Source organism: Gouania willdenowi, chromosome 1, assembly GCF_900634775.1.
Source record: "Gouania willdenowi chromosome 1, fGouWil2.1, whole genome shotgun sequence".
Taxonomy (NCBI): Eukaryota; Metazoa; Chordata; class Actinopteri; order Blenniiformes; family Gobiesocidae; genus Gouania; species Gouania willdenowi.
Window position 1 is genome coordinate 6917004 of NC_041044.1, and position 72089 is coordinate 6989092.

Here is a 72089-nt window from a genome sequence, read left to right on the forward strand (position 1 = left end):
TGTCTTAATATCCAGTGTAACGGGAGGGCTCTCTATGCAGCCATCCTATGCTGCTGATACGTCTCCTCAAACACATTTTATTCATCTTATTCACCGCTCGTCATGTCACTGAAGCAATAAAGTGATGAAGCTACCAAAAAGTGTGACTAACTACGGGTGATTTAAGCCACTATTGTCACTGAAGACTGAACGCACCTTTAGAACAGGCTCATATTCCTCAAACACCAGCTTATTTCACCAATTAGGGTGAATAAATCACTCTCTTCCATTTGGTTGCCATGGCAGCTCGAGTCATCTCTGATCCATTGATGATGGCTTTTTATTGCACGTGTCCACGTAAGTAACCCAAGGTTTACATACTTAGGGTTGATTGACCCACTTCATACCAGCTGTAATGGAATCAGATACCCAGAGTTTCAAATCGCTGAGTATGTTGACCCAGAGTTTATGGATAGACTCAGAGTTTGTTAACCCTCCTTTCTGGTCCAAGTCAAATCCAAATAAACTGGTGACTGACTATTGACTGTGTTACTAATGTGAGGTAAATAATAGATGTTAGAAAGTGGACGATTAAAGACTTTTACAAAAATAATTACACAACATTTGTAAAAGAAGTGAAAAAAAACCTAAATTTTTCATGTTTTAAAAGCTAGCGTTACCAACGGCAGCCGTCAACACACACGGACGATGATCACAAGAAACGTGGGGCACCAATAGATACACAACACCAACTCTGTTCCTTTAATCAGATATGTTCAAGTGTTTGTTATAATCTCCATATCTTGTTTTTATTTATTTTTTTAACATTTCAATTCACCAGTACATCAGTCATGTGACTTCATGGGTTGCTCCTATTAGCCAGCCAGTTATTTTAAAACATTAATTTGTCTGAAATGGTCCCACAGCCCCACAAACAGGCAGGATCAACCCTGAAATATCAAACTTTTTTTTTTTAGATATGGCCAGTATTGCACCGGACTTGATCCAAGACCAATAAATTGTATCTGCTGACATCGTACATAGAGCGTATTAGGACGGATTTTTTTTTTTTTTTTGTTGTTCCATTATTCTCAGGATTAACATTATCCTGGAAGCCTTTGTCAGAGATGCTTGTTTGGATCACACCTGGGCATTTTGCATCCTTTTATGTGTCAACTCTTTCATTTAAGGTCAATAAATACTGATATTTGTTTTTTGAAGCAACACAAATAAACTGCCAGCAAATTTAGAAGTGATAAAAACAAGACAAATTCCAGCAATGGCAAAATTCCCACTGTTGAGTAATTTACTAACACTGAATGCAGATATATGAAATCCTAGAATCATAATGTTGTTAGATTAAAACCATATGTTTGCCCACATAGGCCCAAAGAGGACTGAAGGCTTGTTTTATTCATATGCTTTGACTAAATGACGCCCTGGAGATGGAAAGGACGTGATGAAGGAGCAAAGCAGGAATATTTCTGCAGAGATTCTAAAAGGCTGGAGAGGCTTCATCAGAGCATCACATTTACCAAACTGTGACAACAAGGGCCACGAGATACGTTTGCTAAATCTCAGAATGCCTCTGAGGCACACACTAATGCATCCATTCAACATGACTGGTTAAAAAAATCAGATGTGAACAAACAGTGATTTAAGCTGTACCACTGATAGCTGTTCTCCATATATTTAAAGATCTAAGCTCCAAAGCCTCTTCCTGCTGAGCTTTCCCAAACACAGGAACAAAGATGGATGAACGGTGAGCAGACAGGGATTCTTTTCACATTACGTGGCTCCTTTGGAATTAATAATGCATTGAATTTATATAGAGCCTTATTTTGGTCACTCAAAGCGCCTATTCAAATTCTGAATTCAACCTGCAAAACCAGGGTTGACGTGAATTACATGTTTAAATTACAATTACATCTACAATTATCCATGTTCAATTACACCTCAGTTACAATTACGGTGACCAGCATTTTTTCCAATTACAATTAAAATCACAATGATCATTTTCCCCTGTAAGTCAATTACAATTATGTTCTCAATTACTTAAGTTCAATTTCAATTAATCACAATTACTGAGTCTTTAATAAAAAAGCCCATGAAACATGTCCTTCCACTAGTGTTAGCGTTCTGTTAGCATCTCTTATGACAATAGCTCAGTTTGACCCATGTCTTAAATCAGCTGTAAAATACACTAGAAAATATCATCTATCGTCTAATATGTTTTTCATCTCTTGGTTACCTCGTTAGGTTTCATAATCAATTAAAATATTTATTGGTATTAATGTTTTTGGTGTGGGTGTCTGAGCCATTTTTCTGTCTAAAATGATAAAATTACAACAGCAATAGATTATTTCAATTACGATTATAATTATAATTGCATCATAATTGCAATAATGTAATTGTGTAATTAGAATTGACCAGTATTTTCTACCTTTGCATTTTTAAAACATTTAAAACACCCAGATCTCATCCATCTCAGAACTCTCCAAAATATTTATGAAGCAAGCAAAGGAAAGGAAAGGAAAGGAAAGGAAAGGAAAGGAAAGGAAAGCAAAACAAAGGAAAGGAAGGGAAAGGAAAGGAAAGGACAAGAAAGAAAAGCAAAACAAAGGAAAGGAAGGGAAAGCAAAACAAAGGAAGGGAAGGGAAGGAAAGGAAAGGAAAGGAAAGGAAAGCAAAACAAAGGAAAGGAAATAAAAGGAAAGAAAAGGATAGGAAAGAAAAGCAAAACAAATGAAAGGAAAGGAAAGGAACAGAAAGCTAAGCAAAGGAAAGGATATGCCAGAACAACACTGAAAAAGATGAGTATAACAATATCAGAGGTTAAATTATGGAATTGCCTAAAGGGTGAAATAAAACAAAGCACCAACATGAACCAGTTTGAAAAGCTTTTTAAATCATATATTGTTAATAAGTATAAGAAAGAAGAGCATCCATTTGCCTAGGACAGCAATATTATTGAATATGTATATAATGGTATGAAATATATTAATACTTAAAAAACATAATAAAATGTATACATTGTGATAGTTAATATTATTAACAATATTAATATTGCCACTCTATATTTTGTATTTAAAATGTAATTAATGAAATGTGTGTAGTAAAGAACATTATTAATATTATGTGTGTGTATGTATGTGTGTGTACATATGTATATATGTTTGATGTGCATGTATTAACTTTGTGTAGAATCTTTATTGAATGTGCATTGTAAAAACAGTGACATTCATTTCCTAATAATTTTGTGTGATATTATCTAGAAAGGATGATTTTGTTTTTTGTGATCAGGTAGGTGTGTATAAGCTTTAGCTTCAACATACACCCTTTCGGCTGATTACACAGACAATTGAATATTGTTTGTTGTTTTTTTTTGGGGGGGGGGGGGGGGTTTCTGAAGACTGTCAAAATAACTTCAAAATTCAAATACAAATTGTTTTTAAATGTTCTTCTTTGAAAGAGCTCTCCGTCTTAAAGTGTATTTCTAAACTATTTTCTCACAATGTAAGTGCATTTTGAATATAATTTATGAAGGAACAGCAAATAAATGATATTACAGAGCACAACATATAGCCTATATAAACAATCCAATATATAGAACACAGTTTAAAGTTAAGCTGCATACAGTAGTTTCAGGTAAAGGCTGGTTCAATAACTAATAATTGAGTATTAACTGAGCTGCTCCCTCAGTCTAACTGTCTAGAGCAGTGGTTCTCAACCTTTTCAGCCCGAGACCCCCAAAATAAATGTCCCAGAGAGCGGTGACCCCCACTGTAGCTGAAGGTGGTTGAACACAGACATGAACATTGAAGGACAGTCATATGGAAACAGGGCCATCAATAAGGGGAAAAAAGGGGAGAACTTTTTGTGGACCATCCATAATGATGGTCCATTGTTCTATGAATCTGTGATAACCACATTTATTTATTTATCTGAGTAACATCCACTGTTATACAGGAAATGTAATATTATTTGGGCCATAGCATACAGTATAGTCATCTTAACAATGTAAATCCTTGCTTTAATTAGAAATCTAAATGCATTAAAAAAGTGGTGAAATTAGATTTTTAAAAACCACAGAAATTGGTTAAAAAATGCAAATTAGAGTAGGAAACAACAGAAAGAAAAAGTGGTAAAAAGGGTTCAAAATGTCAAAATTGGAACAATTAGCTTAAACTGGCAAATAACGGGCATGATAAATTGTGAATGTGGTTAAAGTGGCAAAATAAGTATGAAATATGGTGAAAAAAGGTTAAAAGTGACAATAATGGATCAACATATGCAACATTAGGTAAGAAAAGTGGTGGAAAGGGTTTAAAAGTCCCGAAAATGTCTTAGAAGTGGAAACAAAATGTCCAGAAAAGCTATTAAAAATTTGATGGAGAAGTGGCAGAAATGGGAGCCATTAGCAAAAATGCATTAAAAGGAGCAAAAATATGGCAAGAAAAAGTGATGAAAATAGGTTAAAATATGGTTTGATAAGTTCGGTGTAGTTGCAGAAAAAGGGTAAAAATCTGCAAAAATGGGCTCAAATTGTTCAAAAAATATTACTTTGTTTCTTGAAGGCATCTGGCGACCCCCTCCCGATGTCTCGCGACCCCAAATGACATCTCGACCCCAAGGTTAAGAACCCCTGGTCTAGACAAGGAGTTGGAAGGCAAGAGAGGCTGTGATCTCTAACAGAACTAGACATGGATTAATAAACATTGAAACAAGTGTGCAAGAGCTAATGTTTCTGACTGAGCCAATTTATTTTCAATAAAACAGTTTGTACAATAATTGTTAACATTCTCAACCCATTACTTTGAAAACGCTGCAGGCTTCAGATGGACTTAACTATTCACTCATTAGGTGGAGCCTGAGGGCCGATTTTTCCAAAGGCGTTAAACTTAGAAAGCACAAAGTAAACATTAAAAACAACAACCTGTGACAGAAACAATTGTTATCAGATTATAAATAATTGGTAAGGTTGATATTTTGTCATGAGGTAGGGCTCTTTGCATTTCTAAGATGTATTGTCGTAGACCAGCATGACCAATGTCAATTGTGACCTGTTCCACTGCAAGGTATGCCCCGCCTACCATCATCAGTGCTTTGTGCAGTAGTGGACTAAAAGAAAAAAAATGAAAAAGAAGAAAAGAAGGAAGGGTTTCCTATACAATCAAACGGCAGTCAAACCTTTACAGAACAATTCAACCATAAAGGAGTTTAATTTAATTCTAAGTATGCATAATTTGAAATATGAAACAAATGTCATACTGTTACATAGATAATATTCAATATTTTAAAACTATTGTTATTATTATTTTTATTTTTTTTAAACCAAAACAAGTGAAAAGTGTAATGAAATACTGAATATAGCCTCACATGCATTTTCACATGTTTTGGGACAATATCATGCATTTCCATGCAATTTTTCTACTGTAAACAAATGGGCAACAAGGCTGAAATGTCAATTCTCGCGCAGAATCTGTAAAATGACGGATTTGACCTTTTGAAATGCTCTATGACATACACCAAACCCTTATCTAAATATTAAAGACAATTTTAAGCAAGTTTGGCAAATTTTCCAGTAATGACATCTGATAAGGGAAAGCCGATATAGTCAAGGACAGTGTTTGGAATAACGGCGTTTAAAATAACGGCGTTAGGTAACGGCGTTTGTTTTTCAGTAACGGGGTAATCTAACTAATTACTTTTTACGCCGTTACAACGCCGTTATCGTTACTGAATGTTAAATACGGTGCGTTACATGCATTGATTGAATAAACTTTTATCCGAAAGCATCCTCAGCTTCTTACTCAGCTGTTGTGAGGAGGCGGGTTAAAAACAAGGTGAGCGATTATGATTGGCTAAGGCGACGTGCCAGCACACGCGACACACACACACACACACACACACACACACACACACACACACACACACACACACACACACACAGCAGATTGGATGAAGCAGCAGAGATGGTGAGCGTGGAACAGTCTGATTAAAAGTTGTCATTTTTATGGTGACAATACAAACACTACTTTAAATTAATTGTGGTCAAAGACAAGAACGTGTATGTAAAGTGTTCATTATATCCAGGAGTGAAGAATTTGTCGACATCCGTTGTAAGCAACTCAAATTTCATGAAGCACCTCACGACACACACATCTAAAAAATGTGAATTCTTTGACATATAGCAACTTTTTTTTTTAACAGTAATGCAAATAGTTGCTTTCCTTGGTAATGAGTTACTTTTATTATAGAGTAATTTAGTTACTAACTCAGTTACTTTTTTGAACAAGTAGTGAGTAACTATAACTAATTACTTTTTCAAAGTAACGTTCCCAACACTGGTCAAGGAACAGCTACGATAATAGTTATACTAAATATCTCTATACTAAATGTGTCTGGGAGAGGGTCGATTTCTCTATAAGCCATAAACTACAACATCTGCCATTGTTTTGCCACGACTTTCAGTGAAAACAGCAGAAATGTGTTGAAAAGTTACTTTAGCAGAGCCCAAATGTGCGCAGCTCACGATTCTTGTTCTCACACTATACGGACCGACACTCTGACACAATATGACTGCTCACACTGTCCATTCATACAGCACACGTCGGGGTCTTGTTTCCCGGAAATGTAACATGGAAATTAGAAGAAGAAGAAGAACCCTGAAGTGTTGCCATGAAAACAGACAAAGAAAAGAACCCGGAAGTGGAGAGACACTTGCAAATCTCAGCAAAAAGAGCTTTAAAAAAGAAAAGACGGCGATGTGATGGACCAGGAACTGGCTGGACAGACGTGGGCAGTACAGTCCGTCAATTCTACGGTGTTCGCGTATGCACAGCGTGAGAGTATAAGGTAAGCCGGTCCGTGGCACTGCTTCAACTGTGAGATAACCTCACGAGGAGAGACTGGATTTCAAACATGTTTGATTTTCTTATGACCATATGATTGCTGATTGGGAGCTGGTCGTGAGGTGTTAATCGCTTCTCGTGACCCCATGTATACTACACCATGCACAACACACGATCCAGCAGAGACTCGCACAATCCCAAAACTAGACACACGAGTTAAAAATCGGCTCAAAATGGGCCAAAAATTGCACAGTGTATGCCTGCCTTAAACCACCTCATGGAACTTAATACTTTATTAATATTCTACTAAACCAAACAGATTAATACAGACCCTTTAAGTTTGGTTTGAAAACCAGATTCTACCAGTAAGTCGTATCATGGCCAGCCTCTGATACTTCAACCATTCCATGTGATTTGTGTCCATCAAGTTATTATGTAACTGATGTTTCTAGCCCAGTGGCTGGAGTGTAAAGTATAGATTGCACAGCAGTGAACTCAATTTCCCCACTTTTGTAACACTTCCCTGCTCTAGCTCTAGTAGTAAGTGCACTTTCTCTTTTCATTCCTCTCCACAATCAACTTTCAGACATTGAATGATTTTTTTTTTCTTCTTCCCTGAAATGGTCATTGTTAGGTCATCATTTCTTTGTAGAGTTTATCTGTAGTAAAGCTTGCAGCTGCTCTGAATACCAGCACCACACTCTGATAATTCTGCAAGGCTAAAATTCTTGTTACTGTGCCCTCAGGCCTCTTGCTCCTCTTCATATTTTCACATTCTTCCAAAAAAAAAAAATAAATTATGTTTTTATTCCCTGACTTATCGCCACCAGCCACCGGTCTGGAGTTTGACAATGGCCGAAAATAAACATTTTTGGACGATGATAAGATTTTCCTCTCCTATTCTGGCATCGTTGTCACAGGCACACAGTGGTGTTCACATTTGAAACCATCCATCTTCTCCACTGCCTTCCATCTTTCTGTCCAACTTCCACAACATATCTCGAGGGAGAGGAGGAAAAAGCAACAGAGAGAGAGAAAACTGTTCTGTATGCGGAAAAATTCAGCACTTATAACCTAATCATGTCTTCTCTCATTGAACACACACATGCATCTCAATAGTCTGATCTAAGCTCAAGGGATCTACCTTAAACACATGTACAGGTTTTTTTTGTTTTAGTTTTTTTTGTCGGGTTGAAAATGAGCATGTTATTAACCATTCACTTGATAAGTGTTGTTCTTTAGGTGTTTGTAAAGAGCTGGTGAAAATGAGCCGCGCATTATCCAATGAAAGAGGAGGATTTTAACAGAAGAGCACGTCCTTCCACTGAACAGAAAATCAATGAGTCCCATTGTGTTGCATCGTTGCATCTTAAGCCTTAAACCCATTCATTCTCAGATCATGTTATTAAAGCGAGGTGCACACGTAAAGATAATCGGGCTGTTTCTCTCCCAATTTTCTCCCTTCCCAACCAACGACAGAAATTGCTAGATTATTTTATAGGAACGTCACGGTAGTGATGATATCACAATACCGCGTATTACAAGAGCCTTGATATTGTTGAGGACTGGCTGTAGCAGGCCATGTCAGAGTAAACTACAAGTACCATAATGCTTTGGGGCGTAGTCATAGGTTACAGGCGGTTGTTTCCTTTCCCTTTGTCAGAGGGAAAAGGAAACATAGCAAATGGTGGCAGCCACAGAGCGAGGGAGAAACGGAGGAGCTTGAAGAACTAGTGCATGATGCAGAAACTACAAGTCAGAGGTGTGGAAACATTTTGGTTCCACCGCATCAACAAACCATAAAGGAGAAAAGGTGGACACTATGCAAACAGTGCTAGTGTACCATGTGCTACTCTTCTGGAAAGACGAGCAACATGAGAAGCCACGTAACAACCCTGCATCTCCAAAAGTTTAAAGATAGTGTTCAACAAACAATCTTTAATGTCATCAAATACTTTGTGGAAGTATGCTTGTCTATCAGCCTTGTGCATTGTATACAGTATAATATGAATTGATGTATGTAATGTTGAAAATGTCAGGAACATACATATTGAAAACTGAATGAAAAATGGGGGCGGGAGGTAAGAGGTGCTACTTCATCCCACTCACTTTCATGGAGTGCATTTATGTTTATCTACAGTATTTATGTTAATACATAAAATTAGGGCTGGGCAAGAAAATTGATTTAATCAATTAATGGAATTTGTGGATAAAACGATTTTAATTTTGCAAATTCTAGTTTTAAAATCTTTTCCCACGACAGTTTTTTCGGACTATTTCACGTTCCGATGTGAGCCAGCCCCCTCTTTGTTTACATTTGTTTAAACTTTTTATTTACCTTTTATTTTGTGATTGTTCTATGCATTTTAACTCTTGAGGACAATCACAGCAATAAAGTTGCACTTTTGACAATATATCTAATGTGCAGTCATTTTTAAGTGAATTTTTCTTTAAAAAATCTGAGATTTTTTTTTTTTTAGGCAAAATCACCCAGCCATACATAAAATGTATTTTAGCCATGTAGGCTATAAATGGAAAAATGTATGTACACATAGTACAAAAGCTTTTCTCTTTGTATTAAATTGCTCAAAATAAATAAGTAAAGAAAACCAAAGAATTACTGGACATTTAATTTTGTTTGATCCAGCATAAAATCTACTTTCTCCTTCCTCATTAAAATCAGTTCTCCTTTATAAGTCCAAGTAAGAAAATACAGTTCCAATGTAATGTCCAATTGATTTCAGTCATTGTTATTCGAGTTGGTTACGTAAAGGAAGAAACCTTTTTTTTTTTTATTATTATGTGCTCAGATGTTCGCACCAACCACAGCAGTCACACTTTGTCACACCGATAAAGCCGAGTCATCCCAGTCTGTTCCTTCCAGCTGCAGTTTACTGGTTTAAAGCTTCTGCCCAACACAGCTAGAGATTCTTTTATTGGACAGAATGGATCTGATTAAGATGACTAAGTCTGAAAGAAATTGTGTTGAGCGTCAAAGTACTGGAAACAGTTGACCTTTCAGAAAAGCCCCGCCCCCTTATTTACTTTTGGGATGTCCGTCGTGTTCCTGAGTTGGTCTCGTCTATATTGGCTGGGAGAAGTCTCCCGGTGTGTGTTAGTGACTCTTTTTGCAGTAATACCTGCACAATATCCTCCAGATCCAAGCAAAAAGGGTTACAGTATGCTGTGGAGGGATATATTCAACATGTTAAATAAACAACAAACGGACATTACAACTATCAAAGCAAAAACATACCGGTGCAGTCATGCTCCTGCAATGCTGGGTAATTTTTCTTATATTGTATTGTTTGTATCCTCCTGTAATAACAGTGTTATAAAACAAACTGTTACATTAGCTGGCTAGCTGAACCTACCGGTAACCCAAGGCTAATAAGATAGCAGCCATTAACACTGCTAACTGGAAACAAAGCCTGTTAATATAGATTGGAAGAATTGTATGCTTCAGAAGGATGTCGAGTGAAGTATTGATAGTAATACAGTAGGGATGTAACGATTAATCGTAAGGCAGTTAAAAATCGATTCATAGGTATCACGGTTGATATCGATTTTCTGGCAATTGAATCGCAGTACTTTTTTTAACCAGCAGTGGGCGCTATCCGGAAGTGTTGGTGGCGGGCGGAGTCTGCTAATACTTTCTTTCTGGCTGCCTTCTACTCTTAAATATGTTAATAAATGATTCATTACCCCTTTAGCACTGAAAGAATATCTGTAATATTACTTGAATATCTGTAAAAGTCACGTTTTTCTATTAGCTCTGTCTGCTAGCATAGCTTCTCTTCTTCACTGCAAGATATCTGCATGCCAACCGACCACTGTGTTACCAGCGCCCTCTGTTGGTCCAAACAAATATGACGTAAATCAGTGCAATGACGGTTTTTTTTTTTTTTTTTTTAAAGTCCAATTGTTAAGGCACAAAATACATTTTCAGTTGCACTTTTAAAAGAAAAAGAACTATTATTGCATTGTTTATTATAGAACCAGAATTTAAATTAATAGGCTTCATTTTCATTTGTATTATTCCTTTATTTTTCCTTAATTCAAGATTTATTTTTAGTTAAATTGCATCGTTTTGAATAGTTTATCAAGGAATTCTTTTGAAAATGAAAAATAAAAGGAAAATAATACAGTATTTTCTAGTTTTTTTCCCAAAAAAAAATTTGTCTACAGTCCCATTTTGTAAATGGAAAAATCGTGAGAGAATCGTATCGTGAACCCAGTATCGTGAATCGAATCGTATCGGGAGTTGAGTGAATCGTTACATCTCTATAATACAGTAATATGATAGTTGCTAATAACTGTATGCCCCAGTCGTCATTGTTTTAAAAGAAGTAAAGTCATTCATTATATTTCTACACCCAAACGTTAGTGAGTAAATGATGATTTTTTTTCCTGTTTCATGGTCTCATTGGGCACATTGAACTTAATCCATATGTTCTTAGTTGTGCCATTTCTGATCAAAATCCAGCCACTTTCTTGGGTTCAGGTTGTGGTTTCTACCTATTATGTTGTTACCCACACGGCACATTTGGCAATACAGTGTTTTAGGGTTCTGTACATACTGTAACTGTACATTTTGACAAACATTTTATTTTCTACAGATGCCTTTGTGGAAAATAAATTAAGTTCCAATCATGCAAGATTTCATCTCTTTCTTTTTAAGTTTATACATGAGAAGTTTACTGTACTAAGATATATTAGCAAAAATAAATGTGGGGGGTGAAAATAACTAACTAAATAGTACTATTACTATTTTGCACTTGTTCTTGAGTATTTGATGTAGGACTTAATTGTACTTGAGCACAATTTAAATCCATTAACAGTACTTCTACTTGAGTAGAATATATCAGTGCTCTTTACACCTCTGCCAGTCGTGCTTATTGACGCTAGTGCTTTTTTCATCAAGTAAAACACCTCTAAAAGTCAACAATTTCCTTACTTCTTGTTTCTCCAATAACTTCTTTTCTTTTTGTTCCTTGAATATTAAGTTTTCCCACACCCCTTTTCTCTAATGATTTTCCTTCTCGGAACTCATTAGCTATTTATAAGTTTGAGGTCTCTGAATTTCTATGTGAACTTGTAGATACAGTGTTTAACTTTTTCTGCATCGTTCCTTTCCTCCCTGGCTCTCCATTTTTATCTACCTCTGTCTTTATCCTGCTTGATTCTTGGATCAGCTCTATTTTGATTGGATTAGAAATCGCCCCGGGGGACGCTAAATCCAATCTACTGCTCATATTCCCTTCAGTGGCGTATTGTAGTTGGAGCTATCAGGAGACACATTACACAGCTCCACATGGGGGCTTAAAGCTTTCTGAATTGTGCTTTAAAATGGAGCTTTAACATGACGTCTCAAGGGCAGTTATATTGGTTTCTGTCGTTTGAAATGAATGAATGTGATGCTGCGTTTCTCGCACTGAAATTCAAGCAAATGACTTGATCTGTAAGCACTAAGTGATGCTTGGGGGGCCTCCGATTTTACGTTTCAAAATTTCCGTCCGCGTCTCTTTATACTTCTACGTTTCGTCATCTTCATTTGTGCGTCAGACTTTGATCAAGAAAATTGTTTTAGCTTTATGATGCAAGAACTGAAACTTTTACTCCCCCTCAGGGATGATTTTATTTTGATAATATGATGATACACTGTACTTAAATGTTTTTAAGTGTAAAGTTTTGTAGCATTTTTTTATATTATTTTCATATAAAAAAATGACTCAGGCTCTATTATTTTCAAAATAGTTCATGTGTGATTTGTGACATCAAAAATTGAAGTTCATTTACTGTAATTTAAAAAAAAAAAAAAAAAATCTGTATGAGTTTTAATTTTTGAAACTTATTTCTTGCCATTTTTGCGGAATACGTTTTTACTTTTCTAACTCAGACTGTTAATTGTCAATCAAAAAGCTGGCGCATGTCATGGCAAAAACTGAATTTTATATGGTATTTTCAGATAGAAGTAAAACAGTGTAATATGTATATGATAAAACCTTGTTGTTTTTACATTTTTATCATCAAAACAACAGCAATAATACCTTTTTTCTGTAAATGAAGAAAATATTCTTAATCTTACGGTATATTTCTGACAACAGCAGCTACCAAAAATTTACAGTAAAATTATTTTTTTTTTTTTTTACAGTGTTTCCCTAATTAGATGACTTTACTGTCACCAGGTAAAATGATCACCAGTTTAACTAATACACCAACAGCTAAACCATGTCTTTGTACCAGTGTTTTCAGATTTCAATGCAGGTATAATAATATGAACACATTAAAAACACACTTCACATGAAGCTCTGCACTCATTTTCAGAGATTATGAATAAGATCATGGACAGAATTGCACATATTTGTCAAACTTTCTAGACATTTATTCACTTGATTTCCATTTTCATACGTGAATTCTGTTTTTCCGCCCTTCATCATGGAAAATTGGAGGCCCTATGCATCCTATATGTTTGTGGACAGTACAGTTAACATGTTGCTCAGCACTGAAATCTACCAATGAGATCTCACATGTGCAGCCATTAACATCACAGTCTGCTGAATGCTAGCGTGTATCATGTGTGTTTGTTGGATGGAGACTGATAGTGTTTCATCAGGATCTTGAGAAGCTTTAGTCATTTTTTTTTTCCGCTCTTGTAAACAACATGTCTCACTGTAAAAGATGGAATTTGAAGAGCTTCACAGTCATGAAGGATTTTAAAATCCACACAGAAGCAGCATCAGCTGTCACCAAAAATAATGCAGAAGATTCTAGGAACATCTGTGTGTGTGTGTGTGTGTGTGTGTGTGTGTGTGTGTGTGTGTGTGTGTGTGTGTGTGTGTGTGTGTGTGTGTGCACAGAGACCACGTCACTGTTAATTTTGACAGCACATTTAGATAATAATGATGATGAAAATGATCTTTCTTAGAACATGAACTGAAAGTACGAGAACCAGTCTTGGTCCCCAAATAGTAGGGATGCACATCGTTAACCTGTTTCGTTGCACCGCCACTGCTAGAGGGATCTGTGCACCAAAGGCGGTAACACAATCAAAATGTCCAAACATTTGGCCACACAACACGGCATTATACTCAAGCAATGCCGTGTCTTTGACGCACTTAGTAGCACCAGTGCTAGCACTAGCACAGCAGGTAAAATTAAACAACTCTCTGCCGCTGGCTCTACGATGCACTAACTCCATTGACTCTTTTACAATGCAGCTAAAGACACTTTTATACAAACAAGCTTTTAATTAACCTCTTTTATTAACTTGGTGTTAACATTGTATTTAATTTTTCCTTATTTTGAAGGACTGTCTTGTGTTCACAGCATACATGCTCCCCCTCAGTAACATCATCGGCAAAAATGGGATCTCCTACCACTGTTATGCTGATGACACGCAACTCTATATCCGAACTGCCCCAAGTCCATCTGCAACACTGACACGAGTCTTGAGGAGATAAAGGCATGGATGCAGTTAAACTTCCTCCGACTCAACAGCACCAAAGAGGCAACACTTGTTGGCACATCTCATCATCAGACTCACCCCTCATACTTACTACAGCTCATCTTTGACAATCAGACCATAAATCTCTCCTCTGCAGTCACAAACCTGGGCATCTGGTTCGACCCTCAGCTAACTTTCTCTCAACATATCAAAAACCTGTGTAAAACATCATTTTTTCATCTCTGAAATATTGCCAAACTTCCTCCTCTTCTAACCGTTCCTGACGGAGAAAAACTTGTCCGTGCCTTTATTTCCTCAAGGCTGGACTACTGTAACAGGCTTTTTTATTGGGCTTCCTGCCAAAGAGCTCCAACATCTACAGAACAGTGCAGCTGGAATACTTGTGCGAGCCAGGAAGTATGACCACATCAAAACCATTCTGTTTTCACTGCACTGGCTTCCGGTTTCTGCTAGGATCGAGTACAAAATCCTGCTACTCACTCGCAAATGCATCACTGGTCACACTCCATTATACATGCAGGAACTCATATCACAGCAAACCTCCACCCGCACCCTCAGGTCATCCAGTAGCCTCCACCTCCATGTTCCTACCACCAAGCGCTGAACCATGGGGGACAGAGCCTTCTGCTCTGCTATGCCAAGGCTTTGGAACAGCCTCCCCGTGGAGCTGAGAGAATTACAAAACCTGGACTCTTTTACAGTTAAACTGAAAACATACCTTTTTAGAAAGGCTTTTAATTCTTAATGTTTTTTAAAGTTGGGTGTTTTCTTGTAGCACTCTGAGAGTCGCTGAATGAAAAGTAAATAAAAAGCAAATAAAATGTATTATTATTATTGTTATTATTAGTATTGTTGTGCAAATCCCTGTTTATTCTGTTTTGTGAAGTACTGTGTTTTTAGTGTAAAGAACTTTGTGATTTCTATCTATGAAAGGTGTTATATGAATAAAATGTACTTACTAACATTGTGTGATAATGATAAAAATGAGGTAATTTATTATCCTAAGCCAATGACTTGTAGACTCATTTTACTCATTTGAGTATTGTTTATTTGTTTATTAAGGACTCATTTGAATATTGTTCATCCTAAGTGGTGAATAATTAAGATTTATATTAATAAACCAGATATTTATTTTAATGAACCAGGCTGTATTCTTTATTTGGAATCAAGAAATAAGGGAACGGGAATACTTGAGTAAAAAAAAGGTTGAAAACCACTGATGTAAAGCTCCATATTTATGTTTAGTATTCATTTAGTGCCTAGGTTCCCAAAGTGGGGTAAGGATACCCCCAGGGGTACGCAAATTGTCATAGGGGGCAAATGAATAAAAATAATAAACAACACAACAACATTTGAAACTAGAATATAAATTGACCACCAATCAGGAGCCTCCATGCATTGCCACAAATTACGTATGCAGAGACCCCTCATGCAGCCTCAGACAGAGAAACTATCTTGTGAAAAAAGTGCAAATATAAAATTCAGGCAAACATTGCAGAGTTCTGTTTATCGTCTCAATCTAACCTTTCAACGTTTCAGGGTGATGAATAAGTTGCATTACTGCTATATGTTCAATCAACAAATGTTTGGTAGATTTATTTTCTCCCCAAAAAATTAAATTGGTTTCTCAGGAAAAAAAATGCCAGTAGGATAATTAATTTGATAAAACAAACAAGTGATAATTCTGAATAAGATGTTTTCTTGTGTGCTTACTGATTATATAATATATTTTTTTAATTATACATTATTCCTCAATGAGATATGTAAAATTCTGGGAAAAGTTTCACTGGAGGGCTACCTTGTACATGATATTATGACCATTAGGGCCTTATGAGAGAACTCGTAGGGACATGTCAAGGCAGATCACCTCTGAGGAAGACTGGCAGTTGACAGTCGAAACATGTCAGTAGTTAAAATTTCCTGAAAAACCTTGTCTGAATAAATGAAACCTTAACATATATTTTAATAAAGAAGACAAAATGAACTTACTGGAATTATGACATTATATTATTATGGGGTGAGTGATGAGGTCTGAACCCACTGGTGGGGTGGGGGGGTTACCGGTGGCCAGACGGGTGGACTGCGAGTCTGACAGAATCCTTATCAGCAGGTGAGGTGTGTGTGTGTGTGGGGGGGGGCAGTGGCTCCATAGCAAACCATCGCTGTGTGCGTCAGTGCGCATTGGAGAGGCTTATCATCCCTCCCTCCATCTCTCTCTCTCTCTCTCTCCACATTCCTCTCATCCACATGTTTCCACACACACACACACACACACACGCACGCACACACACACACACACACACACACACACACACACACACACACACACACACACACACACACACACACACACACACACACACACCTCTGTTCAACAGCTGTCCTGTCCAGCAGACAGAGCAAACATACAAATAACATTCAACACAGTGAGAAATGATGACGATGAGGATAATAATGATGATGAGGATAAATAAGCAACTACTTGGTATAAAAAAATAATAATAATTAAATACTCATTTAATACTCATTTAATTATTATTATATATTAATTATATTATTATTATAATTAAATGAGTAATAATAATTAAAAAGAAAAAAAAAAAATCTAAAACATTTCTAGTGTCATCACCAAGTGTGCAGTGACAAACACAGATCACCATGCACAGCTGATCTAAACATTTCTTCTATGATCACATTCAGGGAATAAGATCCGCACCATCGTCTGGTCCAGCGTGCGGGCACCGCACGTGCCCAACTTCTCTAACCCCGCAGGCACTGAGCTCCATACACAGCATACAGACCTTTACACACAGATCCATATAGACCTACACACTGAGCTCAGCGGACCTCCACACACAGCTCCACATTGACAGCAGCACCGTGCACGGGACGCACAACACGTGTTTAGCGCCTTACCGTGAGCTGGAGTCCCGGTCCGGTGATGGAGGGATGTGAGGAGGAGGAGGAGGAGGAGGAGGATGCTTTACTGTGCGCTCTGCGGAGGCAAAGACGGAGAAAGCGATACTGTTTTCCATGGACCTGATTTCCATCAGAGAGAGAGAGAGAGAGAGAGAGAGAGAGAGAGAGAGAGAGAGAGAGAGAGAGAGAGAGCGAGAGAGAGAGAGAGAGAGGGAGAGAGAGAGAGAGAGAGAGAGGGAGGGAGAGAGAGAGAGAGAGCTGAATGAGTCCCAATGATCGGAACCGTGTGGATTAATTATTTCTCATTTTATTACTATTACATTGTTGGGGTTTGAAAATGTAAAAAAATCAATCAATGGTTTCAATCAAAGCGTTTTTTTATTCCCAGTGGGACGGAGCGCGTGTCGCTCTATATTTATTATAATTAATAGCTACTATAGTCCAAGCTATCATATTAATTTAAATTGACTTGTACCCTGGAAACCCACCCACTCATGGGACTATTTCTGCTTCTGTCCTATAGTGCAGCGCATCGTTGCCCACAGTCACATAATAGCAATTTAAATAAGTCCGCAGAGGAGGAGGTTATTATTATTATTATTATTGCTAATATGTAATCTGTGCACAGTATGTAAGGTTCACAGTAAAGAGTGAAAGCACCTCTCTGCTCACCCTCTCCCTCCATCACTTGAGCAACTTATTGCCTCCCTGTGTTGCTGTTTCTCACTCAGAGCACGTAGCAACGCGCCTTCACAGAGCGCAGCACAGAGGCACATACACGCGCTCTCCGTAGCCGATCACACACGCGCACACAAGTGCAACAAGGCAGGGCCATAGATACAATCCTAGGAGGGGGGAGGGGGGAGTGACGTCATTTGCCGGTCAGTTTGAAAGGGATCGATTCAGTCCTAATTTAAGATGAGAGCTTTCACTTCAGGGTAACTCTCTCTCTCTCTCTCTCTCTCTCTCTCTCTCTCTCTCTCTCTCTCTGTTTTACACACAGTAATCACTGTCCATCCAAAGCTAATTACAAAACCAACAGCAAAGGCAAGTCATAATCAGTTTGAGATTATTGCCAGGATAATATAATGTAAATATAAAAATGTAAATACATAGACCGTCTTTCACGCCAACCATGTGTGTAACACATTTATTCTCTATCTATCCTTTATTTATCCCTCATCCTTTATATTTATCATTATTATTATTATTATTGTTGCTGGGTTGTTCTTTGTTGTTTTGTTTTTATTTCTTTTATTTCTTTTTGTTGCTTGTTTTGTGCACCAACCACCAAGTCAAATTCCTTGTACTGTCCTCAAAACTGTACATGGCAAATAAAACATTTCTGATTCTGATTCTGATTCTGAACATGTAAAAAAAAATGCAAAAATGATGAGTAACAGTCGACCTGAGCTGAAATCAGAAAAAGGCAAACCGAGGTGGAGAAGCAACAGTCTAAAGGCACAAACATACTCAGGAGGAACGGAGCGCTTTGCCACTAGCTTCTGCTGTTGTTGATGTGCTTGGCTCCGGGTCACTTAGGTTATGAAACACGGGGCATAGTTCGGCTTTTAAGTTAACTCCGTGTGTGCCTTTTAATCAGTTATGAGCAACAGGTGTGCTGAATCTGATGAGTAGCAGCACTGACAACTGGGGGGTGGTAAAAACATCCAGGGGCCGAAATGTTTGTTCTCATTTGGTCTGGTTAGTACCGTTTACGTTGGAAAAGGTGCTATATTGGTACCGCGTTTTGGTATTCAATCCTAAACGTATCACAAGTATCATATGCCGTTTGAAAGCTTAAATGTTCTTTGTTTAACCACATAAACTAATCTAAGACACAACCATCACAGCAAACACAGTTAATTATTTTGTCAATATTTGGCAACATAAACAAGCCAGCACTCCTCACCTTTAAAACAATGCCATGTCTTAACCAATCCATATATTCCATCACAAGACGTCTCAAAATATTTCTAATACATTTAGAAACACAATGAATCAGAGAATTTAGTCCAAAACACAGTAAAACAATAAACTGTAATGTCATATTAAAATCCTATATTTTAGATTCATGTTGTAAATCCATGATAAAATCAGGCCGGTGGCCACTTTCTTCTTCATTTTTGCTGCAGTACCATACATGAACTGCTGGGTGCAGTGTCGCTTCACCATTTATATTGTGAAGAAGAATTGCGCAACAATAGAAGAACCAAGTCACATGACTCCAGCTAAAAAAAAAAAAAGAACTTGTATTCCTAAAAGAACACAAATGAATTTGTATATATTTTGTACAGTCACTGTGTTTTATGGCACTGTAATAAAAACTTTTGACCACTAAGGGGGGCAATGCTCCCCCCGCTAACTCCATGTGTGAGGCAAGTGTCACACAAAGATAAACAATACAATACTTGGAGGGGAAAAAAAAAACAGAATAGTCAAAATACAAATTCTTCTTCCATTTAAACTGTCAATTTTTTTGTTTTATTTTTTTTTCTAATAAATTTTCTTCTAATAACCTTCTTACAAACCATTTGATGTGTTTGAACTCATTAACCAAAATGAAATGCACATTTCTTTATTTATCACCATACAAAGTTGAACAAAATTTACTGAACTATATTTTTTATAAACATAAAATAAACATTTAAGAAAAGTTTGCCTATATTCCTGGCTTGGAATTTACATATTTTTTTTTGAGGGACGTGTGTGTGTGTGTGTGTGTGTGTGTGTGTGTGTGTGTGTGTGTGTGTGTGTGTGTGTGTGTGTGTGTGTGTGTGTGTGTGTGTGTGTGTGTGTGTGTGTGTGTGTGTGTGTGTCAGTTGATGCGTTTCTATTAGCACAAGAAAGACACACAAATGGATGCTGACTCACCTCGTATCATTCTACATCATACATGTGCGTGCATGGATGTGAATAGTGTCTGGTTGAAACGGGTTTGGTTTAAAGAGACATCGGATTCATTCGGGTCCGACAGGTTCGGGACGTGTTCTGTCGGGCTCGGACCAGGTCAGGTCGAAGCACATACTTGCTGTATCAATTTGAATCCCCTCTTTGCATCGATTCTTAGCCAATTTAGGATATATCTTTCCACTCTTAAGAATACTGTATCTGAGGAAATTGTATTAATATGGAGTAAAATCTAACTTTCTTTAAAATAATATAACAACATAAATAATTCCTAATTAAATAGAATATAATATTATTATTATTATTATTATTACATAATATTAGTGGTATTGGTATAGGGTCAGAGTTGGGATCCTGTCCCTAATGGAGGAGATCCAGTACCTCGGGTTCATGTTCACTAGAGAAGAAAGGCTGGAGTGGGAGGTCAACAGGTGGGTTGGTGAGGCATCTGCAGTGATGTGGACTCTGCACTGATCTGTCACAGTGAAGATGGAGCCGAGCTGAAAGGCTCATTGTTGGCAACCCCAGTAACCCCATCTCCACAGAACAGATAAAATGAAGACACAAAGCTACAAGTTGCTTTAGTATAGACTGATGTACACTTTTAGCACCACAGTGAAAATGTTTGCTGATGAATACAGTCGAATTAAAGTCAGTTCCTGTACATTACATGACTCATGAAACACAATGCTAACACCAGTGTAGGGAAATGACTTATAATTTCCTTTGGAGCATGTCAACACAGTACCTAAAACATCTACTTCAGATGGTGTTTTTTCTAATAGAAATGACAGTTTTTACCATGCTGTGTATGTTACCTTTTATAACTATAGAACTTGTTAAAACCTGACATTCTACTTTCAGGTGGTGCTGTTTTGTTTTACATATATTACACAACTGTAACCATAACAATAATTATATACCATACAGTAATGATTATTGTATGGTCTTTAGTCTTGGTCATTGATTCAACTGAATTGTTCATAATTAATAAGTAAACTAATCTTTTGATACTTAATTTTTTTAAACTAAATTATTATATTAAAATATTCTGCTTCGTGTTTACATGGAATGGCTAATTCCAAATTGAGGTTGACATGGAAACAAGTATATTTGCCTTTATTCAATTCCGCTTTAAGTCTAGGGGTTGGGAAGGGTTCTGATTGGACAGGGGGCGAATGTGACGTATCACATCTATAGGGAAAAACACAACAAACCTTTTCTTTTCAGCTAAAACATAGAAGATAAGAACTATTTTCACGCTTTGAAGCGGCAGCTTGACAATAACATACTGTTTCACTTTGGTCAGCTGAGCAGGAGAAGGAGATAGACAAACGTACTTTGGTCACTCAAAGCCAACTGTTAATGCCACGTCTATTCTGTAGAAGGAGAACTTTCCGATGGCACACGCGCCATTAGTGAAACTATGTCGCCGAGTGCAGGGCTTAATCTTCCCAATGAAGCCTGTTTCGTTTGCCGATGTCCGTGTGAATGTCAGCATGTTTATGCTTTCGTCTATCCACTCTTATCAAATAAATAGTGTTGGCTCAAGTCCAACGTTTGCTTCGGGTGGCCATCTTGGATTAGGTCATCACCAGCGCATCATCATGACAAGACGAACATGCACAACAAGCTGAATTGAAGGTTTACAAAATCGAGTAAGTATTAAATTCAGAATTAAAAGCAGAATTAACCAGCCACTTCATTCGGATGTAAGTTTAATTCGGAATGGCCATTTTCATTTGGAATCAGGTTTTTACAAAGTGATTTTTAATCTTTTTAAAGAGAATTTCACTTTTATTCTGAACTGAATGGGAATTAAATCTCTAGTTCTACTATTATCATCAAAGGGCAAACGAGGCAGATGTTTTACCTCCACAGCAGCTTCTTTCCATCAATGTCACTTTCTCTGCAGTGCTTAGGGAACACGTAGACGTGGATGACAGAGAGCTTGTGCAAGAGCTTGAAAACTTGTCTGACTTACCATCAAAGGCCATGAGAAATCCCTCCAAACCTGTGCACTGCTCTCAGAATTGGTTCAAAAATACATTTTTATTTATTATATCATTACAAAAGTGTTTAACTACAATTCACTAATAAAATAAACATACTTTACATGTACAGCATAGAGATACTGGACACGACGCACTGCTGTATCACTGTGAATTAAAATAGTAAATTCTTTTTTTTTTTTCCAAATAAATGTGCACATGTTATTTTTGTTGCTAATACAACAAGAGGTACTCTTTAAGTTTATTTCTATTACAAAACTCTTAAATATTTAATTTGAAATGTTCAAAGAATAGATCATTCCTATGAGCCAAAAAGGTTGAGAACCCCTGCACTATGTCAGAGAATCGTCTTGCTGGCCATGCTGTCATCAATATTAAATCAAACAATAGCACAGCATAATTCATATGATGATGTATTTGATGCTGCTTGTGCTGAGTGTATGTGTAGCTGCGTGAATCAACCCTGTTTGAGGCGTGTTACAAAAAGTGTAAAGCGTTAAAGTGGAAAATTAAACATATAATTATGAATCTATTTAAACACATCATTTTAAAAGATATATGTATTTTCTTTGTGGCCCACAAACAAATGTTTTATGCCCTGGTACTGGTTTGTGGCGTGGTGTTTGTCCCACTTATTCTGCTCATTTTTTTTTTTTTTAATCAATGCCTGAGTTGACTTCTGGTTACAGATACAGACAGTGCCTTTATCCAATCAGCACAGAGTCATGCCACCCGGAGGGCTTCACCTTTTCTTTTTCAGGTAATGTTGTGTTTGGTGTTCCTCATGTTGGGTGTGGGATACATACTGTATGTATGTGTATATACGTATACAGTGAAGAAAATAATTATTTGAACACCCTGCTATTTTGCAAGTTCTCCCACTTGGAAATCATGGAGGGGTCTGGAATTTTCATGGAAGGTGCATGTCCACTGTATGAGAGATAACCTAAAAAGAAAAATCCAGAAATCACAATCTATGATTTTTTTAACATTTATTCGTGTGATACAGCTGAAAATAAGTATTTGAACACTTGTCTATCAGCTAGAATTCTGACCCTCAAAGACCTGTTAGTCCTCCTTTAAAAGTCCTCCTCCACTCCACTGTATTATCCTGAATCAGATGCACCTGTGTGAGGTCGTTAGCTGCATAAAGACACCTGTCCACCCCATACAATCAGTAAGACCCAAACAGTCAGCATGGCTAAGAGCAAAGAGCTGTCCAAAGACACCAGAGACAAAATTGTACAACTCCACAAGGCTGGAAAGGGCTACGGAGAAATTGCAAAGCAGCTTGGTGAAAAAAGGTCCACTGTTGGAGCAATCATTAGAAAATGGAAAAAGCTAAACATGACGGACAATCTCAATCGGAGTGGAGCCCCATGCAAGATATCACCTCGTGATGTCTCAATGATGCTAAGAAAGGTGAGGAATCAGCCCAGGACTACACGGCAGGACATGGTCAATGACCTGAAAAGAGCTGGGACCACTGTTTCCATGGTCACTGTTGGTAATACACTAAGACGTCATGGTTTGAAATCATGCATGGCACGGAAGGTTCCCCTGCTTAAACCAGCACATGTTAAGGCCCGTCTTAAGTTTGCCAATGACCATTTGGATGATCCAGAGGAGTCATGGGAGAAAGTTTTGTGGTCAGATGAGACCAAGATTGACCTTTTTGGTCATAATTCCACTATGCGTGTTTGGAGGAAGAAGAATGATGCGTACCATCCCAAGAACACCATCCCTACTGTGAAGCATGGGGGTGGTAGCATCATGCTTTGGGGGTGTTTTTCTGCTCATGGGACAGGACGACTGTACTTGACCTCTGTAATTGCAAACAAAGGCTACTCTACCAAATATTAACGTTGGTGTTCAAATACTTATTTTCAGCTGTATCACACGAATAAATTGTTAAAAAATCATAGATTGTGATTTCTGGATTTTTCTTTTTAGGTTATCTCTCATACAGTGGACATGCACCTTCCATGAAAATTCCAGACCCCTCCATGATTTCTAAGTGGGAGATCTTGCAAAATAGCAGGGTGTTCAAATACTTATTTTCTTCACTGTATATGCATATGTGTGTATCCATAAAATGAAGAGTCTGTCCTTAAGACTGCTCTACTGTAAAGTGTCTTGAGATGCCATTGGTTATGATTTGGCGCTATACAAATAAAAGATTGAGATTGAAGATTGGATTTTTCTCTTGCGTTTTTGTTTTCTGTTTTGCAGTTGCGTTTTCTCTTTTGTTTGTCCTTCAGGGCCACCAGATGTTCTAGCAATTTGAATGTCTTGATAAGAAAACAAATATAGAAAAGCTGTGTACCAACTGACAGTGCTTGATGCTTGCTGTCATGGTCTTTGAATTTTATGAAGTTCTTTTTCAGCTTGTAATTTTGATTCCAATTTCAAAGAGTACAGCTAAAGTGCAATAAAGACAATGAATGAATGACATAGTGATCATCATTTGGAATTTCATTGGCTAACTGCTGATCATTTCATCCATTCAGACATTGGCAGTGTAAACCCAGCCTCCCCTTAAGCTGTTTTTAAGTCCACTTCTGATAAATCTACTATGGAGGATATTTACAGGGAAGGTACGACTGGTCAGTATCTTCTTGGCCTTCCTAGCACAGGGTTTTAGTGGACCTTGTGGACTTTTTGGTGTGGAGCGTGCACTTTGTCCCCCATGCCCCCTCCTTGATTCTGACACAAGAAACAGTTTAATCCACGAACACAAGTTAATCATATTGATAAAGGGACAGTTTGTCTGATTCTGTACACTGATTCTGGATGTTAAGCTTAAATATGATCAGAATATTAACTTATCACCTGAATGCTTGTGTAGAATCAATAATGACTAGGTAAACGCACACATACACACACAGCATTGTAAAAAAGAGTTGACACAAGGTCATGGAAGAGAATAATTCTTGGAGCAAGTATCAGATGAAGAATAAAGGCCCCTGGACGTTACCCCCATCATCACAAGACTAACAAATAGTGAATAGTAGGGGGGTCATACCCCCCTGGACTCTAAACTGTGGATGGAAACACGATAAAAGAAGACAGTGTCAAAGAGTCTTTGGCATCCACAGCAGCTGTGAAAAAAGCATAGAATGACGATCGTGCTCTTACATTTACATGTATCAGAGTTATTGATTATGACATGCATCAGAGTTATTGATTACATTAATAAATCTAGTCATCTGTGTGAGGTGATGAAAGTCATTGGAAACACCAGCATTAAAAGTTCTACGCTGACAAGTTCTTGGTATGAAAAAAGGTTCTACGAGAATTGCTTAGGTCTGTTTCCAGCTCAAATAGGAGTGGAATCATTGACTTCATATGTCTTTTACAAAGGTGCCAAGTCAATTATTCAATGCAGTAGATATATAAAAAAAAACACTTCAGTTGATAAACCCAACTTCTTCACATATGTAAACTGGTTGCTAAGACATCACTTCATCAGACTTCATTTTCCCATTAATATAATGATGGAAGTCAATGCCATATGCAATAATTGATGTATTATTATTGTGATTAGCCTTCACTTCAAAGACATGTAATTAGCTTCAATCACTTTGCAAACACACAGAGAGACTTCTAATGTCTGGCACACTGAATGTGTCTAATGACAAAGGCTGGTAATGAATGTTAATCACATATCAATACATAATCTGGAAGCAGAGGGTGATTGAAGGTCCTGGAGAGTCTCACCTCTAAAGTATAGGGTTGAATTAAAAAGGCTGCAGTGGAGGCCAAATCTGTGTAACATCATTCATTGTCTTTGTTGAAAGTCTTTAATAATTCTGACTTTATGAAGCACCTCTGAGCTGGGCCTCCACACTGATTCTCTAAATTAAAGATGAAATCCGTGAGTCAGAGGCTTGTGTGAAAGCTTGAAGACGTGTCCAACTCCAATATAGATTAATCAGGATGTATGACATTGAGGTTATTTGACTAAATGGCTTGATTGGTTCTTGGAATACATAAACAAAGTGAGTTATTATTCAAAGCAAAAAGAGGTGGAAACTTATGAAAGAGAAAAACTTGATGCTGACGCTCATTGGTGGAAGGTGGTGCAGACGGACGTCAGCTTTTCCTGATAAATGGCAGCTATTAGGAAAAACACTTAAAAACTTAAGCCGTTTGTTTAAGCTGCCAAACTGACCTGTTTATCATAATGATGATTATGTGGCTGAAGGCTGCTTAACTGGCACAAAATAGCATTGTGGGAAGAAACCAACAATTTTGCAGCATCATGCATTGGTTGGAATTCTTGAATCCATCACAATTTAACTGACAATCTTTCTCCTGAACCAGTGAAATACTACAGGGACACCCATGTAGCTCCAGCGTGGACTGTGCTCTGCCAGTTCAGGGTTAGCAAAGATCAGAACTAAACAAAATTTGGGTGTTTGGGGTGATGGTTGCATGTTTTTGCAACGTCCCTCCACATTTCTATTACGATATTAGTCAAAATGCTTTAGGCCTTTCTTCATAAATGAACAAAATGTATTAATAAATACATTTTGTCACAGTGCTGCCTTCCTGTTGACTGAACCTAGTACTTTTCCACTCTCTTAAGCCACTCCATCATACCTGCTCCTCATGGGTAATGTACTCTGTAAAATATATACACCAAACATGGGCAACTGGCTACAAAAATGACTACATAAACACACAAAACAAAATGACCTTTTACATACAAAACAACAAATGTGCACAGTATGAGCAAAAAACAAACAAAATAAATAAAATGCAGATAATTTTTTAAACGGTTCCCGTGCTTAAATGGTGCTCAAACCAGTACTTTAAAAAAAATTAATCTGCATTAGAGTTTAGATTGGGCCCAAAAACTCCAGCCCGACCCGACCCAAGCCCGACCCATTAACTTAAATTGTAGGCCTGAGCCCGAAGCAAACCCCACCTTCATTATTATTTTATTGAACGTATTGCAGCCGGTAGATTACTAGCGCGATGCCTCGAACAGAGAGGGGGGAGAGAGGGAGGGGCGCACACACTCACCGCAGCCCAAAAGATACTGTAATGACCTGACTCGACAGTTTTACAGGCTTTAATAGAGGTCGTAGTAAAATGCCAAAAATAAACAATCAAACACACAAAGAACCTTCTCACACTGTCATACAGAACAGAATTATACACTCAGTCTTTTCCCCAACTCTCAGAATACATGTAAACAAAAACACAGCATCAGTTAACCACTGAATAAACACAAGTGAAACATAACCAGAACATAGAACCCAGTCCATTACAGCATTGCAGACCAGACCGGGTGGCCCATTTGTGGAGCGCAGACCTGACTGAAGCATGCAGTCATATTTGATCCCTGCGCCCCAGCAGCAAGTGAGGAATGAGCAAAATCAGCAAATAATATTCAGTGAATGCTGAACAACTAAACGCAACACAACACCGTGAATATCCCGTCCCACTACTAGCGAAATCACTTTAGAAATGATACAACAACAATATAGAAGTGTTTTTGCGTTCACTAAAAAATAATATTAATGTAATAAAGATTTTTAAAAAAGTTAAAAATGAAGCCCGAGGCAGGCCCGACAGCTGAGCGGGAAAATGAGGGCTCAGACTAAGAATCTAAGCTCTAAACCGTATACACTTTGTCAAATTACAAAACCCTTTTATTTTCAGGGCCAAATTGAATACTATATTACCTTAAAGTAAGTAACATATGGAAATAATAAATAAACAAAAACAATTAAATAATATCCAATAAAACAATAATATATTAAACTATATAATACTGGAGATGGATATTGTAATCATGACTTTATTTGTCAATAATCATTAATAGTCTTTGTAAAAAAATAAATTAAAAAAAGTTACTCTTTATTTAAATATTTGTTTTTAAAGCTATAGGGAGCCATTGCAAAAGCGTCAAAGAGCCAGGTTGAAGTAAACCCCTGAGCTACCCAATCTGTTGCATTCCTGTGTAAATGCCCGCCGGCTGCCCATTCGGCGCGGCTCTGGCCGTCTGCTGGGCGTGGGTCATGGCTCCTCTGCTGGGGTCTAGGGCGGGGGGCTCTCTGGGCCCTCCCCTCGGGGGTTTGGGTGCGGGGGGGGCGGGATGCTGGCAGGAATCGCTGGGTGCTCGGCTAATTGGGGCTTTATCGGATGTGTATGTGGGGGGCGGTTGCTGCTTCTCGGCCTGGGATCTCGGGGGCATCTGGGGGGTTGCTCGGCCATGGGGGAGTCGCCTGGGGCTCCTTGGCCCCCACTCTTTCTGCTGGCCTGGCTGTATCTGCGGGCCCGGGGTAGCGGTTTTTGCACATACACTGGTCTATGATGCACTGGCACGCCTTGGGATGTGGGATAAAACTCATACTGGGCTTAATTTTAGACACGTTAATCCCAAATACCTGCTTTAGATACTACCACTCACTCCTTCCTTCTGTCCACAGCCACCACTATTATACTTAAGCTTCACACTTGTCACCAGACTGGCTTGAATACACAACATAATAAGCACAACATGTTCTACTACAACTTCACATTTCACTCTCACTGTAAAATAATCAATTCTTCTCCACCCTTTCTATTTCCTGCCCTGAGTCTTTCCTCCCTCCACCCTGTCACCTAGGTGTAACACTGCTCTCCCTTTTTATATCCACCCTATAATAAAATGTTTCTTAACCTTCCTTAGGGAGGGCTGGTGATGGTCACAATTAACCAATAAAATAAATTTATTTATTTCATTGCAATAACAAAACATGCATTGCTGTTTCAAAATGATTGCACTTCTTGTAGTGTTGACCTTTGACAGCACGTGCAGACAAAAAAAAAAGAAGAAAAAAAGAAATAGACTGATATATTTCAAATGTTTGTGTGTAATGAATGAACATAATATACAGGTTTCACTTTTTGAATGGAATTACTGAAATAAATGAACTTTTCATGATATTCTAATTTTAAGACCAGCATCTGTACATTGGTACATAGACCCAGCACAAAGGCCAGTTAATGTTCAATCCCTCACCCACACACATGAACTGTGAGGGGCATCAGGACAGGACAGACTTCAGCTAGCCCATGCCTGGAAGCTCAACTGGCCAAAAGAGGACCATGAAGTCTGCAAAAGGCCCACAGGTCCTCAGCAGCAGTCTTGTATTCTGTCCTTGCGAGCCGTCCATCAGTCAAGTTTACCAGTGACAGCTAGCCACAAGTTTAACTCCCTAGTGCCCACAGGATCCCAGTTTAGCTCTGTAGTGCCAACACCAGCGCCCCCCACCAAGCTGCCTATGTCGCCAAACCCAGCCCTGGTGGTCCCCTAGCATCAGAAGGTGTCTGTAAACATGTCCATCCCCCATTGTCGCCACCTGTGCTGGCTCTCTTGTAAGGTCGCCATCCTCGCTGCTGTGTTTGACACGCCATCGCCCGTTAAACAAGCAGTCGACAGCCAACACGGCCAGCCCATGTCGGATCTTTTAGCAACTATTTGTTACTCCTCCTAAGGCCTTCAATAGACATCATAAACTGTTTTTGGTGCAAGTGTAATGCATTTGAGTCCTTCTACACCCCGAGAAGCATTCAGCCTGAATCGTAAAAAGGTGCTTCTAGCTAGAATGTTGTGGTTACTTTAATGCATGATGGGGGTTTACTGGCCTATCTTAAGGCTCATTTTTTCACCTTAAAGCTTATTTCCTGTCTACAGGAGCAGAGCAATATTTGGACAGCCCCCGGCCTGTGCTGATTGGTTGATTCATGGTTTCTTGAGCTAGTAATTGGATAAGGACAGTGGGATGGACCACTAGAGAGTGATGATTGATCACTTGTGCTGCTTCAACTTGCTGTGGCACAAGATCTTGAGCTGTGATATTGTGTTTATGTGTGGGTGTGTGTGTGTCAGGGTGTGGTATCGGCCACCAGGAGCTCCTGCTGGAATAATGCCTCAGGGAACATGGAATGTATGAGTCTTTTCCACAGCCGAGTGCACACCAGCCTCTGATATATGCATATCCACCCCTAAGTGCTTGTGTGTGCAACTTTGCAGAAGACAAACACGAGAAACATCTCAACAGTGTTTAAAGAGTTTGAGCTTTGATTGGCAGGTGATGCCATCCATGCACCAAATTCTTGTTCCCAGGGGAATGAAGGTAAGCCGGCTGCAAGTGGGAAGGAGATACAATTTCAAATGAGGCAGCAGGAGAAAGTATAGCAGCTACTTGGTAACCTATGTTTACAAGTTGTGGGTCTATTGAATGACGGCAACTTCCCTGGAGCTGAAGAAGAAATCAGCTTTCACCAGAAAAAATTGCTTTAAGTTCAAAGAAATTATCTTGAATCTGGTGTTTTTTTTACAAGAATATAATCCTGTGTCTGCTGGGGGATGAAGATCACTATTTCTTCACAGCATTGTAGTGTCTGGGTATATATATATATATACTGTATATGTATATTGTGTTATCACCGAGATAAACCGGTGAAAGGAATAACTTTAAAGCTTATTGTGATGAAAAAGAAAAAGGTAAAAAAAATATTTTGAACAGTATTCAGTGATCAAAGAAGTGAAGTCCAATTTTTTTTGGTTTAAGTTGATGAAGAACAAGGTTTGGTTGGAGAAAGACAACTTTCCCCCAGGGCCCACATACAGGACTCGAATTAACTTAATAAATAAAAAAAATGCACAAAAGTAAAGAAACGTTAAAAAAAAAAAAAAAAAAAAAAAAAACACACCACAAATGTAAAAAAAAAAAAAGGACTCCAAAAAGCTTTAAAAAAAACAAGAGCACTCAGGTAGGGCAAACCTCCGCCGGGCACCAAATCTCCTCGTTGCCAGATATTGTCAGTTATCTGCATCAGTGATCCTGATCATGTTATCATGATCATTCACACTTTAAAGGCTTGGAAGAAATGTATATTCTATTAATAACAATACAGTGGGTACCATTATTATGGGCACCTACATTTAAGTTTTTGAAAAATTCTGATATATGCACTATCTCGGATCTTGTAATGACAGAAGAAATCACAAAAGACGACTACAAAAATATACAAAACTGATTGTGATGTGATTACAGAATCTCTCCTGGTCCTGGTCACACTGTCCTAAGCAGGCCAGATACCAAGTAGACTGATAACATTTGCCAAGGCCTCTTCTCAGAGACTTGTTATGCTTAGCGCTATCAGCAGCATACAAAACCCTGAGAACAACTTCAGATTCACTGGGACACAGACACACATGAAAACCTCTGAATCTCAGACCGGTCTGCCTCTAAAACCCTTTGACCAAATAAACCCTGTGTCTGACCAGTAACCCCTACGACTTGACCCCATCTCATTTCATTCAAAACCGCCACAATAAAACTAAAAAAATGACTTCAAAAACCCAAAATGAGTTGAAAATCAACAAAATGACTCCAAAAACACAGAAAAAATTGGTTCTTTTCTGTATTATTGTTCAAATTGGTCATTTTTCTAAATGAAGACATTAATGTTTATACAATGGATAAAACCTGTTGTGAATAAAGTTGCCTGTCCCTATTTTATACTTTCATAAATATGTGACATCAATAGGCTGACAACATTTTTATACAAAACGACCACAAGAAAAATAAAGCACGACTCTAAAAACATAAAATGAGAAGCCAATAAAAAAAAAAAAAATATTCCAAAAACACAGAAAACCTTTTTCAGATTAGTTATTTTCTCTAAATGATGACATGAATGAATATTTATGCACTGGATCAAACAATCAGTTTTGTGTTATGATAAAAGTTGCCAGTCTCTGCCTTATACTATCTTAAATATAGAGACTGACTCCAAATTTTTGATAGCAAAATGAATGAGTGGCTGTTGCATGACATCATTTCACCTTCATCTGTGTTCTTTAATGAGCTGGGAGGACTAATTAAGCCCTCTGGTTCCACCGCATCATGCCACCGTGGCAATGCATCTGTGTGCTCCTAATTTTCCTCAGGCGATGTGCTCCAGCTGTTCAGGGCTTGGACAGCGCAGACAAATTCGATTGGGAAGCTGCCACTGATGTGACACCAGGAAAATGATGACGCTGACCACAGCCCTATAATTGGGTGTTGTTCTGTGTGGATGGATGGTATGTGACGACACTAACAGATGGATAAGGAACAGGACGACCAAGTTCAAATGTTTCACCTGCTGATTGTTTAAACCTGGGAAACAATGAAAGAAGAGTTGGTCCAAATACTGTAAACTGTAAACCTACTGATATTCAGAGGTGTAAATAGTACCAATACATTCTACTCAAGTAAGTCATACATAAAATACTCAAATACAATTAAAAAGTAGCTTAATTAAATAGTACCCGCATTCATATTTGGTAATAAATCATGCCACGGTTCCCTTGCATACAGTAAATATCTCATGTAGAAACTTAAAAAGGAAAAGACACAATCTTTCACAATTGGAACTTAATTTAAAGACATCTGTAAAAAAATAAATAAAAGGTTTGTGAAAATCTGCGATTCTTTTTTAAAATAAAATAACATCAATTAATTAAAATAAAAATAAAAAAATGATCAGGCTGTAAGTATAGTTGCACTCTAAAACTAAGAAAATAACCTCCATTCAATGCTGTTTTGATGCCATACATTACGTTAAATCTGATTGGTCGGCTATGTTGTGATGCTTTTAATTGTTGTCTGGTCATTTAATTTTTTGACAATGTTGATCTGTTGATCATTTGGGCGGCAGTAGCTCAGTCCGTAGAGACATGGGTTGGAAACCGGAGAGTGGCCGGTTCAAGTCCCAATGCGGACCAAAATACAGAAGGTGCCAGGGCACTTCTCGAGCACTGTCAAGGTGCCCTTGAGCAAGGCATCAATCCCCAACACTGCTCTGGTGCGCTCCCTTGGAAACAGCCCCACTCTGACATCTCTCCATTGATGCATGTTCACAGGTCTTGTGTGTGCATGTGTGTAATTCGGGCCTATGTGTGTGAGAAGCATGTCCCTATAAAATAACAGTGTAACATAATTTCCCTTCAGGGATTAATAAAGTAATTTAAAAAAAATCAAAAATGAAAACAAAGAATAATAATTTACTCAGTAACGGTTGGGTGTCGAAATGTAACCATTTACTTTGCTTCTTTTAAAAAGTACTTAAGTACAAGTAAAATGACTGATTTAGAAATATACTGAAAAAAGTACAAGAAGTACCCATAAAAGCAACTCAATTACAGTACCGTGACTACTTGTAATCCATTACTTTCACCTATGCTAATATTATTGTAAACATGGACACAAATACTTTTTCCCACCACTTTTAGATGGCATCATAATACAGAGTAGATGTCCAACCTGAATACATGTGGAAAGTTAAACAATGGATTTAAAACAATAAAACCTGGCTAACACTAAAATATGATGTTTGGTATTCATCTCTGGCCGTACAGCACTGCATAGCGGAATAAAAAGTGAGCAATGTGACTTTACGGAAGGATTTTATATTTCAGCCTTTGGCTTTTCTGTAAAATCTTTTTGTAAAAGTTTGCTGCTCAGAAGGATTCATGTGCGTGAATGTTAAAAAATGAGCGGAGTTCTAGTGTAACTGCTAATGCTCATTGGCCGTCAGCAGCAGCACTTTAGATGCCCTTTTTTTTTTAAATGTATATACCTGTAGTTTTGTTTGAGAAGCTGTCAAATGCTCTTTGTTCGTTTCCACTCGTTGTCACTCAAGAAAAGTAATCACTGCAAATGTAGCAAGCAAAAAAAAAGAAAAAAGTATAATTAGGCACTTTTTTTTGCCAAGTGATAGTTTGAAATCAGTGCCAGCTGGAAAATGCGATAGAACTTCTGACCCTCCAGGAAGTATTTGGCATGTGTATCGAGAAAAGCAAAGTTACTCTGAAATTCCGCATCACTAAATTAAAGATATATGTCCTTACAATATAGTGTTGCCTCAAACTTGGTCGCTTTCTTCTTCTCAACTCAGACAAGACTGAGGTCATTGTACTGGGCCCGCGACACCTTAGAGAAACCTTTGCTAGCCTAACTGCCCTAGATGGCATTACTCTGGCACAAAGCACAACTGTTAGAAACCTTGGGGTTCTATTTGATCAGGACTTATCCTTCAACTCTCACATAAAACAAACTTCAAGAACTGCCTTCTTTCATCTCCGTAACATTGCTAAAATCAGATCTATCCTGTCTCAGGGCGACGCCGAAAAACTAGTCCATGCTTTTGTTACCTCTAGACTGGATTATTGTAATTCTCTTTTAGCAGGCTGCCCGAGCAAGTCGCTTAAGACACTTCAGCTGGTTCAAAATGCTGCAGCACGTGTACTGACTAAAACTAGGAGAAGAGATCACATTACTCCTGTATTAGCCTCTCTGCGTTGGCTTCCCATAAAATATAGAATAGAATTCAAGATTCTTCTTCTCACTTATAAAGCCCTAAATGGACAGGCACCAGTCTATCTCAAGGAGCTTGTAGTGCCATACAATCCCCCCAGAACACTACGCTCTCAAAATGCTGGACTACTCGTTGTTCCATTTGTCTCTAAAAGTAGTATAGGAGGAAGAGCTTTCAGTTATCAGGCCCCACTTCTCTGGAACCATCTACCAACCACGGTTCGGGGGGCAGACACCCTCTCTACCTTTAAGGTTAGGCTCAAAACATTCCTCTTTGATAAAGCTTTTAGTTAGGAACCAGCTCATAGCTCATAATTAAGATGCAATAGGCATAGACTGCCGGGGGGGGGGGTCTGGCATGCTCGGTTGGAGAGAGGTTGGAGAGGGCGTTAAGAGAGAGGTCATTTAGGTTAGAGAGGGACCGGAGAGGGTCCCATTCCTCTTTCAAACACTCCCTCTATGTCTGCTTACTCCCTTGTGTGTTTGCTCCTGTACTCCTTCTGGCTTTTGTCTTGCAGGTCCGTGGGATCCTCAGTGTGGAGTTACAGAGACTCAGCGGCTCTGTCTCCACCCTTTCCTCTGCACACACCCAACACAGCATAACGTGGATGGCTGTTCATCATAGGAATGGGATCCACACAAGGTTCCTGCTGCTTAACAGAAGGTTTTCCTTGCCGCCATGATGAATTCATGTTGGGTGTGGGATACATATGTATGTGTATATACGTATATATGCATATGTGTGTATCCATAAAATGAAGAGTCCGTCCTTAAGACTGCTCTACTGTAAAGTGCCTTGAGATACCATTGGTTATGATTTGGCGCTATACAAATAAAGATTGATTGATTGATTGATTGATTTTCATTGGCACAGTGTACATTATAGGACATCCTCAGGTCTAAGGCTATGTTGACACTGGAGGCAAATGGGACTAAAATCCTGTCTTTTTGTTCTAATACGATCTGTATCTGATGGTTAAAGGGGAATGTAAAATTGACTTTCTCAAGATTTATATAATGTTACTATGTCATTCCCTCATTAAAAACATGCCTGGAGTGTTGCCTTGGCTCATTCATGTAAATGGAATGGTAAATGGATTTATATAGCGCTTTATCCCCACACTGAAGCAGTCTCAAAGCGCTTTACAGATCAGCTCATTCACCCAATCACTCTCACATTCACACACCCGTCGGACAGGACTGCCATGCAAGGCGCTTGTCTACCACTGGGAGCAACTTAGGGTTCAGTGTCTTGCTCAAGGACACTTCAACACATAGTCAGGTACTGGGATCGAACCCTCAACCTCTCGATCAGAAAACAACCCGCTACCACCTGAGCCACGGTCGCTCAAGTGGTTGTTTGAGTAATCTTTAAAAACTCTGACGGCAGCCATTTTAGGTGTAGCTACGCCTGAGTCCTCCTAGGAACGCCCCCACCTCCTGGAAACACCTTGGACCTTTAGTCACCAGCTGAGTTACCGCCCACTGCTCCACAGCAGAGCCCCTCCCTATGTTCTCTTCCTTAGTTCAGCCCACAGCACCCGCATCTGAAGACTTAGCTTTTAATATATTTTAAATACTTTTCTAAGAAACCCGTGGCTTATGTTGTCTGTACTCATTCATTTATGCACTAAAATAAAAAATAAAATAAAAATGGAAATAAACTTGCACCCCGCTTCCAGCTTTACCCAAACAGCTGCAGTCACATCAAACAGCTGAGAGATAACTGCGTATCGATAAGTCTACTCTGCTCACCGTAGTACCTACCTGTCTTTAGTTTTACAAAATGTCTTCAGTGAGAACATTTATTTTTGAATGTAAAGAAAACACGCCTCTTTTGGAGTTTATCTAATGAAGCGGCCCTCGTTCCAAAAAGATCTGCTATGTTTGTTCCAGGCACTTTTCAGATGACTGCTTTAAAACAAGAGCTTGTTTTAAAGTGGATTAATAAGTACACAGACACTAAAAAAACAATGCGTTCCCTACTTGGATTACCTTTTTTTATATTTGCTGCATTTTCCAAAAAAAATTGGGTAGCGTAGTTATTTGTGAATGCTATAGAATGGTACTATGTTCCTGAAAAGCACTTGATTCCCCCCTTTAAAGACAGCACAAAAAATCTTAAGCTACGTTCACACTGCAAGCCTTAATGCTCAATTCCAATTTTTTGGATCGGATTTTTTGTTTGTCCGTTCACATTACCATTTAAAATGTGACCTGTATCAGAATCCAGTGTGAACGGTTTGCGGCTCCAAACTGACCCACTCACCAGTGGTGGTTCTGACACGAATTACTCCCTGTGTGGGGGACACCACCCACACACACACACACACACACACACAAACCAACATACCAAGAACTTGGCCAAAATGAAATGGTTTTCTTTCTTCTTCACCATAAATAAAAAAATAACAAGTAGTTTAATGTAAGGCTTGTAAACTGTGCATAGCTTAGTAGACTGTTATATAATAAATTATACACATTTGAGGTTCAACATTTCCAACTATTAACGTTCAAGAAAACTATATACAATTCAAGTAAAACTAAGTATTTTACAAAGCAGTGCAATCTAAAGCTTGTAAACTCTGTATAGTTTGGTGTACTGTCATAAAAGGTTAAATAAAAAATAATAATAAAATAAATGATTATGGGTATAAAAACAATTTTTTATAACATTAAACAAAAAAAAAAAAAAAAATTGGAAAAAACTAAAAGGTGTTTTGTGCACAACTACAAAAACACACCCTACATTGGGTTTCACTTTTTTAGTGCTTTGTTGAAACTAAAACTGTACCCATCTTGCCTTGGTGCAAAGTCATGAATCATGTCCTCATCTGTTAGTTTGGTGTGGTTTATGCTAATCACTGCCAAACTGATTTCCCTTTATTATTATTTAGTCAAAAACATATTAGTTATTATATTACAATTTTAGATTGGACACATATGATGACAATTTATCTGATTATTTGTTAAATAATGATTACATTTATTGCAAAGCTGTACAGGAGAAAATGACAAAACTATGTATTTGTGGATTTGATTAGACATTTTGATGGGACTCATTGGTCACTAGTTAAAATGGTCCGCACCTATATACATAACACCGGTCCTACAACCGCAGACAGTCGATCATATTATCAAAGTAAACAAAACTTGTCGAAAGGTGATTCATGTAACCTATCCATCAGCAGAAAGTGGCCATAGAAACCACTGCGTTCAGGAGAAATATGAAACAGACGCTGCACAGACTGAGAAAAAAGTTTCAGAAATGTCCCTTATTCCACTTCTCATCGTTATTGACTCAGTTTAACCCTTTTCTGTCAACATTTTACACACTGTTGTTCACTAAAGCAACGTTTAAAGCAGATTATAAGTGAATATCTGCAGCAGATACCACAGCACACTTTCACAGGTGTGGAGAAACACATTTCTCTATGAAAAATCAGGAATAATTAACACGTGTTAATTATACTGTACAAGTCTAATAGAAAAAAAAAACTTTATTTTCAAAGAGTGAAGCATGTATAAGAAATAGAAAATGCTTTTTCATTTTCAGAATATAGCTGCATTTTTTAACTCATAAATAAAATGAATAATAAATTATTCACACTGCATTTTTCATTTTCTTCTTCAAGGTTGTTCATTTTGTAACTTAATTAAAATGATAAAAGAAAGTACATTGAAGTTTTAATTTTCAAAAGATGGCCCAGCCAATAGGTAGCAAAATTCACTTTGAAAGTTCCGCATTAGCAGAAAGATTAATGCATTGCAGGTTGTAGCTGCATTATTTGACTCATAAATCAAATTGCTAATAAATAATCAAAATTGCATTTTCATTTTCTTCTTCAACACTGCTCATTTTGTGACAGCTAAAGAAAGCAAAGAGGTCATTGCATTTTCCTTTTTATGCCCCGCCCTCCGTGAAAAGTGTAACATAATTCAATTCGACTTCTCAATCCCACACGGAGCAGCCGCTCTTCTTCGGGGTTTCTTAGCCTCACCTCAGGTCACTGCCTTTTCCAGTCAACACTGCCATGTTTCAACTTTTAGCGTAGCGACACGAGAGTTGTTTGTACAGTGGATGGAGTCACAGAGGGAACCGAGATGGACTAAAAGTGCCAGAGTTTTATTATTTCCTTTCATGGCTGTAGGACGTGAAGCACCGCCAAACGACAAACAAAAGGTGTGTATTTACTGTTATTGGCCACATTTACATGGGAGTTATAATTCCTCTTTAAAACGGAATAAAAGATAATTCCTCTTCAACCTGACCTTGTAAACACTAATTACACTAAACACTAAACTCTAATTTAATTTCCGAATTAAAGGTCATTGTTTTATTCTGTTCTTAATTCTGCATTAGATAATTCCTCTTTCTTGTAAACACTTCACTTGCCTAATTTCACTTTAAGTTAGTTCTTGTCGTTCTGCGCTTGCGCGACTTGCAGCGATGACGCGCGGGTGAAAACATAATCTAAGATGGCGGCGGCCCGGACTCCAGCCTAGACTATTTAACAAGAGCCTTAAAAGACATGAATATAATAAAAAGAGTGGATGGACGGGGGCATAAACATGCTGACTTTCACACGGACACACACGGACTTATTAAACACACACGGACCTCAGGAAACACGGTAAACGGAACAGGCTTCACCGGACGGCTGGCACTAGGACCCAGAGTAGATGTGTCCCCGTACTGCATGTACATGCTGTAATATCACCTGTTTATCATTTTACCAGTTGTTAGAGCTGCTATCTTTACCAGGGAGCAACTGTTTATTCCTGGTGAGTTTTACTGGGCTTTTTACCAGTAATTAGTTCATATCTCCCTAACGCTCCGTGGTCCAAATTGAAACCGTGTTATTGTTGAGCTGCTGATTCAAAACTACATGTGTGGTGTTCTGTGTTATAGCTGACAATAAAAGGGTTGTTGTGTGTTTTTCCTGACAGACGTGATACGTCATGTTTGTCCCCTGTCCAATCAGAGCCTTCCCAACCCCGAGACCTGAAACGGAATTAACTAAAGCGGAATAAACCTGTTTTCCATGTAAACCTTGTTCAGGAATTACCATTTCCATGTAAACACAAAGTAGAATTAATTATTATTAATTCCGAATGATTTAATTTGGAATAAATAATTCAGAATTAAAAATCATCATGTAACCTTAGCCATTATTACTCTCTCTGTGTGTGTGTGTGTGTGTTTCATTAACAGTAAACAATGACTGACATGCTGTGGAGGCTGCCAGAGGAGCAGACATGACGTTATGTTTAAAGCAATCTTTACACTGCTGCCCCGTTCCCAATTCCCCACATCCCAGGGCCGTGGACCCGGTTACCTCACTGCTCCCTGTCCGCTCTACGGTGGGGTCGGGGCCCACTCACCCCCGACGTGACTGTTGACCGGAGCGATCGACTATCTGCTTGGTACACTTTTATACTTTGTTTGCATGTTGCATATGTCCATCCATCCATCCATCTTCTCCCGCTTAGCCGTTTCCGGGTCGCGGGGGCAGCATCCTCAGTAGGGAGGCCCAGACTTCCCTCTCCCCGGCCACTTCCTCCAGCTCTTCCGGGGGGACCCCGAGACGTTCCCAGGCCAGCCGAGAGACATAGTCTCTCCAGCGTGTCCTGGGCCTCCTTCCGGAGGGACGTGCCCTGAACGCCTCACTAGGGAGGCGTTCAGGGGGCATCCTAATCAGGTGCCCGAGCCACCTCATCTGGCTCTTCTCGATGCGGAGGAGCAGCGACTCTACTTTGAGCCCCTCCCGAATGACTGAGCTTCTCACCCTATCTCTAAGGGAGAGCCCAGCCACCCTACGGAGGAAACTCATTTCGGCCGCTTGTACCCGTGATCTTGTTCTTTCGGTCATGACCCAAAGTTCATGACCATAGGTGAGGGTTGGAACGTAGACCGACCTGTAAATCGAGAGCTTTGCTTGTTGCATATGTTTATATTGAAAATTGAAATGCACGTTTTGAAATCGCTGTTTTAATGTTTGTGTCCAATAACACACACATGGTTAGGTAAAAATAAATTACATTTTAAGTTGCTTAAAAAACATAAAACATAGTTTTCTGTGACCGGAAGATAAACACACACACACAGACACACACACACACACACAAACCCACACAAAACCCCCTAGCGGCATGGCGGCCAATCGCAATCCCTCGACGCCTTGGGCGGCTGCCCATATTGCCCATATCAAAAACCGCCACTGCCACTGACACTCAAAGGTGTTGTGCAATGGAGCCAAAGAATAAATAAAAAGGTGCAGAGGAGGACATTAATTACAAACCATTTATGATATGAACCTTCAAGCTTTGACCAGAACCTGACTGAGAAACCGAACCAACAGGTCTGACAGGCGTTAGGTACTTATATCTGTGTCTGACCCAAAACCAACCTTTTCAAGTTTTAATTTCCTCATACAAATGACATATGTACACTTGTTCTAGTGCAGTGGTGCCCAACGAGTCGATCATGATCTAGCGGTTGATCCTGGAGGCATTTTGTGTCATGAGCCGCAAGACTTCATAAATGAATGAGAACGGCTCAGTCACGTTTACCAGAAATGAAACCTAACGATTCAGCGTCTGACCTCAATTTAAGGTGGCGCTAGCGCACTAATTTGTTTATTTAACAACCTCTAATTTTGGGTTAATGCAGACGAGGCATTTGTTCGTTCTCATTCAGTGCAAAGACTGGATTCTTCAACCTGGGTCTTTATGAAGTGAGCAGCTGTGATTGGAGCTATTGTGGATTCATATAATGTGCGTATAATTCTGCAAAATTGTGAGATGATCTGAGAAAAACAAACTGTGGACCATCACACGACACAACGTTTTGGTTGTATTTACATTTTTAAAATACATTTCAATCCAACTCAGTTTTTAAGTGTTTACTGCTTCAATATCATTATTGTATTTTAATATTATACAAATATGAATGAATAATTTAATAATTGTAATAATAGTTGAAATGATAAAATCACATTATTTAGAATTATAACCCCCCCAGCACAGAAGATCGCGAAGAGGTGTCCATGGTAGAAGTAGCTTGAGAGCCGGAAAAGGTTGTGCACCTGTTTTAGTGGTAAACCTGCTTTTATTAAAAAACAACTGTCACCATATCAACGCGCGGGGAAACAAGCGCACGCCAATTAAGAACAGGCGTGCAGTGCATGCATGAGACGGTGGATCTATATACATAATCCATGTATCAATATACAATATAAGGATAATCCATGTTCTTGTGCAGAACAGAGATTGTATCAACAGTGGATACTTCAAGCCTGTCCCTCTCTGCTCCAGAGGATGGTGCACAGCTGCAGCGATGTTGCACTGCTGCATTCACTGCTACAGCTGTTACTAATGTAATGACGTCAACACATCAAACTTGCATCAAATCCGCCCTGGTCGTTCACATTAAGGTCATATTGAAAAAGATCAGATCTGTATCTAATTCAGCACCACATATGAAAGTGGTCTAAATCTGATTCGAAAAAACAGATACCAGTCAGATTTCAGTGTTCACACTGCTTTTAAAAAATCTGATCTGGTCACTTGACCCCCAAAAAACTGGATTTGGGCCACTTTTGCCTGCAGTGGGAATGCAGCATTAGAGTGAGGTATCAGGTCTCTGGAAAACAGTCATTTGCCAGACAAAACGGACTCATGACTCAGCAAAACTTCCATCAGCCTCAGGCTTCAAAATAAGTCATCAGACTTAACATCCTCAGGGTGTAAAACACAACATGGTGTTTTATTTTGACGGAACTGGAAGTACACGTGACAAGGTAAGCTGAAAAGCTGTTCTTTCCTTTAATTTTTTAAAAGTTAAGATAAATCAACGTATTGTTTGATTAATAAATACACAGTTAAATGAAACATTGACATATCTTAACCTTAAAAAATAAATAGAAAAAAACAGCTTTCAACTTAGTCTCATATCTGTTGTATTTCCTGTAAAATAGTCATGTCGTGTTTGAAGGCCTGAGATTGTTGAGTCTGATCACTTTTATTTCATTAGGAAATAACATTTTAATGAAATTAAGCATTTGATTCTTCAATGTCCAAAGTAAGATCATGTGCATGTGCTGTCTGTGCGTAGTGTCACTGATCTTTTATAGAATTGAATAGGGTTTTATTGTCATTGTTTCAAAAAACAACATTGAACAGTTTAGCAGCTCTTCTATTTTAAAAAAGTATGCATACATCTTTAAGAAATAAAATGTGGTTAATAAGTTGGCAGAATAATGTTAAGCAATTCATTTCTAATGAAATACCCTATAAATTAGATGATAAAATGTGATTTTAATTTCTCGACTGGAATCCTTTTGTATATGTAATACAGTTTTTGACAAGAAAAGCAGACAAAAGAACTTAAATCACAATTTGCTTGTGTAAGTCAATACTAACATAAAATTAGCCCATTCAGCATGAATATGTAGCAGGTACAGCGTCCAATATACAAATTAGCCACATTTACAGTGAACATTAAATGTCATTGAGACATCAGGGAATAGCTACACACAGATACATTATAATGTTCTACAACTTGTGGTTTGTCATACAAACAAAACATGCTTTTCCAAATCAATCATGTGGTGGGTGGTTAGCAGGGAGAACGAGTCAGTGGAGAAACATGGGTCAGGGAAGGACTCGTGATTTATCACAGGTGTGGCACATTGTGATTCATCTCAGATGTTTTATATCATGTTGAAGATAGTCTGCAGGAGATTCCTGCTGAGGAGACGCTCAGAGCTAACTGGACTCGTACTGTGTTCTCTGGGCAATAAAAAACCACAAGGACTGGAACCTGTTCTGTGTGTGTGCCTTCAAATCCCTGACTTAGCAGACCTTTTACAGTGGCACCCAATGATAGAAGGCGAGGGGGTCAGCCCTCAGCCCCACAGCCCTATGTTCCCACAGCCCATTGGTCCCACAGCCCTTTGTTCCCACAGCCCATTGGTCCCACAGCCCTATGTTCCCACAACCCATTGGTCCCACAGCCCTATGTTCCCACAACCCATTGGTCCCACAGCCCTATGTTCCCACAACCCATTGGTCCCACAGCCCTATGTTCCCACAGCCCATTGGTACCATAGCCCTATGTTCCCACAGCCCATTGGTCCCACAGCCCTATGTTCCCACAGCCCATTGGTCCCACAGCCCTATGTTCCCACAACCCATTGGTCCCACAGCCCTATGTTCCCACAACCCATTGGTCCCACAGCCCTATGTTCCCACAATCCATTGGTCCCACAGCCCTATGTTCCCACAGCCCATTGGTCCCACAGCCCTATGTTCCCACAGCCCATTGGTCCCACAGCCCTATGTTCCCACAGCCCATTGGTCCCACAGCCCTATGTTCCCACAACCCATTGGTACCATAGCCCTAATATTTCCAAGATATTTTTCAAAATTAGGCCCTTTGTTCCCACAGCTCTATGTTAGAGTTATTGTTAGGATGTGTACTGTTCATTAAAGAATTATAGAAAATGTGCTAACTTATGAAAGTGAGTTTAATTTTGGTACGAGGGTTCGTCACTCCACAGCAACCCCATGTTGGAGTAGCGGTGTTGAGTCTTAAAAGACTTTGGAAGCTAGCTTTCTCCTTAAAATCGCTAGTCGTGGGATTGAGTGGCAAATCCCTAACTACCAGGGGTAGAGATGTGAACATTGTGGGAACATAGGGCCTAATTTTGAAAAATATCTTAGAAATGTGGGAACATAAAACTGGGGGAACATAGGCACGCTCCCAATGCGAGTTGGAGTACCAGACAGTGAAATTGCTGTTCCAGCTTCAGCAGAGTGGTGGCCTTACAGAAAGAGCAGAAAAGCGTACTGTAAGCTCAGGTAGAACAGCCAAATCAGCTGTGAGTACAGCTAGTCCCACAAGTGATATTAATGAAATTACTCTACGTTTCTTTTTTAATCAACTTTTTAATGGCAAAATACACTATAGTAGATACATAAGTTGTTATTGTCCATAAGTCTTAATTAATTTCCCTCTTTATAACAAACACTTAAAAAATGACTGAAGTCAGTCATTTTTATTATGCAATATAACAAACTGTCCTTGAAAAATCTCCCGTAAACTGAAGGTTCTAAATAATCAATTGGTGTTGATATAACCATATAATCATTGCTAAAACCATTGCTTAAGGCAAAGACAAGTGAAGCAGGTAAACATGTCCTGTTTCAACAGTTTGTTGTAATTTTCACGACCACTCACTTCTTTCCTTGGAATGGTCAAGGTCAATATATGGCATTATTGAAATCTTTGTGCAAACAGTTAAAAACTCACTTTTTGAATTACTTGAGAAGTCATTTGTAACATTGTGATGATGTTGAATAACATGTTGAAAAGATTATAACGGCTCAACCACACATTGTGTCTATTAGTTATTAGAGTCAGGTTACACACTATCACAGTAACTGAGAAACGGATGACGTAAGTGAAAAGCATAAATCAGCCCTGCACATGAAGTTTGGGGCTTTTCCTCTTTGATTTTGCTCAGACTCTGTTCTAGGTATTTTTCTTAGAAGGATGTGGTTGAGTCTGAGATCTTGTATTGCACTGCGTAGTGCATTCCTGCACAACCTGATAAAATAAAAGGTCAAGTAAGAATTTGAACTGTGATCCTTCCTATTCAAGGAATATGCGGAAGTAACAATAGATTAAATTCCAACAAAACCTTCTTAACATCTCTCAGTCATTGAAACAATGACAAACATCTCCTAGGACGGATCATCTGGCACTGCACTGTAGTACACAGAGGGAGGAGGAGAGAACACGGCCACTGCGGCCTATACCAGCACCACAGAGGAAGCCAAGTGCTGCTTGATGAGTTATTTCTGGGTGTGGCCAACTTGACAGTTCTGTCAGGCTGGCCATGTCCCCGGTCGCCCGATGATCTCTGGAGAAGAGGAAGAGAAGAGTCACAAGAGTGGGAGAGTTAAAATTTTCCCTCATCCCTGTTGATGGGAATCTGTTGATCCCATTCTCTGGCCACAGACAGTCGTTCAGACGTCGGAGCAGAGTGGTGACGGGACCCGTCAGTCTGGTCACGTCAGTAAACACCATCCGTTAAAAACAGGCCATATTTTGTGGTCCAGGAGGGACACACCACATCCTGGTACAGTTCTGAGGGGGTATTCACTGGATTCTGGATGTGCTCAATACATGATTGGGTCTGGGGATTTGTGCATTGCATCACTGGTGAATATAAAATTTGTGTATTGTGATATTCACACATAACCTATTGTGCCGGTGGAAATTCAGCACATGAACCAAACACAAAGTTTGGAGGTGGCAGTAAACCCCCTTCTGATCCATCCCCTGATCTTCGGCACAGATTGGACAGGTTTTACTGCTTTGAGGGCCAGTGTGCAGGGATGCGTTCATGGCCAGCTAGGAGAGTGCTGTGTGATCGTGATGGAGGGGGAAGGGCTTGGTGGGGTCTCCACTGGAGGCTCCGTTGACTCTACCATCCATGTAGGATTTCTTCCTGGAGCAATAATGGGATGAGACCCTACACTCAGGCTTTGACCAGGTAATAGCTTTTGATGGTCACATGACGTATCACTCACATTACAGCACTTCATATTTATCAGAGATATGTTGTACTGTGTGAACCATGACACTCAGACAGGGACTGAAAACACTTAGCCATTGTTACCTAAAAGCCGTCAGGAAATGGTTTTCTCATAATAACCCAACGGCCAGTCACATGGCATATGAGAAAATAATTGACAAGGTAATGGCCTTCGGGGAGAGGTGTGCCACTGGTGAGTAAGTACCTTGTCCTGAAGGTCAGCTGGTTAACCCGGCGGCCATACCAATAGAGCGTCTACGCCCCCTACCATTATTGGAGGTCTTATTTGAAGATGAAGGAATGGACCTCATTGGGCCTTCTCACCAGAGCGCACAGGGCTTATGCTTTATACCAATCCCGCAAAACCCCGAAATATTGCCGCTGCGCACCATCTTTGGAATGATTGTGGTACAGGCACTGTTTCAGGTCATCTTCTCAGTTGGAATTCCGAATGAAATTCTAACCAACCAGGGCACCATGATCATGTCACGTACACTTAAAGAACTGTACACATTATTGGGGTTCAAACCTATTTGGACTAGTGTGTATCACACACAGACCAATGGGCTTGTAGAGACAAAAAGACAACACTAAAAACAACAAAGAAAAAAAAATTGTTTTTCCCTTTATTAATGCTCAGATTGGTCATTATTTAGATTGTTGACTGATTTCGGGCACATGGATCAGACAATCACAGTTTTGGTTTTAAGAAGTGTGAAGTGAAACAAGTTTGGAAAGTAACGGGTGGATAGTTTTATGATGTTGGATGTTTGATAATCTGGCAGTTTTATAGTGGAAACCAAATGCAAAACAGGAGAAATATGCAGAGATTAAAAACACAAATTTTTAGGCACTTGTTAAACACAAAACACACACAAAAAAGGAAAAGATTAATCACACACATTTAGCTTGTAATTAAAGCCTTCTTGCCAAATCAGTAGATTCTCTTCTGACCAGCAGCTGTTGGTTTTTGGCATTGCCACACTGCTGTCTGTTTTTTAGCCTCTCTGTGTTTGCTGTAACTCTGTTTGCTGAATTCATTACATTTTTTATGGAAATTAGATAACTGGTTGTGCCAGATCAACACGATACAGTAATGGGATTTCTAAAAAAAAAAAAAAATCCCAGAGAGGAAAAAAAAATCCTGAATACCATCACTTTAATTTATCAGAGGGTGAAGACAGGAGGATGCCAATCAACCAAAAAAGCCAATATCCATAAACTGTTGATGAACTGCTGACTGAGCTTTTAGTCACAGATATGATGGTTTAATATGCAATTGTGTGCAAATACTTGAGTTTGTGATATGTAATTTAAATATATAATTTTTTGTTGATTTACATGACAGAACATAATTAATTATAAATAATCCTGAAGAAAAACTAATAGAGAAGAAAATGAAAGGCATCTTTGCCTATTGAAGTGATGTGTTTTTATGAAATCAAAAGGTGGAACATCAAATGTAGCATCTTACACGGCCGTCATAGATATGTCCCAGCTTCCATCATGCTAGTGGCACACTCTCATGACTAGTGACAGTCGTGGCAATGTGACTAGTGACTGAAGTACACATTCTAGGGTGGCCTTTTATTGATCCAGCTTCAATAAGTGTCTGTGTGTATTAGTCACGCTGCTTTACCAGCTCTGTTATGCTCTGTGCAGCTAGGGTGGAATAGTCAATGTGTGAGTAATCTTGCAGGAAGTAGTCAATGGGAGGTTGGTCTCTAGAATTGAGCAAAACAAATCATTCAGTACACCATGCTCAGTATTGGTGAGAATATTTCACTATAGAACAATTTAACTCAGCATTTTTGGTTTGTGCGTTTATATTTTTGTGTAGTAAATCTTTGTCTCTTCCCTCCTTTTTGTCACACTGTCCTCCACTCTAACCTGTAGTTGCTCTCTCACTAACCTAATAACTACACAGTTTGTAGGGGGCAGGAAGGACATTGCCCCCCTAGTGGTCAAAAGTGATGAAATTACTTTCACCCAAATTCATTAAAAAAAAAAAAAAAAAAAAAAACACAATTCTTAATATAATGAACAAATATTTCAAGTACACAATATATATAAAGTGAAATGGTCCCAAACCTTTAAGACTTTAGGTTGGTTCTTCTTCTGTTGCACAATCCTTCTTCACAATGTAAATGGTGAAGCGACCACCAACCTGATTTCATCATGACTTTACAACATTAAACAACGCGTTGACACACATTTTTGTAGTCAACATATTCAATTGTTATTAATCATTTTTCATTATTATATATGCTACACAGATCGTGGTTGGCGTGAATTTACACCCTAAATTTACACCCTAAATACTTTTGTCCACAAAATATTTCATTATCATTATACCAACTATTCCCATACCTCCATACTGAGTAACAACTGTCATTGTAAGAATACTTCTGAGAATAGAGTTTCCTTGTGTACCCTAATCAAATATATAGAAAATGTCTATCTGAAACTCACACCTAGATTGACCAGGAAAGGTAAACATTTAAAGAATTATTTTTGATGTGTTTCCTACAAATCGCTCAGAGTTCTTTCACTGGCTCCAGAAAACATAAAACCAGATTAAAGTTATAATATTTAGTTAAAGATTACGGACAAACCGAGAATCATTTGGCACTTTGATCATCAGCCTACATTTTTCCAAAGAATAAAATAAATGAAATAGTGTTAAATACATTTTAAAGAGAGTTGAACTCTCTGCTTAACCCGACAATTTAAAAAAAAATAAAAAATTATCACAGATTCAGCTCAAGTAATCAGGTGGAGATTCTCACATACATCTGAAAACAAAAGTGCAGAGCTAAAGATTGTGATTCTAAGAAGGGAAGACATTTTTTGATCAGAAGGTTTACAAAGTCAGATTGGATTGGCACTGCCTCCAGCCTCCGCCATGTTCAAAGCTGACTGCAGAGCCCCTTTTCATTCATCCCTTCAGTTCTTTCTTTATTTATCCATTCATTGTTTATTCCTAATGGTTTGATGAAGCTTCTTTAGGGTTTTGATGCTTTAATCGTGGATTCCCCTGCTGCTGTTTCTTATGCCTCACGTCACATTCAGATCGTGGTGGGAATGCAGAAACAAGCAGCGTGCCAAATTATGAAGGCGGATGTGAGAGATGGATGGAGTCGGTTGAGATTGCATAAGTGTAAATAAGTGTAGCTGCCTGGGTGCTGCTATTGATGTGAGCGTCAACGTTATTCACTGTTCAAATGACTGTGCTGCTTCCTGCACCTGATTACTAACCTAAGGAGACACGTTAGGAAAAAACTAAAAGATCATGTAGAGGTGAATGTTGTCTCAATCAGAGATCACATACCTCTGGTTTAGGTACCATCCTAAAGATTGTACCAACTTTGTTACCAGAGTTTGTCAACTTACTAGTTTTTTTATGTACTGATGTATGAATGCATTTATTGTTGTTGTAACTTTGTCTGCTGCTGTTTAGTATTATGTGCATCACAAAAATGTGATGCACATAATACTAAACAGTAGACAATTCAGCCTACTGTAATTCTATTCTTTTGGCATGTTCCACTGTCTGTTTTTAAATCTTGATTTATTCACTATGCACATTCCATCAAGCAAAAATGAAATTAAATGCAACAGTTTCTGACTTGAAGAAAATTGCTCAACTTTAAAACTTATTTACTGCACAATCCACCAAATTTTAATTCAGTAAAACAACTCTTCCTTCTAATGAACTCATTCACTGCCAGCCCTTTTCAGAGCAGCCAACCCCATATTGTCAGGCGTTTTAGATGATTTTCACGATGATTTTTAAGACCCACAGAAAATGTTGTACTATGATATTCTAAAAATTGAAACCACATTTTGAAAGACTAGAATCTCCAGTTTCATTAGAAAAAATAATTGTGTTTCTAGCTTGTTTTGTTCTTCCATAATCAGCAGTTGAATAGAGGCAAGTTTCACACAAATCACCAGTTTGTGATAAAAAGCTGAGAAAAACGGCTTTTTCTGAAAAAACCTATCAGTGACTTTGAAGCATTTTTTTTGTTTTTTTTTGCTTTAGGAACACCTCAACATTAATTTCCCACTATAAAACTACAAAAACAACACTTAGACCAGGCTATTGATGGCAAAATTATTATTATTTTGCTATCTAGGTCAGAGTTAAATGTATTTTGGCGTTCCAATAACACAATTAACGTCTTTAGACGTCGTTGGCAGACAACGAGTTAACTTGACTTTCTCTGTGGCAGTTTGACGCCGTTTTTGGTCAGTATTTCTTCTATGATGCGTCAGAATAATTCAGTCTACAGTTGGAAATTAGAAACATGTCCTCGACAATGTAACCAGCAATGAGCGTCGTCAGTTCAGCAGCACAAACTCCCATCACCCTTTAATCTATTTTCACCTGTTTAGCAGGAGGTGGGCCCTCAGAGTTTGTCACAGTGGAAGTGGATGTTGTAGCAGCAGAGGGATCTGGGGCTTGCTCAATTATCAGTGCTTGCTCAGATTTGAGGTGGAATTATTCAATGTAGATACAAGTTTTCTTCCCACGGAGTCAAACTCAAAGTACAGACTGGGTTATAGTGTTCTGTAAAATGCAAGACGCTCAACAAACAGTAGCGAAATGGTTTAAGCTTAGTAACGCAGTAACGCAGCCTGCTTGGTGGAAAATCACTCATCTAATTACAGTAATCCCTCACTATATCACGGTTCACCTTTCGCGGCCTCAGTGTTTCGCGGATTTTTTTTTACAGTGCAATTTTCGATGCATTTTTTTACAGCGTATGAACGCGCATTGTGTTCTGCGTCCTGATTGGCTAATGCTGCGTTCACCCACCAGCAACACATCCAACTGGGTGAGTTTCACTGCCTGCTGAAGCGAGGAGCTGCTCTCCTTTTTCTCCTCTCATAAACATAAACCACCAGTGAAAATAGCCGGTGTGATTAGCGGCTAATGCTATCCTAGCTCAGTGCTACAGATAGAACTTTTACCTGCTACTACCACCTCCTCGCTGATTCTCCTCCACGCCTAATCCTTCCTAGTCTGGTCCTGGTTATAAAGGGCGTGTCATACAGCTCCAGGTGGTCACACACAGCTTCTACTCCATGGTTGAATGGGTGAACAGACCGGTGTCCGTGTTGACGGCCTGACGTTATCGTCAACTATGACTGCGTTTGGCATCAATGTCTGATCACTAGCAGTGTGACTCTGAAGTGCTGTATGTTTGAAAACAGGTTTATGTTTTAAAATCTATGAAGGTTTGAACTTTGAGAATGTTCAAACAAGAGAGAAACATTAATTCCTGTCTGAGAGAAGTGTATAAAGTGTGTGGTGAGGGGTTTTACGCAGATTATGCCTATTGCAGGTTATTTTTAGAACGTAACCCCCGTGATAAGGGACGAGGGACTACTGTAAGGCAAGGCAAGGCAAGGCAAATTTATTTATATAGCGCATTTCATACTCAAGGCAACTCAATGTGCTTTACATGATAAAACATTCAATTGTTTAAAATCAATAAGAACATTTAAAATCATCAGTAAAATCAGTAAAATCAATTAAAATCATCAGTAAAATCATCATTACATCAACAACATGACAAAAGTCTCTCTCTCAATCATATGCAGTAGAGAAAAAAAGTGCCTTTAACTTTGATTTAAAAATGTTCACATTGGATGCTGACTTCAGCTCCGCTGGCAGTTTGTTCCACTTCTTTGCAGCATAACAACTAAAAGCAGCATCACCATGTTTACTGTGAACTCTGGGCTCCACTATCTGATCTGTGTCCATAGATCTGAGAGACCTGCTGGGTTCATACCTGACTAACATGTCACTGATGTATTCTGGACCAAACCCATTCACAGATTTATACACCAGCAGCAGAACTTTAAAGTCTATTCTGAGGCTGACTGGGAGCCAGTGTAAAGACTTTAAAACTGGAGTAATGTGCTCTGACCTCTTTGTTCTGGTTAAGACCCGAGCTGCAGCGTTCTGAACCAGCTGTAGCTGTTTGATGCTCTTTTGGGGGATTCCTGTCAGAAGACCATTACAATAGTCCAGTCTGCTGGAGATAAAAGCATGGACCAGTTTCTCCTGATCTTTCTGAGCCATTAAACCTTTCACTCTGGAGATGTTCTTTAGGTGGTAGAAAGCTGTTTTTGTGATAGATTTGATCTGACTGCTGAATGTAAGATCTGAGTCAATCAGAACACCAAGGTTTTTGACTTGGTCTTTAGCTTTTAAAGATCGAGACTCAAGATAATTGCTGACAGCAGTCCTCTTTTCCTTGTTACCAAAGACAATCACCTCCGTCTTGTCATGGTTTAGTTGAAGGAAGTTTTCACTCATCCAGCAGTTTATTTTTTCTAAACAGTCACACAACACCTCAATGGGACCATGGTCATCTGGGTTCAGTGATAGATATAGTTGTGTGTCATCTGCATAGCTCTGATAATCAACCTTACAGTTCTGTAAAATTTGTCCCAAAGGAAGCATGTAAAGGCTAAACAGAAGAGGTCCAAGAACAGATCCCTGAGGAACCCCTCAGGACATTGGTAATCTGTCAGATTCAAAGTTTCCAATGCTTACAAAATAGCTTCGCTCCTCCAAGTATGACTTAAACCATTGCATTACTTTTCCATTTAGTCCAACCCATGTTTGCAATCTGTGCAACAAAATTGTATGATCTACAGTGTCAAATGCAGCACTTAGATCCAACAGAATGAGAACAGATACTTTTCCTGAATCAGTGTTCAACCTTATGTCATTGATCACTTTGATCAGAGCAGTTTCAGTGCTGTGATGAGAACGAAAACCTGACTGAAATTTATCAAATATTTTATTGAATGTTAAGAATTGACTCAGTTGGTTGAAGACCACCTTCTCAATGATCTTGGCCATGAATGGAAGGTTGCTGATTGGTCTATAGTTAGCCAGTATAGAGGCATCCAGTGTTCTCTTTTTTAACAGCGGTTTCACAGCAGCTACTTTCAGGGATTTTGGTACGGTGCCTGATTGGAATGAGCAGTTAATTATCTGACACAAATCAGTGACAATTGACTTTACAACAGTTTTAAAGAAGTTTGAGGGTATTGTGTCAAGGCAACACGTTGATGGATTCAGCTGCTGAACAGTTTCCTCTATTGTTTTTGGGTTCACTGTAATAAACTCTGACATTGTAGTTGACTCATCCCTCAGTGGTTGAAGCTGTTCAAGCGTTTTGTGATTTTGCTGATTTGTTCTGATGTTTGACCTTATTGATTGTATTTTACTGTAGTGTTTCTTCAATTATAATCCCTTACTTTACTCATTAGTTAGGAAAAGTAATCAGACTACAGTAACGTGTCACTTCTAACACGTTACTGCCAGTTACTGATTGTTATTCAATGTTGCGCTTCATATAACCTGCATTAAAATTCAACCTGGTCTCTATGTGCACATTCAGATGAATCACTTTCCTTTTTTATTTATTATATATTATTCCTAAACAGAATAGGTGAAAAAGAGACAATTTTCACTTTTTCACTGTAGGGCTACATTGTATATGATGTTACTATGTTATAAGTGTGCAGGAGTATAGGGTACATGCTTCAGGTTAAATGTCTGATCACTGGTCTCAACAAAGGGTTTGCCACTACAAGTTTTACTGGCTTTTTAAAATCTGAAAATATTTGAAGACTTGGAAAAACTGTTCCTGAAAAAAGACTCACAGACACCAATTGCTGGAAGCCAAAAAGCCACAGACTACACTGTGATGCTCACTAAGTATTCTAACCCACACTTCTGTCCAAGCACAATGGATTTTGGTTTTGGCCCTTCACTGAAAGATGGAGTGGGTGATGAAAAGAGGAAGCTCAATTTGACTCCATCCATTTTCTGTGCTGAGGTCCTGTCTGCGTCACTTCCACAAAGGTCAGACAGACAGGTCCCAACCTCCCTCGCTGCCTGTTCCTCCTGCTGGGTTTAAGAGTTTAGAGAACAGTTCAGAGGCTGATGCTCGCTGAGACCCTGGAGGAGGTGAGGAGATTGTATCAGATCTTTCAGGCGGACAAGGATCAAGAAAACCGTGGCGGGGAAAAATAAAGGAATTTTTATGGTTTGAGGAGGATTTTGATGTGAGCAGGAGATTGCTGGGTGTGATCTTATTTTCCTTTAGTTCAAAGAGTCCCTTGCAATTTCAGCCAATTGAATTTCATTTGATGAAAACATGGATTACATTCAGACCTTAGATGTTGCAGACTCATAGTTTGTATTGTCCAATGCTGTGATGGCAGGAATGAAAGATTTTGCAAGTCGTGAAAAGCCTTCATCAATAATAAGCAATCTGTCAAATTCATATTTGACAGTATTTATGATGTGTTCTCCTTTTTCACTGATGAATTCAACTCAAAATACATGTGTACGAATGTGTTGAGACATTATGAAAACATGAACTACACAATTACCTGTACTTACAAAAAGTTCACTGACATTTGATTTTATTTATTTATTTTGTTCATGTAAATTACGACTTAAAAACAGTAGGAAGAAACAAACTCTAATACTACCCCTTACATTTTTTCTACATTTCCTAACTTAAACATTAACAATTTACTAACAATTAGAAAACGACAATGTGAATAAACAATCCATGCAATAATATTTTTTTACATTAACCATACCTTCTTTACAAATATACAGTATGTCCCACAACCTTTTCCTCCAAATAACAAGCGAGCACCTTGCACTATTACTTATTGACATACCTCTGAATAATAATTTCTTTATGCTTCTTTTTAAAAAGAATTATGTTCAGAATTATTTTAAATTCAGCACTCAGTCTGTTCCACAGTTTAACTCCACAGATGGTAATACAGAAGGTTTTCAATGTTGTCTGAGAACTTTTAGCTTTGATTTCACTTTTATAACCTCCCTCTCTTTCATGAAACATTTCCTGATTATTTTTTGCTTTATATAACACTTGTGCTGTTTTATACTCCACCAAGTAAAAAAAAAATAATCTGAATTTTGGATGCTAAAAATAAGTCATTTGTGTGAACCCTACAATCAACATTATGAACAATTCTGATTGCTCTTTTCTGCAGAATGAAAAGTGACATTTAATGACGAGGTAAAAGGAACTGATGGTAAATGGAATTGATTTATATAGCGCTTTATCACCACACTGAAGCAGTCTCAAAGCGCTTTACATAACAGCTCATTCACCCAATCACTCACACTGGGAGCAACTTACGGTTCAGTGTCTTGCCCAAGGACACTTTGACACATAGTCAGACACTGGGATCGAACCCCCAACCTCTCGATCAGAAGACGACCCACTACCACCTGATCCACTATCACCTGATAAACTCTGTTAACTCCAACGATAGCTAAAATCAACTTTCAAGTCAATCTCAATTTTGTGCTGTTCTTGACTTGAAAATCATTTCTCTTTACTGGACTTCACTCAAAGAACCAAACCTTTTTATTCAAAGTATTGTTTGTAGGTAGGTGCATCAGCTTAGGTGAAAAACCTCAAAAAGAAAATACACAGTACAAGAAGAATTAGCCAACCATTCATTGCTTGAAATGTAGCTTTTCAACTTTGTAACCTTTTCCAAGTATTGCATTTAGTTTGTACGGTTTTAAATCAGTACCATTTTTTCTAAACAAGGTTATCATTAATTTCTATTAAATTATTTTAGGTATTTTATCTTGCATTTTAACAACCAAATATTAACAGTATTTATTTATTTCATGTGTATAATATTTATTTTCCCAGTCTTAACAAAAAACAAAACAAAAACACATTTTTAACGACACATTTTTAATAAAATCAGATTGTTTAAAGTAAGCCAACTTAATACTTTAACTTAGGTATTTTCAAACCACATCATTTTTAAGCAATGTAGATCATTTTTAAACTACTTAGTTAACTACTTTTAACCATTTTATTTTTGCTTATTTGTATTTCACATTAACCAAATCTAGTATTAACTACAGTTAACTTGGCACCTGAAAATAGCTTAATAAATCTTTAAATTAAGTGTAAATTAAGTGTCAAACTGAATAAACATTCCTTGCATTGCCTGTTAAAAAAATAAACAACTTGCCAAACTCTACAAATAAATAAATAAGAAATGCATTCAACTTTAGTTCCCATGCAAAACAATGTTGAAGTCCAAGTTTCCTGATTACTTAGGGCTCTATTCTCCCATGCACGACCAAAAAGCTGTGCAGCAACTCTGTTTTTGGCTGCGCGCTATTCTCCCCCTGTACTTAAGTCCGTTACGCACTGTGGGTGGAGCAGCCCTGAAATGTGGGTGTTCCCAATCAAATCTGGCTGTGAGCGTATTCGCCGGTGTAAGTCCTTTTCCTCTTATAGGAATAAGTGCAGCACCCTGATAAGCTGAAACATTATATTGCACTAGAAATATGGACTCGTGCGTCATGCAGCAGCAGCTGTGATCACTCAGCTGCTGCTGCGTGATTAATTAAAACTCTGACAGATGCAGACTTCTGTCCACGTTGGTCACAGTGATTCAACTATTTTTTCATTCTTTGTCCAACGTAAAGTCACAGTTTGATCCACTACAGAGTGAAACAAGCTGTCATATGCAGATGAGGATGGACCACAAACTCTTCCCACACATATATTAATGAGGCTCAGCTTCGTCGCTTTAAACATTTTATATTTAAAACACCGTATTATGGAAGCCAATAGTTCTGTTTCACTGCAAACATCCCTCTGTATTAAAGCAGGATGCTCTGCGGCCGGGTTATTTTCTCATATCTCCAGTGTATCTAACTTGATGATGATGATGATGATGATGATGATGATGATGATGATGATGATGATGATGATGATGATCAAGGAGAGAGATTTTAACTGTGACTCGGACAAAAGAATATGGCCAATCCTCAGTCACAATAATCTAATCAATAATCTGATCAAATCAACCTGTTATATTGTTTATCAATGAAGGCATTTCAAATTAAAAGTGAACTTTATCATTTTTACAGATTTCAATGACATTTACAAGCGTTGGGAAAACTCCATGTTCCGTGATTTCTAGACAGCCCAAAAAAATGACATCACTGCCTCCTTTCCTTCAGCCCGCCTTCATTCATAGACTACATGGTTTTGCTCTACTTACTCGTGGTGGGCGTGTCAGGAACCTGGACCGGAGAATACGCGTAGGAGAGAAGTTTGTAACCTCACGCACGCAAAAAAGCTCTAAAGTCCAGATGAGAGAATAGAGCCCTTAATGAATTGTCCAAGCAACAGAAGTTTATATGAAGCCTGTGGTTATTACCAGCTGTCCATCCAAACATCTAAAGAGTCTTTGCATATCAAAGGAGGACAGTGATTGGCTTGACAGACACTATTTTTGTTCTAATTTGTTCCCATATCGCCTCACTCTGCGAGACTTTCAATTTTGGCCAGATTTGGATCTTTCTGTGAAAAACAACTTTCATTGAAAACACCAGGAACGTTTTTGTCAGAGTTTTTGGGGCAAACACAAGAAATCCCAGTAAGAATGAAGTAAAAACACTTCTATGCATCCTGTCCACAGGACTCCACTTCCCACAATGCAATGGGAAAAACTTTTCCGACATTGTCAATAACAAAGTGTTTGCAGTGGAGATTAAAACAAACTTTCGGTCAGCGATTTTAACCCTTGTCATTTTTTGTCGAGCAAATGATCTTTGATTAATTTATCTGCAAGGCTTACACTGTCTTTATCTGATGAAAATAATTAGCAGTTTGAACCACTTTTTTTTCATGGTCATGTTGCTCTCTCTGCAGTGGAGTGGTCCACCTACTTCCAACATGTTTGCAGTTACGGCTATTTTAGGTGAGTCTTTATGTGTATGAGTAAGTTAACTCTTATTCTAAGGATGTGTTCACAGTCACAGCGACTAATGAATCCAGGAAAGTCCCTCGCATCTTGCTTTTCTAAAAATCATTTTAGAAGGTAATCACTAAACTACGTGACTATTTCTCGGATGTGTTACAAAAGGAAAAAATAGAGAAAACCTTAAGTGTGTAAGTATGACTTAAACCTGATCACTTCATGTTTGTTTTAAGAAAATAATGATCAATGTAAAATGGCATATTTGTGCAAATACATTATTAGATCAAAAAAAATTGTCTGTTTTTTCTGCCATATTTTGAGGAGAAAAAACCTCTTTTCTCTGGAATGTCCTTTATTCAATTTACTGAAAAATAAAGTATCTTTCTATTAGAATGTGGATCAAGCCACATCTTTCTGTCAAAGCCTGACTCTCAATAATCAGAGCAGCAACTGAACTGAATTCTATGAGCAACTTTATGCATAGACTGCATGCACTGCTGTCCCACTGTGCTTTCGCTGAATGGGCGGGGCTTCACTGTCGCTCACACACAGATCTTATTTTGAGTAAGAAGAGCAGTCCTGTGCACCTTACGTCTTTAACATGGAGCACCAATGCCTCCTCTTTTGATGCTGAGATGTCTTAGTAAATGCTCATCACTTCAATGATGATGTCCGTGATGGTCAGAGGGGCATGGGGATCCACCGTGTCTCATTAAATTTTGTGACAATATCAACAAATCTATAGTTTTGTGCGTTCTAACACAAATGCATCTTATTTTTTGTGTTGCTGGCCAAAATACTCTTCAGTAGGGGTGTAATGAAATTGTCACGGGTAGCAGACAGGACCCAATTGCAGGACTCAGAGGCAGGGTTACTTGGCAAAGTCTTTATTCTTTACAGAGCAGACACTAGACTGTCGTGAGGTGCAGGACGATCCTCAACCTGGGCGCGTGGCCCAGCTGGACTCCAGACCGACGATTGGGACAGACCAGACATGAAAGACTAACAGACCAACAAGAGTAATACACAAAAACTAGACAGGATATATATAGGTGACACAATGATTATCAGACTGGCTACAGGTGTGGTGCTGACAGGACTGCTCAGAACATGTGACCCTCCCACCAGTGGAAGGTGATCCTCAGCCTAGCCCCTAACAGAAATAGTTAAATACGATATAGCATATCACAATATTAAATACTCACAAAATGATGTAAAAATTCCCTGTGAAGACTAACTAATGTCTAACAAGTCTTTGTTGATAAAAAAAACAAAACAATTTGACTGCAAAAAGTGGAAACAGTGGCCCTCATTTATCAACTGTTCATACGTTCAGATATGAGCGTACAACGTGCATTTGTCAATTCTGACATGATCATACGCTACGATCAGATCTCAAGTCAGATCTGACCTTTTGTACGCAAACCTGAGTAAGTCTGAAAAAAAAGAATGAAACAAGCGTCAGCTGCCAAATGAACATAAGCAGACACACATTCAGGAAAGATCAAAATGAATTATTAAAACGAAATAAATGTAATTTCAATTCCAACCTGGGAAAGCCCATGTGCATGACGGACACCTAAATCAACACACTAACTGGGCCAACATATGGAGGTGCGCTATTGATAATAAAAAGGGGGGTGGATGACTTAGGGCTGGGAGACATGGTAAAGGTTAGGATCAGCTTCAATGGACCTCCAAGCAGCACAAAAACACCATGAAAAAAAAGCATCTTGCAGCACAACAAATCTGTCGAAAACGTCCTGGTCAAGTGGATAAAGGAATTCTGTTGATGTCGTTCTTGCGCGTTAAGCAGTCGATGTTCTTGAAATACATGTCTGTTAGACTAAGCCATAAGGGGGACCCACCAGTGGTCGTTGTTCATTTTTCCAGCACTCCATCTACCAGACGGTCAATGAGACGCTCTTCAGACCATCTCAGTGTCCAGAACATTTAACCTCTATAAATCTCTCTGACACCCACCGCTGTCCATTTCATCAAGCCTTTACTTATCCAGCCAGGGTTTGCTGATATGGCACCCTGCCTTTCAGCTGGGCTCTCTTTCATGTCCTCACAGATCAGTTAAAACATCAATCGGAGAACTCTATTATGTTCTTAACGCTTGACCTTTTTCCAAGTTCTCCTTGCAGTTTCAGGTTGTTGCTTTCCAACACAGATGCAAAGGAAAAAAGAGTAATCAGTACGATACACACACACACACACACACACACACACACACACACACACACACACACACACACACACACACACACACACACACACACACACACACACACACACACACACACACACACACACACACACACACACACACGGTGCACTGGGTGGGAGAGAGCACAGATCAGAACACAGAGCAGAAGTCAAACACAAAGTGACACTGACAAAACTGTATTTAAGGCGATCGTGCTCTGAAAGTGCTGAAGGATCTGTGAGATAAATACACCATTTTTGAAAAGGCTTTTTAAAAAATCATAATCAATATATTTTTTTAAATCTGAAACAAAGTTTGGTATAAACCATGCACTCAGCCTTGTGGAAGGTTGGATTGCAGTGAGTCAGTCACTGGCTTGCTGAGTGTACCTGTAAATAGAGTAGTGCTTTTGTAAGAAGCCAATTTAATGAATGAGAGATGCATTTATGAGAGAAACATGCAGGATTGGTCAAATTGTCCTGCTGTTGTATAAGTTGTGATTCAATAGATACTATTATCACTCAGGGATTACTCTGTAGTAGAGCTGTAATCGGAAACAAAATATTATAACCGGCCCAAGCATGACAGAATACGGCCCAAACCCGAATAACGCCGGTCTCTCTTTAACACTAGAAGTCCCACAGAGGTGTCAAATGAACTTTTTACCTATAAAACCCAGAGAGGTGTCATTTGACCCAAAGAGAACACAAAAATTATTTATTTTTAATGACAGTGTGGTGTGAGAAATGTGCAAAAGAACAACTGTGATTTGTTTTCAATGGTTTTTATTTAGAAGAATCTCCTTCATCCTCTTATTGAGACTCGTGACATACTTGGCACTGCCACGGTATCTCTCTCCTACATTTGCCACATGTGTATTTGTGGCAATGAACACATCGCACAGTTGCGCGATTGCTCTTGCAGCAATGGTTGATCTGACACTTAGCCCTTTTCCCAGGGCCAGGTGTAGGTGGTTGTTGTTGGCGCAGTTGCTCTTTGAGTGCCTTCTTTTCACTCACATGAGAGTTAGCCAACTCTCTTGCTAGCTGAACCAGGAAGTCCACCCGTCTCTCCTGCACCCCGGTGCATGCTTGATAAAGCAGATGTGCATTGAGTGCCGCCATGTCGATCATGTTGTAGAACACGGCGACTGGCCATCGCCGTGTTCCTGTGCGCACACTGTACTCCCGCACCATCTGGTCCATCACATCCACTCCGCACTTTGTGGTGTTGTATTGGGTGATGGTGTTTGGCTTCCTTTTGATGGTTTCCTCAGTCTCAACCACGCTGTGCATGCTGCTGAGAATGGAGACGGTCTTTTTTCGTTTGGGCGCATACACCGTCAGCGTGGCACCAGTGGTGGAAAACACCTAAAAAAGAAGAAATTGTTGTTATTATAGCGGTTTTAAACACAATGACACACTCAGAGGTGTTGATGGAATAAAAAAGACCAACAACATACCTGAGTGGTGAATTCCTTGCGGTCCATCTTTCTAGTTGACTGAGGAATTTCCCGGCGAATCTTGTTGACTGTCCCGAGGATGGTGGTTTTCCGGCTGAGCAGTCGTCGTGCAAGTGTCAGTGATGTAAAGAAATTGTCCGTGGTGACCGTCCTGCCTTTGTCCATAAATGGTTCCATCAGCTTCATCACCACACTCTCAGAAAGTCTCTCCTCACTGGGACGACTGGGGTCCTTTCCAAGATATGGGAGGACATTGCAGATGTACTTTGTTTTCAAATCACAAGCCACCCAAAACTTTATGCCAAATTTGTCGGGTTTTGTTGCAATGTACTGCAGGAAACAGCAGCGAGTCTTCGATGGGAAAAGCTGTTCATCAATTGTGATGTGTCGACCAGGGTTGTAGCATGTGATGCAGTTGGTAACAAACGATCCCCACACATCCGAAATTGCAGCAAACTTATCTGTCTGCACTCGCTCACTGCGCGTAAACATGTCATCAAATCGTAGGTGACGCATGATGTCTTGGAAACGGTTTCGTGACATAATTCCAGTGATAAGTGGGTTTCCCAGGCATGCTGACCAGCTGTCACGCAGAGATGGAACCTTGGTCACCCCCCTCAAAATAATAACAGAAATAAATGCCATTAGTTCATGGAGGATCATGAACCAGTCCGTCTGCTCCGTTTGCCGTGCATGCTGAATAGTCCATTCTTGAATGGGACGGAGCATGCCAACAGTAATGAAACAGAGGAAGCTCTGAAGGCGACTCCTGATTCTTCTTCTGGCCTTTGCTGTTGGCTCTCCATCTGCAGCGTACGGTTCCATTGGAGTGAAACGGAGAATTGTACCCACATGTTCTTCATGCCACACTGTGCCCTCTTTCGCCGTCTCTGTGGGCTCACTCTCCAACCGAGCTCTCTTTTCCAGATGAGGAGCAGTCTCGTCATCTGCAATGTGAACAAATTCAAATTATTCTTTTCTTCGGTTTTAAATAAAAATAAAGTCAGGAAATGAAAATAGGATGTTTGGGAAATCTAACCTGAAGACAGCTCAGAGTCCGAATCCGAATTTGGCTGAAGGTTTATGTCCTCCCCATCTGAGTCACAAGGGTTTGCATTGTTCAGGATCAATTCCAACGCTTCTTGAGTGGTAAACCTTCTCTGCATTTTGAGTAGAATAAGTGTGGAGTGTCAGCAGGTGGAAGCAGCCAGCTATTTATTCCCCACAGCACAAAAGGCTGCATGAGAACATGGTATTCCAGGGGTGTCCAATTCCGGTCCTCGAGGGCCACTAATCAGCACACCTTATTCAAATGATCATCCAGCTCTGCAGAAGCCTGATAATCATTTGAATCAGGTGTGTTGGAAGAGGTGACTCTGTTTCTTTCAATGTTTGTAGTCTGTGTTTGTTCTCCCCCAGCATCAAGCAGAACGAGTTAATAAACGGGGCATTGTGACTTTAGCTTCCAGGGCACTTCCCCCTAACATTCCAGACTTCCATTGTTAGAGTCAGGCTCTCCCCCCTGCTGATTTCTCAGGTGATTCATTTACAAATGAATAGATGCAAATTGTAGCCATCAGAGTCGTCAGTTTGGTCCTAGAGTTCATTTGACCCTGCTCTGGGACTTCTGGGGGGATATAGAAATCCCTGGGACTTCTAGTGTTAAGCCCGACCCAGTTACAGCTCGACACTATTCACATTCGTGTGTGCACATGTAGAATGATCCAAGGCGAGTTTCTTTGATAACTCAGCTTTATTCACTCATCACTCATTCTACATACAACTATAAATATGACAAGCAGCTTCAAGTGCCACTACACACAACGTAACGGTTTACTTCAGCTGTAAAGCCTCTTTTGACTCTGGATTTTCCACTGGATGCATAACTCCTGTGTAACGTCTCTGCTGTGTAACTACGGTGCAATTCACTATCCATCAATCCCCACTGCCTCTGTATGTGATGCATAATTGTTACAGCAATCACTAAGGAGATCCCAGTAATTCACGTATAATCGCACCATATAGTGAGTTGTAGTGAATCCAAAGAGAACCACAAAGCCATACAAACAGTTCATTGTGTCCTCAGAGAGGAGCAGAAGGAAATCCACTTGGTCCTGCCTTGTAGATCTTCACCTTTTGTAGAGATTGTTGTGATTCAACAATGGATAAGTGCAAGGGTGTAGCCACGCCTAGCACATGAAGAAACCTGGAGAAAGACACCAGCAGACCCCCACTACCCTGAAAAGGAGCAAACAGGTTAGAAAATGGATGGAAATATGACCTGCTTTTATTTTCAAAATAACCCAAATATTTTTTTCTGTCTTTGCTTAATTTTATGCATTATTGTTCTGGTGTCCGGCAACAATAGAAAATCTACGTATTTGTTACAGAAGGCTCCAGACTGAGTCGTTACGCAGCTGTTACAGCTTCGTTACTGTTACGCAGCAGAGAAGCATCCAACAGAAATTGGGTGTAACGCTGCTGTAACACACACAACTCAGTGAGCTGCTCTCTACATATGTGCACATGTGACAGCACACAGCTCCAGAACGCGTTGTATACGCGTTTAACATAATTTATTCATATGCCATAAGCTGGGTCAGGTTCAGGAAAAGATTTCCAGCTCCAAACATGTAATTAGAATGTAAACAGAAACACCTCATGCAGTAATGGATGACACAGGAGCCTTCTCATAAGATAGCAGACATGTGAACTGAGCTATGAAAGTGGGACACAGTCTGTGTCAAACTGAGCAGGACACACAGGAACACAGAAATCTTAGGGGCTTTTATGCTTAAAGCTGTGGTATGTAGAATCTTGAGACAATCCACTCTCCCCCCTCTCCTCCTGAACAAACCTCATCGATCTTCTTGTGCACGTGCACACTGTGGAAGTCTTTGCGACTGTTTTCTCCATAGAGACTAGTAACAAATGTAGGAACTTTATCTTGTGTTTTTGGTGAGTTTTCTGATGTTTTAGAGACATGAAAGCACATATCACTCTCTGCTGTGAGAACAGTAAGAGGCTCAGAGCCACACTCCTCACACACAAGCTGCTGCAGCCGATCCCAGCTGATCAGAGCAGACACCCTCCGTCCACACTGCAGATGAACTGTGTCTGTTCTTTCCACCTTAGATCATTTTTATTAATCTATTTATCCCATCTGTTATCACTATCTCTCTGACTCGGAGCAGAGAGCGCACGGACTGAAAGCGGATCGTCAGAGGGACCTCTGCAGAGTCTGTTCCTCCTGAACACGTTTGTGCCTTTATTCTGTTGCTTCTTCCTTTTTCCTCTTGCTTTGCTGTGTAACCGCTGTGCCAAACGCCGCATCAGAGACTTCTGCTGGAATATAATGCCATGGGACTGTCCTCACTCTCAGATCGAGAATGCACATCAACTTTTGACGAGCAGCTAGAGCCACCAATAGTAACGCTTAAAACAGCTCATGGGCTTGCTCTGTTGGTAGAAAGATCTCTGATTGGCAGAAGTCCAGCCTGACACTCCTGTATTTCTAAAGCTCATTTACAGAGCCAGGAGAAGAGATTCGCTGTCCACTCAGAACACTTTGGATTCCAATATGCAATACAATAACTATACTATAGTTCAAGGGACGTCTGTGTGTGCGTGCGTGTGTGTGTGTGGAGCAAATATCTCCCAGACGCGGTGCGAGTTCGACCTGAAACTTGGTCAACGGGTTCCAAATACCTCGAGTGTATGTATCTGTTATTTTGGAGTAATTTGGTCATTTCAAAATGTTTATTTTAATTTTATTTCACTTCTGGACGGCCCCGAAATGAAACCTATTCAACTTTTGACCTCAGGATGTGAGGGGGCGCTAGCGCACCATCTATATCTATTTCACTGCACAGCTCACTTCCGGTGCGTGCATGAGCTCCCGTGGACTTCTCTTTTCTCTTTTGAGGAAAAATACTTTTTTACTGTTATTTATTTGGTGATGACATTTCGAAACGTTTATTTTCATGTTAGTTCGACCGTTCGATATTTAGACCGGACATTGACGGCAATGGCTGTTGTGTTGAAAGCTGCACATTTCTCAGCAGCGTGCGTGTGTGAGAGAGAACCAACGGAGGAGATTAGTGACCAAGGTAGAGTCACACACACGTGTGTGTGTGTGTGTGTGTGTGTGTGTGTGTGTGTGTGTGTGTGTGTGTGTGTGTGTGTGTGTGTGTGTGTGTGTGTGTGTGTGTGTGTGACGGACCACTATTTAGTCCGGTTACAGTCTGTGTCATGACAATATAAATATATATAAATTTAAAAATGAGTTTAAAAAAAAAAAAAATAACCAACACATTTATCATGCGCATGTTTCATAGAATTAAACCAGGGAAATTGCACACGCTATTTTACTTTGCACCTGCAAATAAACCCCTTTATAATGCTACAGAGTATGTTGTTATGATTATGCCCATAATTGACAACTCTTCTTAAGCTCCCACTATATGAATACATACTACACAAAATTACTCCTGATTCACACTGCAATAGCAACAACAACAATAATTATACAAAAATACACATGACTCCAAAAAAAACATACATTTAAAAAAAAAATTAAAATAAAAAAACATTTATGCACAAAAAGACAACAGAAAGATACACAAATACAAATGACTTCAAAAAACATAAGTTACAGAAAAATACACCATACATACATGCACATGTCCCATAGAATTAAACCAGGAGAATTGCACCCACATTTTGCACCCGCAAATATACCCCTTATGCTCCCACATGAATACATACTTCCAACGGGCACTGTACTAGTAATAAGATGATTATGGACATTTAAAAAAAAAAAAAAAAAAAAACCTACAAACTGCAGCTTTAAATCCGAGTCTAACTTTGTGAATTCCCAGTTATAAAGAGAAAAAATAATTTTAAACCTTATCGAGGTGTCATCAGTAGGCCGTTTCATTTAAGTGGTCGCAGTAGCAGAGTAGAGCTGAGGCCACGTTTTCACGTGCAGACCAAAGTGTATTTATTAATTGCTTTGAAAGTAAAAAAGTATTTTCAAGAAAATAGGCAAAAACAGGGTTAAAAGATGTGCAGCGCTCCAAACATAGCTCAGTTCATGCAGCACTCTGCTGACATATGATCAAGCCCCAGCCTATTCTGAAGTACAGGCATTTCCTAAAAACAACAATTTTATTCTTTCAAACTATGCATTACAAATCTAACAATATAAACACATTTCATAATCTCTACCAAATCTATATGTTTCATTACGTTAACTATGTCTATCTTAAAAACAAACATCTAATTTAGCACAACATTTAAATCAAACACCCGTCCTGCTCCTCACACAATGGTCCCTCCTGGAACCTTCTTAAGGTGCTCCAGCTCTCTGGGGAATCTTTTACCCAGAACACCTGGGACCGTACCAGAGATACAAAATTTTCACACAATTATACATTTTACATTTAGTTTCACTCATACTTTACTCTCTGTTGCATGCGTCTTTTGTCCAACAAGTAATGGACTTGCTTCATTACACGAGGATAACAACTTATTGTATTTTGCTGTCACAAGGCACTCAATGTTTGGAGAAAACATTGAGTACTTTTTAAGTATGCCCAAGGTCAGCCCAAGTGTTCTGTTTTCTGGAAATCACAATATGGCCACTCTAGTTCAGGATGCTGCTTCATACACTGTTGTATTGCAATAGATGTTCAGTACAGATGAGTTTAGTACACAATCATTAAGTGAGAACCAAGACGTGTGAGTATACAACACATAAAAAAAACTCATTCGGTTTTTCTTCACAGATGTGTGTCGAAAGCGAGGTAATCCTCTGTGATGGAAAAACAGTCACAGTCACAAAGCCCACAGTCTGACTGTGAATACGTGACAAAGTGGTGAAAAGGTTTTCAGGGACATTTAGTGAGTGTTTGTTCCATAAAAAGCAAGTACAAATACAGAGGAATGAGAAGTGTCAAGTGGCTCTGGCAGCAGTCTGTTACCTCTCAAAAATTACTTTTTTAAAATTATGCAGTTGTAGAGGTCAGAATGTGCTGGTTGGTTCATCATTTGTGATGTTAAAAAGAAAACATGGCCAACACTGTTTTCAACTGATTTGGCTCCAAGACGTAAAATCCTTCCTCAGAATTAGCTGTAAACTCAAATCAGGGAAAGGGTTACACAAAAATATCAACACAAGCCAGAACATTTTTTGTTTTCTATTTTCAACACCATTTCCACAGTCTTTTCGCGCAGTGGGAGTCATGTGTTCAGAGTGAAAGTTATTTTGTGCAATTACAACATATCAAAACATTTCATTCAGGGTTTGGGTCATGGTTAGGGTGATAAATCCCATTGACATACATCGGTTTCCTAGCAACTCCACACAAAGCACGCAAACATTTTGTTCCCTGAAACACAAAAAAAATAATAATAAAAAATACGGAAATCGTGTTGCAACCCACAAAATATTACATTTTTGTGATAGTTTCATGTACTCTGTGAGACTGGGCTGAAGATATGGTGTAATTAGACATAATCACTTAATGGTGTAGGTTTGTTGAAGTTATCTGTGTTTCTACTAGATTTTTAGCTTCTACAGTATAACTTATTTTTGCCTATTTGAGTCATATTTATCAATAGTTGGATTTGGAAAAAATCTTAGCGTCAGATGTGAATTAATACAGAACAAAAAATGTGAATGTCTGATCCAAGGGCCAATTATCAACATTTGTGTCAGCATTTAGAATAATGACTAATCTATCCAGCAAAACCTCCTCTAAGCTCCACCCCCTCTTCCAACTGCTGTATGTTACTGTCCAAAGCCGTTTAGAGAGAGAGTTCCCATAAGTGAGCAGTCGACTATTCCAGCGCAATGGAGCTAGAGCGGAGTAGACAGTTTGTGATGCACGATAAGACGTTTAAATAATCATATTGGATATTATTATTATTATTATTATTATTATTATTATTATTATTATTATTATTATTATTATTATTATTATTATCAACATGTCTAAACCCATTAACGTGTGCATTATTAACTATTATCTCTCTCTAAAATGACAAATCCCCTCAAAGCAAAACAAAAACTAAGCTGTCCAACAGAAGGAAACAAGATCTGCATCACTTTTCAGACCCTTCAGATCCTCATTTACGTTTATTGTTCCAGGAACAGTGTCTAGTCATGAGTAGGACATTAGAGGGCAGGACGAGACATGAAGGCATCTGATTGGTTCTTTCCATCTGGACTGAATGGCAGAGATTGGTCAGAGTTACAGGATTTCAGCTGCTACAGAGATCGGAATCTTTTAATTCCTTTTTCTGAATTCATAATGCATTGACTACTCATGTTGGAAGGACAATTTCACTGTGTTTCTAAACAGGATTGGAGACTCCACCTTTAATACAGGTCAAAGCAAGGTGTTTGTGTATTCATGGAGTCATTTTTGTATATTTACTGTTCCTTTGTGCTATTTTGTTATTATTGTGGCTCTTTCGAGTCATTTAGTGTTGTTTTGTTGTCCTTTTATGTGTTTTTCTATCATTTAATGTATTTTTCAAGTCATTTTATAGTGATGGGAATCGAAAACAGGTTCTTGTTTGCCAACTTTGCAAATTTTTGCTATCAATTCCAGTGCGCATGAAAGACGTCACGTCACATGGTGCATACTTCACACAAGTTATGCAACAAATGTGGCAATGTCATTCACCAGCCCAGCCTACAGGAGACATGAATCCCAAGCGGCACAAACGCTCGAAAATGTGATTACATTTCCGGAGAAAGGATGAAAGAAAAACACATTTCAAGCACAAAGACTGAGTGCAGCAAAAAGACAGAGCAGGAAGTCACACTTTTTGTTTGAATTAGACAATCACTAATGTGACAAATCTGCATCATTCTGCAAAGCTGTAATTTCAGTTCCTGCGACCTGTGACACAAAGCCTCATACATCTCACGTGATTTACACAAAGGCAGAGGACAGCACCCCAGTAGGAGCTCTTATATGCACTCAAATGAAATGCACAGAGAAAGCTGATAACAAGCACCTAGACAGACAATAGAGAGCCGGAAATGAGGCACTGTTGATACCTCATCTCACACACAAGCACACACTCAGCTGGCCAACAGACTGAAGGCAGATATTTCAGTCAGGTTTAGACAGAGGGAGGAGAAACCAGCTTTATTTATACTTTTATAATGTGTGTGATTTTATTAGTTGAGTCCTCATTGGCTTTAGTTGTGGCATATGATTATGTTTGACATATTTGTCAAAATCTCAAAAAAAACAAAAAAACAAAAACAGACAGAATGAGTGGTTTCTTTCACTGTAATTGTGTCTTTGCTTTGACACAGTGACTGTCATCTAGCTTGCTAAAAGGAAATCTCATCAATGTCAATAGAGATATTTGATTAACTGAAATATTGCAGGTTTATACCATAGACTGTAAAATGAATGGACGGGACAAGCTACCTGGTGGAGTGAAGCTTCTATATTTAGAGCTCCCCCTGCTGACTGGCTGCAGTATAGGTCATAAACCCCGCCTCATCAATGAAAACAGATGGGCTATGGGTCAAACTGTTAAAATACTTCACATAAGTTTTTTTTTCCAAACCTAAACTCCGCTGTGATCAATAGTTGTTATCAAACTGCATTGTGTTCAAGTGCTCGTTTTTTTGTAAAGTTTGTTTAAATAAGTTATTTGTGGTTGAAAAATGGGATTGTACGTCATATATGACGATGATTGACAGCCACGGGTCTTGCATAGCTCTCTCTGTGAATAGCAGTTACATCATGAAGAAAAGCCGTGATTTTCTTCATTTTTAAATAGAGTACGTTTAGATATTTGAGTTGAAATATATCATGGTTTTGTACTGACCTCTATGATCTGAACAAGTCATTAGTAGAATTTCCAGCGGGAAAGATACTTATGTTCTTGGCATAGCTGGGCGGGGCGTGTTACCAGGGCTCCTCCCGCCAGACCCTACTGCGCAGACTCTGGTTCCAAATGACGTCAAAGATGGAAGCACCCCTAAGTGCCGTATTTTGGCTTCAAGAAAGTTGAGTGAGAACTGTTCAGTTACAGTGCACGCCCACTGGTTTATACCTAGAGGGCACAATTGTGCAAATTGGTATTGGATACCACTGCAATGTGTTGTAAATAATAAAGAGCAGTGCATGTGCTTTTCATTTCATAGCTCTCAAATGTACAGTTGTAACTCCAGTGACTAAATCACCAGTAAAGGTACAACTAATACATGCATTTAAGGTTAAACCTGTCCTGAGTACGTTCTCAGCTAGCCTAGATAGCTAGCTCATCACTTTTTGACTGTTGAGCTTCAATTCAGGTTTCTCCATATAATAATCAAATGCTCAGGAATCTATAACCTTCAAACATGTTACATTTCCTTAAGTGCTGGGAATGATGAATTTATTTAATTGAATTTGGATTTGTGGGTTGATGTGTTTGGTTTTCATGTTTATGTTCAGTGGCTCTCTGAGTTTTTATTTCAAAATTTTTTTGTCTATTTGTAACATTTACATTGCTGACCATCTGTCCCAGTCTGCTCAGTGTGTGACATGCTTAAAACGTGTAAAACAGAAAAAAGCTGCTCATCTTTTTTCATGTTTTTTCTGTATTTCTGTCAATTAACTCCAAAAGTCTTGAATGTACATGCCTTAGGTTTTGGAACAATATTTTCATACATTTTCATTCCACACACATTTGGAATATACAATATTTTTAGTGATAGTGTATGTAAAATTAACGCTGACAAACGTTTTAAAAAATGTAATTTACATGACAAAAATAAATAGCTTCTTTATGTGTGCTAGTAAAATGGAGTATTGTGATGAGCTCAAATATATTTAGCAACCCAATGTTTTTTCTCTGCAGCGCAGCAATTTTGGCTCCTTTATTTGACAACACAGGAGAAACAAATGCTACTCTCGTACAAAGTGTTTCTCTTTTGCTGCATTTTATTAACTTGTAAAACAACCATTGCAATGATTTTTATGGGATTACAAAGACTGAAAGCAACTTACCTTGCCACTTAGCAATAAAGAGAAAAAAAATGTGTTTTTAAAAGGGATGTGATAAACTCAGAGCATAATTGATTTATAAAGCTATAAACAGCTTTTATTCCAGACAGCGCTTACAATATTTTAGTATGAATCCATGTGTCCTCCCTGGATCAAACTCTCTTATTATTCAGAGCCATGGTTCTCTAAGGCCCCGTTTACATAAGAATGTTTTCTAGTGAAAACACCAAAGTTTTGTTACGTTTTGTCTCTTTATTTACATGGCAACGGTGTTTTGGTGCTTGAAAACTGAACTTTTTCAAAATGGGCTCCGAAGTGGAAGTTTTTGAAAAGGCTTCTCTCTCTCCGTCTTTGTGTCAACAAGGAACTGTTTACACGTTTTGAATTTAACTGAACTTCTCCAACAATTTATCACTTGGCCTGTGAACAGATCAAGCACTGACACTGATTAAAG

The 72089-nt window shown here is 38.9% G+C and overlaps 1 long non-coding RNA gene across 1 annotated transcript; it reads right to left on the minus strand.

Moving 5' to 3' along the window:
- Positions 1-10178: 10178 nt before the first annotated feature.
- On the minus strand, positions 10179-31289 carry LOC114472304 (uncharacterized). The gene is made up of 3 exons (XR_003675076.1): positions 31182-31289; positions 18531-18534; positions 10179-10189 (listed from the first exon to the last, which is right to left on the minus strand). It is a non-coding gene; the product is annotated as an uncharacterized LOC114472304 (long non-coding RNA).
- Positions 31290-72089: the final 40800 nt, after the last annotated feature.